Raw genomic sequence first — 62741 nt, 5'->3', positions numbered from 1 at the left:
GCACTAAGAAAGAACAAATTAATAGTTTGGATGGCAAACAAAATAATAAAGTGTGAGGTTAAAAAAAAATATTTTTTTTTTGGAGGTTATAAAAAAAGTTTTGGTAAATTTTTATGAGTCTTGTTGGGAAAAAATTTTCGTTTTTCTTTTATATAATTCAACATATAAAAATATGAAAAATAATATTTTTATAGCTAAACAAAATAAATAAAACAATATTTTCTTGTTATTGTTGATGGTACAGTGTCTGAGCAAAACAATAATAGTGGGGAAAAAATTGAAAAAGAAAAAAAAATCATGAAAATTGTTTTATGATTCAAGTAAGGTGTCAGAGGTTTCTTTTCCAAGTTGCCATTCGAAAAGAAATTTTAGTTTTTAACAAAAACTAAACTCAAACTGTTATTATAAAAAAAAAACTAAAATAGCTACATAAGAATTTCGAGAGCTATTTCTCCATTCAAATGTATTTTTTTAGGTTAGAAAATAAAAACAAAATTTTAAATGGCAATAAATTTTAAATTTAGCAACTTGCAATGCATTATTTTTATACCCTTAGCCATATGGCTAGATACGGTTTCAGACCAAATCCGTTTCAGGCCACTTGGAGTCGATCTAGCAATGTCCGCCTGGCTAGTTGGTGCACACGATAACTCTTGAAGGGAGTATCCGATTTGATCCTAACTTGGTACATTGTAATATTATTGTCAAACTTAGATCGAGTTCGGAGATGGACAATATCGGTCCACTCCTTCTTCTACCTCCACCACAAAATGTCAACATTTAAAAAGAAAATAATTTACTGCACAGAAAGAGTCAGTGCTACAGCTGGTGCGAAAATGGACAATCACGGTCCACTCCGTCCAGTACATTCCCACAAAGTGTCAAAATTTTGAATAATTTTAACTCTTATAAAATGTGTTGTAAGAGTCCGATTATCTTCAAAATGCACACATCACAGTATTTTTATTTTCCAAAAATCTGGTGTGAAAATGGAATATATCGGTCCACTCCTGCTAGTACCTCCCCCACAAAGGATCAAAATTTTGAATATTCATGAAGCTCACAAAACACGAAATTAACATCCGATTCCATTCAGACTTGGTACATCTCAATATTTCTATCAACACAAGATATTTTGTAAAGATGGTAGAGATCGGGCCATTCCTTCTGTTACCTCCACCACAATGGGTCAAAATTTAGAATAAATATAAGTCTTATAAAATCTAATATATGTCTCCGATTGTCTTTAAATTACACACATCACAATATTTGTTTTTACCCAAGATCTGGTGTAAAAATAAAATATATAGTTCAACTCCTTCTGGTACCTCCCCCACAAAGGGTCACAATTTTGAATGTCTATAAAGCTCATAAAACGCGAAATCAACATCCGATTCCATTCAGACTTGGCACATCTCAATATTTCCATCAACACAAGATATGTTGTAAAGATGGTAGAGATCGGACAATTTCTTCTGGTACCTCCCCCACAAAGGGTCAAAGTTTTGAATAACCAAAACGATCATAGAATCCGAAATAAGCATCCCATTCTCTATACATTTCGCACATCCCATTATTTCTACGACCTAAAGATCTGCGGTGAATATGGGGTATATCGGTCCACCCCACAAAGGAATATCCATGAAGCTCATAAAACTGGAAATTAACATCCGATTCCACATCTCAATATTTCCATCAACACAAGAGCTGTTATAACAATGGTAGAGATCGAACAATTTCTTCTGATACCTCCCCCACAAAGGGCCAAAGTTTTGAATAACAAAAAGATCATAACATCCGAAATAAGCGTCCTGATCTCTTCATATTTCACACATCCCATTATCCGAACTAATACAAAATCTGCTGTGAAAATGGGATATATCGGTCCACTCTTTTTATTACCTCCCCCACAATGGGTCAAAATTTTGAATATCCAGGAAGCTCATAAAACGCGAAATTGACACCGGATTCCATTCAGACTTGGCACATCTCAATATTTCCATCAACACAAGAGCTGTTATAACAATGGTAGAGATCGGATCATTTTTTCTGGTACCTCCTCCACATAGGTTTCAAAATTTTTGAAAAACAGAACGATCAAAGGAAGCGAAAACATACCACTAATTTTTATCTGTATTAGATGAAGTATGAAAATGGAATACTTCGGTACGCTATATCTATTACCTCCCCCAAATTTCCACATTTTCCAAAAATAGGAAATAGGAAATAGTCTAAATCTGGCACGTTTTAATATTTACCAGCATTAGATCAGATACGAATTGTTCAGCTTCGGAACTTCTGAACCTCCCCCACACATGGTCAACAGTTTGAATAATCATAACTCAAGGCTGGGGGTATACATCTGTGGGCAAAACCAACTGATACTATTTTTAAACGACGACTTGAACCTGCATAGGCAATTTTGTTATAAGCCATTAAAATACTCAAATGCGAAACTTGAAAAAAATTAGGTGAATAATGTAGCTAAAATCATCAATATAGGGAGGTACTATTATATGAGGGCTATACCAAAATGTGGAGCTGCACAGACTTCCCGAATATCGGGAAGTACCGTTATATGAACTAAGACGTGGACCTACACACACAATTTTCTGTCTTAGGCTGAAGTATCCATTACGAACTTCAAATACCAAATTTAAAACAATTCCGGTGAATAATGTCGCTAAAATCATCAAAATACCAAATATCGGCAGGTACCATTATATGAACTAAGACGTGGACCTACACACACAATTTTCTGTCTTAGGCTGAAGTATCCATTACGAACTTCAAATACCAAATTTAAAACAATTCCGGTGAATAATGTCGCTAAAATCATCAAAATACCGAAAATATGGAGGTACCGTTATACCCATTTCCAATACCAAAAGTCCTGCAGACATAATATACATTTGAGTAAAATTTTATCAATCTACTTAATTTCGTTCGGAAGCTAGAGTGATTTCCACAGACGGACGAACATCGCTAAATCGACATAGAATTAGGAGGGTTTAAAAAAAGTTTAACAATTAAACAGTAATTTTTAAAAATCAAACCAATCTTACCTTTTTGTTTCTTTTGGCCCACGCCCCGGACCTGTGAATTGAAACCCAAGTTGTTTTTTTTTTTTTTTTTTTTCAATTTTTCCAAGAAAAATGTATTTGTTTTATTTGCTTCTTTACTTTCTTCTAAAAAAATATTATTGATAACACATCTCAAAAATACCAAGATGTGTGCAGATGTGTATAGAGACGTAATGCATATTATTGTTGTTGCACTAAGAAAGAACAAATTAATAGTTTGGATGGCAAAACAAAATAATAAAGTGTGAGGTTAAAAAAAATATTTTTTTTTGGAGGTTATAAAAAAAGTTTTGGTAAATTTTTATGAGTCTTGTTGGGAAAAAAAATTTCGTTTTTCTTTTATATAATTCAACATATAAAAATATGAAAAATAATATTTTTATAGCTAAACAAAATAAATAAAACAATAATTTTCTTGTTATTGTTGATGGTATATAGTGTCTGAGCAAAACAATAATAGTGGGGAAAAAATTGAAAAAGAAAAAAAAAATCATGAAAATTTTTTTATGATTCAAGTAAGGTGTCAGAGATTTCTTTTCCAAGTTGCCATTCGAAAAGAAATTTTAGTTTTTAACAAAAAAAAATAATGATGGTTGAATATTTTTTTTCAAGTTGTTTTTTAGTAAAAAATTAAAGATGTTATGCCTTACACACAAGTGTTCCCGGGATTTCTTGCATTATGAGAGAGAATGGGGAGGAAGGTAGGGATATGATGGTTTTATATCGAAAAATCTAAGCCATATAAATACTTCTGTTTTTATTTTGAAAAAACTAAAACAGCTACATAAGAATTTCGAGAGCTATTTCTCCATTCAAATGTATTTTTTAGGTTAGAAAATAAAAACAAAATTTTAAATGGCAATAAATTTTAAGATATTCCCGCCGATGACTCACCCCTTCCCCTTTTTCATTCAGGAAAACAAGAAGAAGAACACTTACTATATAAATAGCACAAACAAACAAAATAATGATGAGGAAATTGGTTTCAAGGATAATAGGAGGGTGTTGTTGTTGTTGATGTTGGTTTGGTTGATTGATTTCTTAGTTGTTGTTGTTGATGTTGTTTTCTTTAGTTCTTTTGGTTTCTTCCAGTAAAGATGGTTTGCTGTATTTTTTTTTTTCATAAATTAGATAAAATTTTGTATTGCTATTTTTTTAGGTTATGTTTTGTTGGCTGTTCTCTTTTGACCACCACTGTTGTTGCTGTTGTTGTTTTGTTGATTCCAGCCACATTTTGCAATTCATTGAATGTCTATGCGCTGCTTTCAGTAGTGGTATTTTGAACCTCTTGGCCAACATTCTGCTGATCATTTAGCCCAAAAAAACGAACGTCAATGCCACCACACAGCCGCCCAGCCCACCAAAGTCAGAGTTTGATAAAGGAGAATTCAGGTGTTGGATTGGTTGGAAGTGGAATGTTTGATAAATTGGATGATATTGTTTAGTTTTTCGTTGGAGTTACAGTTGCGAAAAAATGGAATTTTGAAAAAAAATATAAAAAAGAAAAAATTGAAATAAAATTTAGTTAAAATCCAAAAACTTAAAATTTTGAAAAAACAAAAAACAGATATTAAAATAAATATACTATGTATATATGTAACATATAGAATGTGTCTGGAGATATACGATTTTTGATGCTGAAAATTGTCTCTGAAGGTCCACGTCTTCGTATAGTCCCCATACAACGGCACCTCCCGACATTCGGTATTTTGGTGATTTAAGCGACATTATTCACCGAAAATGTTTCAAATTTGGTATTTGAAGTTCGTAATGGATACTACAGCCTAAGACAGAAAATGGTCTGTGAAGATCCATGTCTTCGTATAGCTCCATATAAGGGTACCTCCAGATATTCGGTATTTTAATGATTTTAGCGACATTATTCACCGGAATTGTTTCAAATTTGGTTTTTAAAGTTCGTAATTCATTCTACAGCCTATGACAGAAAATTGTCTGTGCAGGTGGTCCACGTCTTCGTATAACCCCACTTAATGGTACCTCCCTATTTTCGGTATTTTGATGATTTAAGCTACTGGAATTATTTCAAATTTGTTATTTGAAGTTCGTAATGAATACTACAGCCTATGACAGAAAATTGTCTGTACAGGTCCCCGTTTTGGTATAGCCCCTGTATTTTCGGTATTTTGGTTATTTTAGCTACCGGAATTGTTTTAAATTTTCATAATGGATACTATAGCCTATGACAGAAAATTGTCTGTGCAAATCCAAGCCTTCGTATAGCACCCATATAATGGTACCTCCCTATTTTCGGTATTTTGACGATTCTAGCTCATTATTCACCGATTTTTTTCAAGTTTTGCATTTGAATATTATAATGGCTTATGGCAATTTATTTATTTTCTTTTTTTATACCCTCAGCCATATGGCTACAGAGGGTATATATCATTTGATACGGCCAAAACGTGCCTAGTCGAAATAACGGTTTTAGACCCTAGGTCTCTTTGGACCAAATCCGTTTCAGAACATTTGGAGTCGATCTAGCGATGTCCGTCCGTCCGTCTGTCTGTCTGTCTGGCTGGCTGGTGCGCACGATAACTCTCGAAGGGAGTATCCAATTTGGTCCAAACTTGGTACATCGTAATATTTTTGTCAAACTTAGATCGAGTTCGGAGATGGGCAATATCGGTCCACTCCTTCTGGTACCTCCCCCACAAAAGTTCAAAATTTTCAAAAAATTTAATTTTTGCACAGAAAGAGAAATTATAGTCCGATTTTGCTCCAACTTTGCAAATCTTAATATTTGGGTCAGTGTGAGGTCGGGTGTGAAAATGGAAAATATTGGCCCACTCCATCAAGTACCTCCCCCACAAATGGTAAAAATTTTGAATAATTACAACTCTCATAAAATGTGATGTAAGTGTCCGATTGTCTTAAAATTTTACACATCCCAATATTTATATTAACCTAAGGTCTGGTGTTAAGATGGAATATATCGGTCCACTCCTTCTGGTACCTCCCCCACAAAAGGTCGAAATTTGCAAAAAATATATTTTTTTGCACACAAAGAGAAAGGATAATCCGATTTTGCTCTCACTTTGCAAATCCTAATATTTGCATCAGTTCTACGTTAGGTGTCAAAATGGACAATATCGGTTCACTCCTTCAAGTACCTCCCCCACAAATGGTCAAAATTTAGAATAATTACAAATCTCATAAAATGTGATGAATGAGTCCGATTGTCTTCGAATGGCGCACATCCCAATATTTATATTAACCCAAGCTCTGGTGTTAAGATGAAGTATATCGGTCCACATCTTATGGTACCTCCCCCACAAATGGTCGAAAATTTGAGATATATATTTTCTGCACAGAAAGGAATCAATAATCTAATTTTGAAAAACATAACGCTCAAAGAAAGCGAAATAAGGATTCACACATACAAATTATTTTTGCTAACACCAGATCTGTTTTGAAGATGATCCTATATATCTGCGAACACCTTCTGGTACCTCACCCACAAAGAGACACATTTTTCAATATTTTTATCTGTCATAAATTGCGAAACAACTCAGTGATTCTTTACAATTGCTATATCCATCTGCTATTATAATATTTATATCATATTTATGTAGGTCCGATACGAAATTGACAATATTGACCCATTCTTTAAAAACCCACTCCATAGAGGGTGAAGAGGACTGAGGGTATACATCTGTCGGCAAAGCCGACCGATACTTTTTTACTTGTTTTTTTTTTTGAAATTGCCAAATTTGTACCAAATGCAGGAGGGCATTCAATGTACGGCCCGGCCGAAGTAACAGCTTTTTTACCTGGTTACCCTCAAAAAGTATTTTAAAAAATCTTTGAATGTCTATCAAAAAAAAAAAACACTCTGTCTAGCTAGTCATTTAGAAATTAATAATCAAAAATTTGCTCTTGAAAATTGTCTATGGATCTCCTGGCTTGAAGCTCTCCTTCCTATTTCCTGGAAAATCTAAATAATGCGTTGCAATGTTAGGTCTTGAAATGTGTATGCATGTATCTAAATCGAGTCTTTCCCACTTGATGGTTAAATGTAATGTATTTCCCATTTCTGTATTTCCCAGAAGGGTTCGTTCGTATCTGACTAGATTGTAAAATATTGAACTAGATTCTTTTCCCTTATTAAAGCTACAAAAAAAATAGTAAATGAAAAAAAATTTACAATGTACTATAACATATTACCGCCAAAGTATCGCAGAAATATGAATTATAACCCAGACACACGTCATTCCAATTCCTTAGAATGATCTCATAAAAATTGTCGAGTTCGGTTTTTAGTGGTCACATAAATTATCTCCATGACACATTTTCAATTACATATACATATAGTACACAGTGTTTAGACAATAAAAAAATGGGGTTAGTTGGAAATGGGATTAGTAGTAAAAATGTTAAATAAATAATATAATAAATAATAAATTTCATTTGGGATTAATAATTGGTTGTGGTTGGTGGCCAGGAAAGTAGTTTCAATTGTTTTAACTCCTCCTCGTTAAATTAGTAAGGCATGATTTGACAGAGAAAAAAAGTGACAACTCCCCAAAGTGTTGTTCTGTTTGATTTCATTATGAATGAATTTTAATCTCTTGAAATGATGTATTTGTTGCTGTTCTTGTTGTTTGTTTGTTCCTTTAATTAATAATGCAGTCATTTTACAATAAATTATGATGTTCTTGTTTTTTTTTATTATTATTATTAAATGTTTGATGTTGTTATTTTAGTAGTATGTAGTGGTAGCAGTAATACTAGAGAGCGAGACATCATAAATGTTGTCATCATCGTCAAATGTTCTTGCTGTTGATGTTGTTGTTAAATATTTGCAGTTTGTATTGCGATACAAAATAAAGCAGACTTTAAATGCTTATGTTGCTCTGTGTTGTAGAATATGATAGAAGGAGGGAGGAGAGGAGTCGGATAATAATACACAATCCACATATTTTGTTTTTTTAGTAGATGTTTTGACATACTGACGACTGCTTTTCGTTATTTGTTTAGTAGATGGTTTAGTAGTATTTTATTATCCTTTCTTTCTTTGTTTGTTTAGTTTACCTGTTGTTGTTGTTGGTTGTTTTGTCCTCCGCCGTTATTGGGTTTTCTGTTGTTTGGACGGCGTGGACGACTGTTGCGTCGGGGACCTTGTCCTTGTCCTTGGCCTGCAACAAAAAGACGAAAGAAGATTATTAAAAACGTCGATGGAAAAATAATAGTTTTCGTTGGCGCTTACCTTGTCCCCCTTGGCCACCGTCATTACGTGGCACACCACGTGGTCCACCGCCGCGACCATTGAAATTACGACGGAAGAAACGTCTCTGTGGACCACCACGGCGCATTTGACCGCCTTGACCATCGCCGCCCCTGTGATTAGGATCAGCGTTCTGATCGTGGCCGCCATCGCCGCCCATACCACCATCACCGCCGCTAACTGGACGTCGTTGACTTTGATTGCGTGGATAGTAGGCCCTAAAGCGTCCACCGCGTCCACGGCGAGGGCCGCCACCGCCAGCACCCCGTCTGAAGTTACGTTGTTGCCTGGGATGTTGTTGTTCATCGCCACCATCGTGATTGCCACCATCGTGGTCATGTTGTACCTGGCCATCTTGTTGGTTCTGCTGCTGCTGTTGGTTTTGCTGTTGGTCACCACCCTGGCGGCGACGATTTCTTCTCCATGGCATGCTGCGATTGCGACGTTGTTTGTCGGCAGCAAATTGACTGCCACGCACTGGTTCACCAAAGGGTCCAGTTACGTTTGCAGCTTCATTGCCTTTCTCACCGATGACCACATCGAATTCGACAGCTTCACCATCGCCAACAGAGCGTACGGCTTTTTTGGGATTATTCTTGATGATAGCACTTTGATGGACAAACACATCTTCTTTAGTGTCGTCACGGTTAATAAAACCATAGCCGCTTTTAACATTGAACCATTTGACGCTGCCGGTAACCTTGGTAGCTGGAGCAGGGGAAAAAAGAAAGAAAAGAGGGGGGGTTAGTATTACTGATATGAACGGATTTAAATGGTGAGATGCTTTCAATAAGAATTCATTAACTGTGACCTAAATTCAGATAAGCTGTAGTTTAGCCTAAACCAGAATAATGCCATCTTTCAACTAAACAAATCAGCTTCGGCGATATTGGGCGATATAAATTGCCTATTTTAACATGAATTAATGGATGTATTGCTTTTGCATCGGGAAATGCATACGTCCCGAGATTTGGGTGATTAAAATTCCGCTATCGCTATTAAAATCTGATGAATGCAGGTCTGAAGAGGAAACCTTTGAAAGAAGTTTGATCTCCAAGCCATAGAAATGAGGAGTTCTAAATTTTCAAGTGGAATTATGGTTATGATATGGATAATCTTTTATTACAGATCAAGGGACTTGCATTTTTCGACTCTTGGACCTAGCGACCAAGAACTCATATACCAACTACTTTTGTCCGTTTTGACAATGCTGCTTCCTGGATCTTTTGATTTTTTTTTGGTCCGAAATCTCAAAATAAATCTTTACGAAACTACCTGAATCTCGATTGGATCTATCTGTTGTCTTCCCTTATTTCATTGTGTCGTTTTTAATGTGGCAACTCCATTGAAAATAGTAAAAAAAAAACTTGTCTGCAAATAGAAATTGCGCGAACCCAATATCAAACACAAAATGTTGCACCAAACAACAAAAAAAGTAAAAGAGAAAACGTGGAAATGTGAACGGAACCAAAGGAAATCTAATAACAAAAAACGGACAAAAATATGTGCTAAGCGCACTGCTAACGTTTGTTTGAGTGTGTATTTGTTGAAATATTTTGTGCAAGCACACACTACATTGGAGAGGTAGGTAGCGCGGCGCACATTAATACGATGAGCGCCAAAAAGTGGGTTGAGTTTCCACCAATTCACACAGACAACAATGAAAACAAGAGGAGGTAGGAAGTGAAGGTAGTCAGCAGCATAACATAGATTGAAAAAAAAAAAAAAACAAAGTGAGGGAAATTTACAATTGTTCTGCATTCGTCTGTGGTTTCTACGTTACTTTTTGGGGTCGCAGCAGCACACACATGAAACCGGTGTATTAGCGCTTTTTGCTCATTCTTGCTGCTGCCAGCTATGCTTTGCTTGCTGATGTTTTTGTGTGTGGCTCATTTTTTTCTTGTTGTTCTTGTGGTGTAGAGGAAAATCTAAGAAAAACAATACAGCAGCACACACCGGTGATGACTGACCGACCGACCGTACTTATTTCACTTTTTTTTTGTTGTTTTACAAAATGGCGGCCAATAAAATGTATTTTTAAGCACAAGAAATGTGTGTCCATGTGAAGAAGAAAAAAAGCTTCACCACATGTGAGGACCACACCACACTATATTTTGTGTGTCAGCGTCAAAGTAATTTTAATTAAATTATATCGCCGAAGAGCATGCATGCCATTCATATGAGCCAGACAGAAGACAATTCTTCGATTATGTTCCACCACTTACCAATAACTTCCTTTACAGGCTGGGGCTGTTTTTGTTGTTGAGCAGCATCACCTTGTGGGGAGTCTTGAGGCTGCTGCTGTTGTTGTTGCTGCTGCTGCTGCTCTTGGAGCTTCGAGTCTTCCATTTTTGCTTCTTTGCTTAACTGTTGTTGTTACACTAACAAAAAAATTCTATTTTCTTCCAGAAAAAAGCTGACAAAATGTGTCTTGCCGGATACCGAGACTATTTTTGTTAGCTTTTCTTTCGGTTGTTTTCTTGCCGTTGATGTTCTTTTTAGATGGTGTTAACACTCTTTTTATATTTGGGGACTCATTCAACTACTCCGTTCTTAAATTTGAGTGATGGATGGTAAAAAAATCACTCCCAAATCCTTTGAGCTGTGCTACGATGTTCTTCTTGTTTCCACTAGATCTTCTTGAATAAAAATTATTTCGACATTTTAACAAAATGGCGTTTGCAAAATGTCATTTTGCTTTGACAGTTCCCTCAAAAGGGGGTTGTAATGAAAGAGTAGTATTTTTTTGCACACTTCATTAAATGGGTGCCACATCCGGCTGGAAAAACAACATATTTGTATGTGGCACCCTGTGTTTGCAATAATGTTGTCGTTAATTGATTTGTATTACCTTGTAATAGAAATCATTTTTTTTTCGAATAAATTAAAATAGATTTTTAGATAAAATAAAAACAAAAATTATTATTATATTTAATGGTTGTTGGCTGCAATATTTACCGAAAAATAAAACAAAATATGTACAGTACCCTGTTCTATGTGTGCAAACACTTCGAAATCTGTATCACCCTTTCACTTTAGAGGGAAACATTTTTTGCTCAATGCAAAATTATACAAGGTAATTTCATGATGACAACGTCCAACTTTCAAAATTAAAAATGATATTTCCTTCATCGAAATTCAAGCACAACTTGTGTTTTGTGGCAAACAAAGTAATAATGTTATGATTTGAAATGCCCTCACTTTTGTGCTTAACATAAAGCATCACAAAATTAATATGGATATTAGAATAGATAAGATTTTAATTTTACTTTTACCGATAAAAGGACCTAATTAGATTTTTTTAAAGTATATTTATGTGAAAATACTCAACTCTAAAGAATTGCAAGTTTAGAGGTCTACCTGTTTGGCTTGAAATGTCAGAATTACTATAAAAATAATCAAAAAACCAAACAGCGTGTTGCTATGATTTTGAATAAATAATTGAAAACCGCGAAAACTGAATAAAATCATGTTCTGTATATATCTAAGGGTTTATAGTAATAAGCATTTTAAAAACACCCGAATTTAAAAATTTTCTGAAAATTTTTTGATTATTGAAAACAATACACACATAAATAAAGTTAGCATATTAAGTCAAGAAATAAAAAACATATGGTATCATAGCCCTACCTTGGATGCAACGACTTGTTTTTATTTACGAAGCGCGAAAGGTGAAGGTAAATGCCTGGTTTTTCTTTTAAAAACATGACCCAAACTGTTATATTTCAATTGTAATGCTAAAACTTATTAACAGCTTTAATGCGTGTCCCGCAATGTACGCTTCTACCAATCCATGGTAAAATTAAGACGGTAAAGTCATTTCCAATAATAATATCAATTTCTGCATTTTTTTCTATTGTCAAATTTCACTGAATAAAAACCAGGTTCCCATCTCTGATGTCTGTACACGCAACGGATTTATAAATATAAATTTTGACAACATATGATTGCATGACTTTATCTCATGGTAGAAGAATATAGGTAGTGCATCAACTCTTGGGAACATTAATATGTCAAATTTTTTTAAGTGCTTTGTCAAAAATATGTCGATTTTTATATGTTTTCTTATACGATGCAAATCGGAGGTTGTATTGATATGTATTTTTCAACAATTTTTACAAATTTCAATAATTTTTCATTCACGATTTTCAATATCAAAATCGGTTTGACAGTTCATTGTCCCAGCAGCTGTGTCGATGTAACTACCTGTATTCTTCTACCATGCTTTATCTTCTTAACTCTACCATGTTCCAATCGAACATTTTGAAATTTGTTGGCAGCCGGTAGCTCTAACATACCATTTTATTGTATCACAGATGATAGTTAATTTTTAATGCCATTTTGAAATTTGTTGGCAGCCGGTAGCTCTAACATACCATTTTATTGTATCACAGATGATAGTTAATTTTTAATGCCGGCGTCGACAAAAATGACAACGGGCTGCCGCCGTTGGCCTTGCAATTGACAAGCTGTCGTTGCGGCCGAAAGAAATCGAACCGCTTCGTTGTCTGTTGTCAATTGCAAAATATTTTATTTTTCAGTTTTAACGGGTCAGCACAGAGATTTACAAATATTACAAATAACTAATAAAATAATTGTATACCGCTGCCGAATAAACATTCGTGCACAGTGTTCAGTGAATTACACATAATAAATAAAAATAAAGTAAATAGAAAAAATAAAAACATGGAATAAATACAAATCAAATGAAAGTGCAAAAATTAAAGCAAAACACAAAACTTTACAAACTTCTTGCAAAAATGGCATAGAAAAACGTTGTTTTTGTTGTAAAATAAAAAAAGGTGTGTTTTGATTGAAAACATTAAGTTTCTGATGAAATTCTTTGACAAGTAATTGCAAATAAATGATGAAAATACGAAGACTTCAATGTATAATTTTGTGACGTCACATCGTATGATCGAAATACGGCGTTTTGATTGGTTGTTGGGCCCGCAATGTAATCCTCCTTCGTTTCGTTTTTCCTCGTTGCGTCGTGGCCGTGTACAAGCCCCGTTCCGTTTGACAGCTGTTTATGTTTTTATTTTGTGTGGGGAGCGCGTATACTGTTGTTTTCCTATTGACTCGTCGTCGTGTTGTTGTTGTTGGTAGTTGTTTTGCTGCTAAATGCCGTTTTAGGCTCAATATGAGGAAAAATGTTCAATCTAATTGGAATTAAAAAAAATCTTATTCATGGAATTAATTTTCTAAAAAAGAAATGCCTGCTTTTGTAATTGTGTGAGTGCGCCGCGCGTTATATTGCGTTTCTTTTTTTTTGCGCAATAGAAAAATATAATTACCTTACCGTTTTTTTATTTGAATTAAAGTTAAAACCTACCTGTTATTCCGCGTGTCTATGTCGCCGTTGTAATGAAATTGTTATTTGCGACATTATTTATTTATTTATTTATTTATTACAAGTCATTTTGTTTTTTGCAAAGTATTGCTGTTTTATTGTCTTTCTATTTTCTTCTTCCCTTTCTTTTCTTTCTTTGTAAATAGCAAAACTACTGATAAGATATTTCATTGTGGATGAATAATAATAACCCGTAACCTCTTCGTGGAAGAAGATAAGATAAATCGTGTGTAATAAAAATGGATATGGATCCATCATTAGATATGGACCTGATGTCCAGTGGGATGGTCGAATCCCTGGATATTTTCAAAGATGAGGATGCTTTAACCATATTCAAGGAAATGATGACACCAGGTAAGTTTGGCAATATTTATCTATTAATGTGACCGGATTTTTATAATTTTTATGTAGTAGGAGGCTTTGGTATTCAAAATGACCCGAAAAAATTCTTTGTCGAGGATACAATCATTGCAATTAGCTTCCATATTAGACGATGAAGATTACGATGAATCTTATCGGCAAGTGTTGTGGATTTGTAGAAATTATCTGCAAAAAAAGTTAAGAGACTAATCCGAAATACGAAAGGGGTGTGTGTAACGGTGTAGCTCCTTTAGCTTTTGCTTCAACGTAGATTCCAAAAGGCTAAAGGGACCGGCAACCGTAACAAACGTTTTCAAACATAGATTTGGAAATACATGTTTAGCTTGCTTTGCAATTGAAACCCAACCATATTGCATAATTATATTGAACACTCTACCTCTCTAGGACCTTATATTTAATAGTATAAACCGAGAACCTAATATGTATATTTTCTATACCTATCCCCTACCTTTAGGAGGAGGTAGCGGACGATAACTTTCCTGTCATGACCTTTTAAGGTTATCAATTTGCCATTTCAGCGAATGGAAATGGTGACAATAATATTGCAAACATGCGTCTTATCTCTTAATGCGATAAGAAGTTAAATGTGGGTGTTAGCAGCAGTTGATAGACAATGGAAAGCTAACTTTAGAAATGTTATCATTTAATAAGGCAGAAATGTGGCCTTTGACAAATCCGTTTCAGGACATCTGTAGCGAGACTTAAAAAAAAATTAAGGTTTCATGACCAAAAATCGTGGAGATTTTAAATGAATTCATTGTAAGGATCTCCTGACAAGGTTCTAATTGAATCTTCTAAGGACCTCCCGACCAAAAATCGTTTAAAGGACCTTCTGACCAAAGGGACCTACAAAAATTTTTTTTGGATCTAAAATAGTTTATCATTTCAAGATGTCTTGCGCCAAAAATGGAGGATATTTATTACTTTTTTTCGAAGGCCTCCTGATATAAGCGTGTATTTTTTTAAGGAAATTATTACGAGGATCTCCTGGCAGAAAATTGGAGTTTTTAAGGAATTTAGTTCCAAGATCTTCTGACGAAAAAATAAAGGACTATTTTAAATGATTATCGGGAAAATAACCACGGTTTTAGGACGCTTTTTTGAAGACTGAAGTTGGTAGTGTGCTGTCGAGGAGGGGTCACAAGAATAATTTAGGAAGTTTCATCCATTCCATTTCGTGGTTAATAGGCCTCAGAAATGGTCTACATCTTTTTAACCTTTTCCTTTTTACCCCTTTTTGCTGTCCCAAGTACCATCTAATGTTTGCTTATTCTCTTTTCCACCTCCCACCTCTTAGATATGCTGAAAAACTTTCTTGATGACATGGATCAGGTTCAATTACCCAATGAATTGCTTGCAAATATCGATTGTCCCATGGATGGGCAATCACTGAAGTCCGAACTACTTACAATGGATACGGCAGCATCACCACAACAGCAGCACCATCAGCAGCAACTGCAGCATCAACAACATCATCATATTAAACAGGAAAACCTTTCCCCCTTGCATATGTCTCCGCAGCACAGTGATATGGGCGGTTCACCTTCGTATAAACCACTTCTGTCCTCGGATCCCCTGATGGCTTCAAATTTTAGTCCCCTACCACCAATGGCCAGTCCATCGTCAAGTATGCTACCATCACCCCAGGGCTTGCTACAGCCACAAAAAACCTCTTCCCCACACCCACACAGCAGCAACAACAACAATACCCCCTCAATGGCCATGAATAGACATCAACAGCATTCTCCGAATCTTTTACAACAAATGCAAATGGATGCCACCACAACAAATATGGCCACAAATGGCAATCTATTGTTACAGAACACCACCAATGCATCCTCGACTTTACAATTAACTGCTGCTGGTCACATGGATATGAATAATCAAGCCTTAAATGGCCTGCCTTCAATCATATATGCAGCAGCAACACCATCGGGTACAACGGCATCGGCGGCATCGGGGACAGTGAATGGCAATAATACCTTTATATTGCAATCAGCTACTCCAACGCAAAGCAATGCCATGAGTGTCAATAATATGGCTCACGAAAAGAAAGTACAAATTCCTCTGAACACCACCAACAAGGGAGCTATGCCGCCCTCCTCCACATCATCGACATCATTGGCATCACAGCAGCAATTTTTGAAAAAAATCCAAACAATACCGCAAATTTTAACGGTGCAAAGTATTGGAACCGTGGCCGCAGCAGCACCCAATACAAATGGCGGAAATGTAGGCAACGATAAAGCCCAACAAGGAATGCAAGCAACCTTAAAGGTAAGAATTTTAAGAATTTCTCAAAATTGAAGACCTCTAATGAAAAAAAAAAATATGTTTTATAGTCTTTTAAAACTTGAAGACCTTTTTCCAAAGACAATAGCTATAGCTCTTCCGTAAACATAGGGAGATCATATACAGCACCATCTACTCTGAAATAAATCGTCACCACGATCATCTACTCCGAAGCAGATGGCCCAAGATTGTCACTTACAGAGTAGAAGACCCTCCGTTTCGTCTACTCTGCAGTAGATGTTTTTTTTTTTTAGGAGAATACAGCCCCAATATTTTCTACTCGGGAGTAGCTAGTCATCAGCAGTTTTGCTTACTTCAAAGTAGATGGCTTCAGGATTGTCAATTTCAGAATCGAAGGCCATTTATGTTGTCTACTTTGGATAGTTTAGGTTCACCAGGTGTCTCTACATTGGAGAGAATTACTCAAGTGCCGTCTACTCGAGAATATATGGTAATCAGAAACCACTACTCTGAAGTGGATGGCCCCAGGATTATAAATTTCAGAATAGTAGGTCCTACGTTCCATCTACTCTGTAGTAAATGTTCACCGGGTTATTTTAATCTGGAGAGAATATTCCACTCAAAATGTTCTACTCTGGAGTAGATTGTCACCAGATTTGTTTACTCTGAAGTAGATGGCTTCTGGAATTTCAATTTCAGAACGGTTTATATTTATCAGTTTTTTATGCACTCTGGAGAATGGTCCAAGTGTGATCTACCATAGAATAGGTGGTCATCACCATCTAGAGAAGATGTTCCCTCGATGATTCCCAAGATCCATCTTATCTGGGTTAGATAGTCCTCCTTATTAGGTTTTATTTTTCCATAAAAAAAGTATTTCTTTCATTTCCATTTTCTGTTCTTTCTTTTCAGTACACCACCCAAACAACCAATCCCCCGCATCATCATCATCACCATCATCAAGCGAATACAATTCAAACGCAATTAACAGCAACGGCTCAGGCTCCGCAAGTGATCATACAAACCAATCCGGTTATGTATACAACCGCTAATGGTACCGCAATTTTGGCCTCTCACATACCCGTTGTCTTGGAACCAGTATCCTCCGTTACCACACCATCCTCTTCGCCCGGTCTTAATAACACAACACAACAGCAACAGCCAGCCTCCTCCACAAACAGCACTACCACATCGTCACACACACCACCACCACAACCAATTCAACAGGCCCCATCGCCCAATGGCCAACATCAGGACAAATTACCCATAAATCGCAGTCCCCAACAGCAGCAACAACAACCCAAAGTCAAGGAAGTTAAACGTTCCGCCCACAATGCCATCGAACGACGTTATCGCACCTCGATCAATGATAAAATAAATGAACTCAAAAATCTGGTGGTTGGCGAATCGGCCAAGTTAAATAAATCGGCAGTGCTACGGAAATCCGTCGATAAAATTCGTGAGCTGCAAAGGCAAAACTATGAACTTCGCATGGAGGTACAACGTTTGCAGAGTGAGCTGATGTCACGTGACGGCTCCAAGGTACAAGATCTGTTACACCCCTCAGTGGGTGGTGGCGGCAAAAAACGCAAAGCCTCCTCCATTGAGGGTCTAATCATGTATGGCAAGGAAAGTGCCAATATGATGACACCGCCACGCAGTGATGATTCCGATCCATCGCTGTCGCCATCACATTCGGATTCCTCGATGCCACCGTCACCGTACGATGGCTCGAGCTCCTCAACGGCCAGTGTTAAGGATGGCGATATTGAAATGTTACCCAAGCCAATGCAAGGAATGTCGGCCCATTCACGTTTGGCCCTATGCATGTTTATGTTTGCCATATTGGCAGTGAATCCGTTTAAGAATTTCTTGGGCAACTCTGGCGGGGAATATATGTTCGATGATGATGACTTGGTGGGACAGAGGAAAATATTGGCGGTGGATGAAGCAGGTAAAAATTATGTATATAAAAGGGATTGATGAAGGGATAAAGAATAAACCACCAAAGAAAAGATGCTGGGTCGTCTACACTAGAGTTGATGGCCTCGGGGTCGCCTACACAAGTGTAGATCTCTCTATAGGCCGTCTACACCAGAGTAGGTGTCCCTAAAGGTCGCCTACTCCAGAGTAGAAATTCTATTACCCGATTACTCTAGAGTAGATGGCGTTTTTATGGGTGGTTATATTTGACCCCCTTATGGTCTTCCCCGCTTGAGCAAATCCTCAACCTAAAATAACATTTTATTTTCCATTACAGATATTGGTGCCAAGATTTGGGGTAATTCCACATCTTCATTGATTCTATGGACCATGAATATATTGGTTATGTTAATGTGTATGATCAAACTGCTGGTCTACGGTGACCCTTTGCTGGCATCCCAAACACAAGCTTCAGAGGCCTATTGGAAACACAAGAAACTGGCAGAACAATATTTTAACACGGTATGTTTTTAAAACTACAAATTACCGAAATTTCAATCATGGGAATAATTTTCAAAATTCCAATTTCATTTTTCAGGGAGATTCGAAGAATGCCTATTCTGAATATTTACGTTGTCTGCAAGTATTTGGCATATCCTTACCATCGACACGCCTCGAATCGTTCACATTGACCAGCTGGCAGTTTATACGTTTATTCTTTCATCGCATATGGATTGGGCGTGTGTTGTCTCGCAAAGCCGGTGGCCTTTTCTGCAGTGAAGAGCAGCGCAAAGAAGCCTTGGCCTCTGCCCGGGAATTGGCATTGATTTTCAATCGCTTGAATCAGTTACATTTGACATCGAAAATTAATGATTCGCATGGTCTGGTCATGTCTTTGTATGCCATCAATATGACCGAAGTGGCTGCCCATCTGCTGACACCCAGCGAATTGGCGAGCATTTTCATTACATCCGCCTTGAGAGTCAAACGTAGCTATCCAAGTTATTTGAAATTCTTTGGTCGTTACTTCATTAGTCGGGCGAAAACGGAAAATTCCAAAATTCATGATCAAACCAGAGAGACCCATTGGCTATTCACTTCGTATGGCTATCGTTATTTTATTACACATGACTTCGATTTTGTGGAGAATGAAAAGGAAAACGCCAATGTCTCGCTGTTTGCCACACTTAGCAATCCTTCGGATCCCATGTCGTATGTGGTGAAGCATTATCGTGAACATTTACTGCTGCGGGCCATTCAATGTCTGTTGGGATCGTCTTCGGGTGGCAGTCATAAGGGTCATCATCACAACAAACAACATAATGCCCAGGGCAAAGCTAATGCAGCAGCGACGGAAGGAAATTCTGCCCCTGCCCCGGGTACCATTGTAAGCAACGTTCTGAAATACACCTCACTACTGCGCGATACATTCTCCCACGAGAATAATGATGTGAAGAGTGAATGGTGGTCCAGTGTCTTGGAAATATCTGTACATTGGCTTTTGGGCGAAGACACCTTGGCTGATAATCTATTGGAAACCGTAAAGGCATTGCCTAAACCACTATTGGAGAGTGGTGATCATCTGCCCAAGGCTTTGTATACCATTCTCAAAGCTAAGGCAATGTTGATGGGGTGAGTGGTCCTAGGAAGAGGAGTGTATTTGTTATTTTTATATATCTGTAGATGGACTATAAAATGACTATGGAATGGGAGCCTCTAGGGTCGTCTGTAGGAAGAGGTTCTGTCTACCAAACGGTGGATGCTATGGGTCAATCATGTCTATAAAATCGTCTACCATAGAGTTGATGTCTCCTAAGATCTTTAGCCATAGAGTAGATACTTCAAAGGACTGTCCACAATAGAATTAATGTTTCCTAGGATTGTCTACCCTAGAGTACATGGTGCCTAGAATCGTAAATAATAGAGCAGATGATCCCTAGGATCGCCTACCATAGAGTTTTTGGTCCTTAGGAACATCTAATATTATAAGGTTCGTTTAACATAGAATAGATTGTTCCAGGGATCTTCTACCATCGTGGGGATGATAATTAGGATCGTCTAGGTTAGAGTAATAGGTCCCTAGGGCAGTCTACAATAGGTTAGGTCAAAGGACGTGCGGTTGCCTTTTGGTAACCGCTTCTCTCGGAGACCTGCCGGTCCATTATGTTCATCCTAATAAAAAAAATGAGGAAAGAAAGAATAGTGGAAAAAAGTAAGGTGTTATTGATTTTAAATATAGTTATGAGTGTGATTTACGGCTAGCGATCTTGCCGTGTCGTCTTTAGCCACTTAAATCTTCGGGCTAAGTAAAAAATTACTGTAGAGTCAGTGTTAGAGAACGAAGCCAAACATGTGGCACTTGATCTCCCAACCAACCTTGTCTCACGTTAATTAATGCTGGACAGTGGCAGAGCAGATGTTCGATCGTCTCAGTTTCTTCTTCGTCTTGACAGATTATACAGTAATCAATATCATCGCTGTTCCATTTCGAGGTCATTGCCCTCACCTTGCAGTGACCTGTGATGATACCCACCACAAGTTTTAAATCTGGGTTTGACAAGGACAGTAGCGACTGTTTTCTCTCCTCTCGAGAGTGTGGGCCAGATTCTTTGGAAAAGCTATACCCACTTTCGTCCAGCAATTTTTGTTGAGTTCTCACAGAATAGTGTCGATTAATTACCCGTGAAACCAAAGGGTGGTGTTCTCAACTTCAATGGTAGTTGATTCGGATGACCTAGCCAATTCGTCTGCAGTCTCGTTGCCTGGAATATTGTATTGACCAGGAACCCAACAGAGCTTGATGGACAACCCATAGTTTTCCAAGGAACTCCTGCAGTCCAAAACAACCTTTTACTTGATAGTAGAGGAGCTTAGAGCTTTCCGCTTGACTATCGAGGTATATAGTCACCGGACCGCTAACCTCGTTGTTCCTCGTGACCAATAGGTCTATGGCTTTTATGACCGCAAAGATTTCCGCCTGGAATACGCTACAGTCGTTTCGCGAACATTAAGAGTGTCGCAGAAGACCTCAGCTCCCGTTCCGCCTTCCATCTTTGAACCGTCGTATAGACATCCATGCTGCAGAAAGGGGAATCGTTACGGGCCCAGGAGAGGAGAGGTTTAGCGTGACCCCATTTAGCATCGGTGGTATAAAAGAAGGACATTTACGATTCCTCATAAAGAGGGCAAGCTCTGTCTTTGATGGGTTCACGCCTAGTCCTTGCGGCGTGCCCACGTTGATAAGATGACTAAGTTGATAACTGGTATACGCAATAAAACGAATAATACTAACTGTTATAATCCATATAATACCTTTATTATGCATATTGTTATATTTGGTTCAATAATTATAACTGTTATACAGTATATAACAGTTATGCCAACTGTTATATTTTCTATAAAATTACAATTTTTTGTTTTATACATTTTTTGAAATTGTTTTTTTTTAATTTGGTGCAATAATTATAACTGTTATACAAAATATACGATAATTTGTATAACTGGTATACTCAATAAAACCAATAAAACTAAGTGTTATAATCGTTATAATAGCTTTATTATGCATATTGTTATATTTGGATCAATAATTATAACTGTTATACAGTATATAACAGTTATGCTAACTGTTCTAACTGTTATATTTTTTTTGTAAATTTACAATTTTTTGTTTTATAATTTTTTTTAATTTGGTGCAATAACTATAACTGTTATACAAACTATACAGGCAACTGTTATAATTTTTGTAATTTTAATTTTTTTTAATTGTTTGAAAATTTTTTTTCTCAAATTTTAGTAACAATGCCAACACCTTGGATAGTCGTGACATACAAAAAATTATGCAAATTTGCGATGAATCCAGTGCCTATTTGCAGGAATGTCTGACCGTCAATAAAATAACCAATGCCAAGGGCATTAAATTGGTAAGATTTTCCACAACTTTATTTTGCATTTTTAGGCTAGATTTAGAACGAACTTGACGTGTGTTGATATCGGACAAAGGTGCATTGTAGTCGCATTGTCTGTGCTGTATTCGTTGCTGTTGGTATTCAGCCAGTACTTCTGCAATGCAAACTTTGTTGATATTCCTTGGCATCAGAACGAACGAGTGAAACTTTGAATATTTTGAATTTAGAAAATTCGATAATTGACTAACTCTGATAAAAAAAAAAAAAAATTAGCTTTTCCAATTGCTCACCTGTGATTGGATTTTGGAAACTCGCACCGAACTATGGGAATCGGAATATATGACAATGGACGATGATGGTTATTATCAAGTGCCTGGTGATGTTTTGGAAAAATTCCAAACAGATTTGAATTCATTGCGCAGCATTGTTGAGGATATACCGGTAAGAGAAACGAATCGATGAAATAGTTGAATGCATTAATGCAATTGTTTTTTTGTGTTCTATTTTCAGAGCGGCCAGTCACGTATCTATTTGTATGAGGCCGTGTGTCGCCTTATGGCCGGAGCCTCACCGGGACCAACGCAACAGCTGCTGGATCGTAGCCTACGCTATAGACATGCCAAATCTTCAATTATTTGCGGTGGCAAGGACAAAAATCACAATTTGGAGGGTGGTGAACGGGAACGGGCCGCTGCCATGTATGTGGCATGCAAGTATTTGCCATCGGCCTTACTTTGTTCGCCGGGTGAACGGGCCGGTATGCTGGCCGAGGCTGCCAAAACATTGGAAAAAGTTGGCGACAAACGTAAACTCAAAGAATGCTATCAGCTGATGAAATCGTTGGGCAGTGGTTCGGCCGTTACTAATTAAAGACTTTGTTTTTGAAATACATTAATTTTCCTTAGGTTATAATTTCAAAGGCGTATATAATATATATGTATTTTTTTAACTATTCTTAAGTCTACCCAATGTTAATGAGTTTTTGGTAATTTTTTTTTTTCAAAAAAGTGTTTTGTTTTTTTTCGCTTCACATTTTTTGGTGATTTTTTTTTTTTCAAAACTTTGTGCAGGCCTAGCTATATTTTTGAAAATAATATTTGCATCCCGTTTTTTTTGTTTGTTTGATTTTTTGCTTGTTATGATCCAAGAAAGTAAATATGTATGTAGTTCAGTAAAAAAAAAATATCAATAAAGCTAAAAGTAACCAATGGTGTAATAAGAAATGGATGTATTTTAAATTTTTTTTCTTGGTCAAAAATAACTTTTTTGGATCTCCTAGATATTTCTGAAAAGTAAAAGGTTATGGTTTGGTTCCTCTAATGGCCCATCTAAAGAAGTTTTAAAAAATCATCATTGGAAACTCTGATGGTTCTGATGGAAAAGTCAGGAAAACCGCGTTTTGTTCTTCTCTTGAAGGTCCTTGGAAAAATCTTCTTAAGAAATGACAACCTCCCCCATAGTAGTTTGTCATTCTGTTTGTAACGCCTCGAAATATACATTTTAGACCCCACAAAGTAAATATATTTTTGATCAGCATAAAATTCTATAACTATGTCGGTCCTACCATCTGCGGAAATCACCCTAGCTTCCGAACGAAATGAAGTAGGTTGATAAAATGTTACTCAAATGTGTTACAGGAGAGATGAAAAAAACTGCAACCAACTTCAGACTGCTGACATTTCTAAGCCACTCGTCCGACAGTTAAAATTATTCCAGTGACAGCTGATTATATTGTTTACAAGCGGACACATGCGTTTTGGTGAGAATTTTCCAGAAAAAAAGTTATTCGTAATGGAATGCTGGAAAACCACAAGTAGCTATCGTTAGAGTACTCCAGCATTTAAATGTGAATAAATCTTTTGTGTCTCGTACTATCGCTCGTTACCGATACTGATACCGCTAGAGTAGCCTGCCGCCAAGGAAGTGGACCGAAGAAGAAAACAGCAACATCAGCAGAAATGCTTCGAAAAGTAAAGAAGCGACTTGATCGAAACCTACGTCGCAGTGTCCGAAAAATGGCTTGTGAGCTCAATATATCGCAATATTCCATTTGGCAAATATTGAAAAATGAGCTCGGGATAAAGCCATTAAAATTTCAAAAAATGCAAGAACTTACACCGCAACGGAAAGAAAATAGACCCCAAAAGAGCTAGAGAGTTGCTTCGCTTGGACAAATGTGGTGAATTGCCGAATTTTGTTTTCTCCGATGAGAAAATATTCGTTGTCCAGCAGTTTGTAAACAAACAAAATTATTTCAGCTCAGCTGAAAATGTGCACCTTCGGTTGGCCACCAGAACTCAAGTGCCGGCCATGGTGATGGTGTGGGCCGTCATAACAGCCGATGGTCGCTCTCCGCTCATATTGATCGATCGTGGCATCAGAATAAATGCCGAATATCATCGCCACAATATTCCGGAGGGTGTATTAAAGCCTTGGGCACGCAAACATTTTGGCCACAGACCTTGGACATTCCAACAGGACTCAGCACCATCGCACTCAGCACCTTCGCCACCCAAGAATGGTTACAAAATGAGGTTCCTCGCTTCATTTCCAGCGCACAATGGCCACCAAAATCTCCGTATACCAATCCGTTGGACTATTGTGTCTGGAGTATTTTGGAAAGCAAGGTTGGCACTAAAAAACACCAAAGTGTTGATCACCTCAAGCAAGCGCTTCGCCGTGAATGGGCCAAAATACCGCAGAACAACATTCGGGCAGCGTGTGACGGTTTCATTGGCCTTCGAAGACCATAATGTCTGCAGGACATTTGGTATAGCCCCCATATAACGGTACCTCCCGATATTCGGTATTGGAAGTTCGTATAGGATATTACAGCCTATGACAGAAAATTGTTGGTGCCGGTCCACGTCTTCGTATAGCCCACATATAACGATACCTCCCGATATTCGGTATTTTGATGATTTTAGCGACATTATTTACCGGAATTGTTCCAAATTTGGTATTTGAAGTTCGTAATGAATATTACAGCCTATGACAAAAAATACTTATGCAGCACCCAGTCTTTGTATACCTTCCATATAAAGTTTTTCATTTGAACGGTATTTTTCGTCGGATTTTTTTTAATTCTCATGGTCTGGTTATGTCTTTGTATGCCATCAATATGACCGAAGTGGCTGCCCATTCATTACATCCGCCTTGAAAGTCAAACGTAGCTATCCAAGTTATTTGAAATTCTTTGGAAGTTACTTCATTAGTCGGGCCGAAACGGAAAATTCCAAAATTCATGATCAAACCAGAGAGACCCATTGGCTATCCATTCATGGTTATTTTATTACCCATGATTTTGATTTTGTTGAGAATGAAAAAGAGAACCTCCATGTCTCGCTGTTTGCGGGCCATTCAATGTCTGTTGGGAGCTTCTTCAGGTGGCAGTCATAAGGGTCATCATCACAATAACCAACATAATGCTCAGGAAAAGGCAAATCCAACGACGACAGATGGAAATTCTGCCCCTGCCCCGGGAACCATTGTAAGCAACGTTCTGAAATACACCTCGCTACTGCGGGACACATTCTCCCATGAGAATAACGATGTGAAGAGTGAATGGTGGTCCAGTGTCTGGAAATATCTGTACATTGGCTTTTGAGTGAAGACACCTTGGCTGATAATCTTTTGGAAACCGTAAAGGCTATAAAAAATCCACGTTTTGTGGTTGTGATGGCCTTTGAAAAGATTGTTTAAAAATCCACGTTTTGTTGCTCTGATGGCCTTTGAAAAGATTGTTTAAAAAATCCACGTTTTGTGGCACTGATGGCCTTTGAAAAGATTCTTTAAAAATCCCCGTTTTCTGGCTCTGATGGCCTTTGAAAAGATTCTTTAAAAAATCCACGTTTTGTGGCACTGATGGCCTTTGAAAAGATTCTTTAAAAATCCCCGTTTTCTGGCTCTGATGGCCTTTGAAAAGATTCTTTAAAAAATCCACGTTTTGTGGCACTGATGGCCTTTGAAAATATTCTTTAAAAAATCCACGTTTTGTGGCTCTGATGGCCTTTGAAAAGATTCTTTAAAAAATCCACGTTTTGTTGCTCTGATGGCCTTTGAAAAGATTGTTTAAAAAATCCACATTTTGTGGCACTGATGGCCTTTGAAAATATTCTTTAAAAAATCCACGTTTTGTGGCTCTGATGGCCTTTGAAAAGATTGTTTAAAAATCCACGTTTTGTGGCACTGATGGCCTTTGAAAATATTCTTTAAAAAATCCACGTTTTGTGGCTCTGATGACCTTGAAAATATTCTTTAAAAAATCCACGTTTTGTGGCTCTGATGACCTTTGAAAAGATTCTTTAAAAAATCCACGTTTTGTGGCTCTGATGGCCTTTGAAAAGAATCTTTAAAAAATCCACGTTTTGTGGCACTGATGGCCTTTGAAAATATTCTTTAAAAAATCCACGTTTTGTGGCTCTGATAACCTTGAAAATATTCTTTAAAAAATCCACGTTTTGTGGCTCTGATGGCCTTTGAAAAGATTCTTTAAAAAATCCACGTTTTGTGGCTCTGATGGCCTTTGAAAAGATTCTTTAAAAAATCCACGTTTTGTGGCTCTGATGACCTTTGAAAAGATTCTTTAAAAAATCCACGTTTTGTGGCTCTGATGGCCTTTGAAAAGAATCTTTAAAAAATCCACGTTTTGTGGCACTGATGCCCTTTGAAAATATTCTTTAAAAAATCCACGTTTTGTGGCTCTGATGGCCCTTGAAAAGATTCTTTAAAAATCCGCGTTTTCTGGCTCTGATGGCCTTTGAAAAGATTGTTTAAAAAATCCACGTTTTGTGGCTCTGATGGCCTTTGAAAAGATTCTTTAAAAAATCCACGTTTTGTGGCTCTGATGGCCTTTGAAAAGATTCTTTAAAAAATCCACGTTTTGTGGCTCTGATGGCCTTTAAAGAGATTCTTTAAAAAATCCACATTTTGTGGGTCTGATTGTGTTTGAAAAAATTCTTTAAAAATCCACATTTTGTAGTTTTAATGGCCCTTTCAAAAATATTCTAAAAATATCCACGTTATATAGCTTTTGATGGTGCCTCAATACGTCCTTAAATGATTAATCTCTTGTACTTCTGATGTTACTCCAAAAAGTATTAACAAAAAAAATTCGATTGGATCTCCGATTTACTTGAAAAATCCAAGCTTAAATCTGCCCTAGTCCTTCTTGAAAATATCTCCATTTGATGAAAATTTATTCTTAATTTCTTTTATACAATGTTTATTTGAATAATTTAAGGTTAAATAATCTATAAGCATTATACAATAATTTATACCGCTCACACATACACACAGTATGTGTTAGGAGCGATTTGTTGTGACCATAACGCCTGGAGTTTTTGATTAAAAGCTAAATTGCTATTGCTTTTTATAGTTGATATTCTATTAGAAGACATTTCTACAAATGGGGCAAGTTGACTTCGAACTGGTTGTAAACCATTTGTACTGAAAGAAAATGAAAAAAAAAACATATTAAAAGGGATATTAGTCTGGAAACACTAGTCTTGGCTTACCAAACATGGCCCATGGAATTTCTTTTTACATGTTTTACATGTCAGTTTGGGTAATTGGCAAGTATCTTGATGTATGACCGTATAACAGACATAACATTCTTCAACACCTTCGAATTTCTTGTCCAAGTTGTTCTTCCACAGGGCCAGGCCATCAAATATGGTGCCGTTCTAAAGAGGGGGACATAATCAAATATTATTTTATTTCAAAATTTTCCTCAATTGTATGTACCTGATGTGTCAAAAATATGGTCAACTGCATGGCCACATTGCGTGACGAAGCCCTTCCACCGATTTGTTTGTTACAATCCACTTTGACCGAACCCAGCGGATAATTTGAGGCCAATGTTATAACCAACTCCATGCGAGCCTCATCTATGGAATACACTGCCAAAACTTCTCGTGTCGATATGTGTACGGTAACCTGCATATTTTCATGTTTATCCTTTTTCCCAGCAATGGCCATAAGTTCCTCTTGACAGATAATGGGCGACACAAAATTCGTGGTCAGCGTATCGACAAAGGTCTTTTGTCGCGAAGGACTGGTATTCCACCATTTGCGTACAACAGCGGGTAGTTTGCTCAAAACATCCGTATACAGATGGCAGGTATATTTCTCCAAGGAGAGGTTGTTATCTGAAAGGGAGAAAAAAATCGATATGGGGAATTAAAAGAGAGCTCAAAATAGTGAATTCCTATCATAGAGTAGATGGTTCCTGGAAACATCTATAATGGCGTAGATGGTCCCTGGGATCGTCTGCCATAGAGTACATGGTCCCTGGGACCATTTACCATAGAGTAGATGATCCCTGGGACCGTCTACCATAGAGTAGATGGTCCCTGGGACCGCCTACCATGGAGTAGATGGTCCCTGGTGCCGTCTACCATGGAGTAGATGGTCCCTAAGACCGTCTTCCATGGAGTAGATGGTCCATGGTGCCGTCTACCATGGAGTAAATGGTCTCTGGTGCCGTCTACCATGGAGTAGATGGTCCCTAAGACCGTCTACCATGGAATAGATGGTCCCTGAGACCGTCTACCATGGAGTAGATGGTCCCTGGGACCGTCTGCCATGGAGTAGATGTTCCCTGGGTCCGTCTACTATAGAGTAGATGGTCCCTGGGACAGCCTACCATAGAGTAGATGGTTCCTGAGGATCGTCTACCCTGAGTAGATGGTCCCTGGGACGGTCTACCATAGAATAGATGGTCCCTGGGACCGTCTACCATAGAGTAGATGGTGTCTGGGACCGTTTACAACAGAGTAGATGGTCCTTGGGACCGTCTACCATAGAGTAGATGGTCTCTGGGACCGTCTACCATAAAGGAGATGGTCTCTGGGACCGTCTACCATAGAGTAGATGGTCTCTGGGACCGTCTACCATAGTGTAGATGGTCTCTGGGACCGTCTACCATAGAGTAGATGGTCCCTGGGACCGTCTACCACAGTGTAGATGATACCTCGGACCATCTACCACAGAGTATAAGGTCACTGGAACCGTCTACCACAAAGTAGATAGTCCCTGGGACCGTCTACAACAGAGTAGATGATCTCGGGGACCGTCTACCACAGAGTATATAGTCCCCTTTTTCACAATTAAAAATTATATTTTGAATTTTTAAAAGTAGTAGGCATTGCCTAATTGGCAAGAATTAGTTTTTATTTGAAATTAAAGTCAGATAAAAAATTCCAACATTTCCCCAATCCGTAATGGCTATAAATTTCGAAGAATTACCCCATGAAATTGATGTATCGGCGGCAAACCCTGTGAGGACAACACGCACCGTCCTCGAAGAAATCAATGCCCGCCAACACTTATTGCTGGAACGCTCGGTAAAATGTAAAAACATTCCTCCCTTCTATGAGAAACCGAAAAAGCAGCCGCCACGTTATACCTACAAATATTTTTGTGTTTGTCCCCGCTATAATCCCCAATATCCCTGCCAACATAGTGGCAATGTCGTTGTGGATCGTGATGTTCTAACGCCACGCGAACACATTGTCTATTTGTCTACACCGCGGGCAAATCATGCAGCACCACGCCGAATGCCAAGATTCTATCAAAAGAAATTCATTTTGCCAAATTGTACGGCTCGAATAAATAGATTAGCTTCGCCGGATTTGAAACGTGTCTCGGAGACATTTACCAATTTTAGGCATATCCTATCGAAACGACATCGTTCCGCATTAAAGGAACATCTACAGCAAAAACCCAAGGTGGAGTATACGAGCATTGCGACAGCTTTGGAATGGATGGCCGAAGAGAGACGTCTGAAGAAGGTGGCAAAACGTATGGAACGTTTACGTTGTCAAAAGATATCACGGCAAATTCTACGCAAACAGCGTACACAAATTAAGAAAATCATTTGTGTTCTCTTTGAGGAGATGCGGGAATTTCTGTTGAATGATCAGTTCATAATGGATGATGGTTCACCATTGGTCGAGGTGATATTGGAAACATTGAGAGAATTTACAGGTAAGGGGTAGAGTTCTTAAAAAAATGGTCCCACAAAAATTAGGCCGGGTCGAACTTTAAATACCCTCCAGGAATTTAAAAAAAAAAACAAAGCAAAATCCGTTAAAAATTCTATTAAAATCTTAAAAAGACCCGAATATAGCCGTTATATTAGGGTCTATACGACAACGTGGACCTGCATAGGCATTTTTGTCATAAGCCGTTACAATATTCAAATGCGAAACTTGAAAAAATCTGTGAATACTGTCGCTAAAATCATCAGAATGCCGAATATCGGCAGGTGCCGTTATATGGAAGCTATACGAAGACGTAGGCATGCACCGCGAATTTTTAGCAATAGGTTGTAGTATCCATTGCGGACATCAAATACCAAATTTGAAACAATTCAGGTGAATAATTTCCTTAAAATCATCAAAAAACCGAATATCTGGAGGTAGCTCTATACGAAGACGTGGACCTGCACAGACAATTTTCTGTCATAGGCTTTAGCATCCATTTCGAACTTCAAATACCAAATTTCAAAACAATTCCGTTGAATAATGTCGCTAAAATCATCAAAATACCGAATATGGGGAGTTACCGTTACATGACGGCTATATGAAGACGTGGACCTGCACGGACTATTTTCTGTCATGGGTTGTAGTAGCCATTACGAACTTCAAATACCAAATTTGAAACAATTTCGGTGAATGATGTTGCTTAAATCACCAAAATACCGAATATCGGCAGGTACCATTATATGGGGGCTATACCAAAACGTGGATCTACATGGCCTATTTTCAATACAAAAAGTCCTGCAGACATAATATACATTTGAGTAAAATTTTATCAACCTACTTCAGTTCGTTCGGAAGCTAGAGTGATTTTCGCAGACGGACGGATATCGCTAGGTTAGGTTAGGTTAATGGTTGCGAGGTTGTATAAACAACCACTCCACTCGTAGACCTATTGGTCCATTTTGTTCATTCTAATTTAAGAAGATAGGAGAGTAGGATAGAGAGAAGAGAAGGAAATGAATAGCGGATATTGAAGAATCGAGAATCTGAATAAAGAGTAGAGCAGTTAGTAGGTTTGTATCCACTGTGTAATCAGCGTGTCGTCCTTAGCCATTTTAGTCTTCTGGCTAACTGAAGAATGACTGCTGGCTCGATGTCGGAGAGGAAGGACAAGTCTGGCAGAATTTGCTTACCCAATAGCCTCTGTCGCACCCCTATAAGATTTGGACAGTGGCAGAGTAAGTGATCAGGTTCTTCCTCGTCCTGGCAGAACCTGCAGTATTCAGTGTCGTCAACCCCCATTTCGATGCCATGGCCTTTATGTTGCAGTGTCCTGTAATTAGGCACAAGTCCAGCTTCGTCATGGATATGAGTGACCTTGATCTCCTTTCGGAGTTCACCGGCAAAATCTTTTTGGAGGCATTACATCCCCTTCCAGTTAGCCAGTTCTGTTGCAAGTTCCCAAGATAATGTTTATGTAGTATTTGGAAGAAGTGACATAATGGTGGCTTCACTCAGCTCTCAATCTTCAGATCTTATGATGAATTTATCGGCCGATTCATTGTCAGATATGTTGCAGTGTCCAGGGACCCAATAGAGTTTGACAAACGATTTAATCTTTTCCAGAGTATTCCAGCATTCCAGAACTGCCATAGATTTACAATCAAATCTGAATTTAGAGCCTTTAGGGCCGCTTGACTATCGACATACATAGTCACCGGTCCGTCCAGTTCATTGATTCTACTTGCCAGTAGCTCTATGGCCCACCTGACAGCAAAGATTAATGCTTGAAAAACGCAACAATCGTTGTTTAGTTTGAAGGATCGTCGGATACTTAGACTTTCACAGTAGACTCCAGCTGCCGTTCCACTTTCCATCTTTGACCCATCAGTATAGACAGCTATACCATTTAAAGGTAGAGTGTCGCGGGTCCAGATGTCTCTGTTAGCTATATGGATATCAAGTAATTCAAAGCTCTGCCTAGGTGATATATAATCGCTAGCTATAGCCTGATTTCCTATACTTTCCACATACTTGAGAATGAGGGAGGGAGTGTCCAAAGGTCTGACTCCGCCATTGTCTTAGCTCATTGAGTCGCAGGGCACAACTAGCAGCTTGTTACTCTACAAATAAACCTTACGGTTTTATATTGAGTAGGGTGTCTAGTGCGAATTGGGGTGTGCTCCTAAACGCGCCTGTAATTAGTAGCGATGCTACTCTTTGGACTTTATCAATGCTTTTACTGAAGATGGTTTTCCCTAAGGTGTGCCACCAAACAAGTCCCCCATAGGTTAGAATTGGTCGGACGACTGACTCATATAACCGTTTGATTATATGAGGCTTGAGTCCCCAGCTTTTCCCTATGGAGTTTTTGCAGGAATAAAGTTAATTAAGTCCCTCTTTGCTCGCTCCTCGTTCTTCCTCTTCCAGCTTTCTTAGTTTCTGGTCTAGGATGGTACCGAGATATTTGGTTCCGAAGAAAGGCTTAGCATAACACCATCAAGTATTGGTAGCTTAAAGTCTGGGATTTTCCGCTACCTGGTGAATAGTACGAGTTCAGTTTTTGATAGGTTCACGCCAAGTCCATTGCAGCGTGCTCATCTGCAGAGTCTAACTAGAGCTCCCTGCATAAGATCTGAAACAGTTTGCGAGAATTTCCCAGCAATCAGCAAGACCACATCCTGCCTGTTCCGCCGTGTTCCAGTTCGATTAGAATGTCATTTATCGCTAAAAGCCAGAGTAGACATCTATAGACATATATTTTGTGGGGTCTAAAATGTATATTTCGAGGTGTTACAAACGGAATGACAAACTTAATATACCCTCCATACTGTGGCGGAGGATATAAAAAAGTCTCATTTGATAGCTTTAATGTGCCTTCAAAATTATTTTAGAAAATCTGTTTCTTTGGCTCTAAAGCGGCTTGGCATCATGACATGGCAGATGTGGTGACTTATGATAAAGGGTTGTTACAGCTTAGTTTATAGCCTTTAAACGATTTTTCCTAATACATATTTTGTAGCCTGGTGTTTCTTTACAAGGTATTCTTTAAAAATCCAGATTTTGTAGCACCGATGGCCCTGCAAAATTTTTCTTATAAAAAACCACGTCTTATATAACCGAAGGCCTCAGAAAAAAATTTAAAATTACATTTTGGAACTTGATAAAATACAGAAAAAGTTTTTTAGCTCTGATGGGCTTTCAAAAGAAATATTAAAAAATTGATTTCGTGGGTCTGAAGGGTCTTAAAATTATTAAAATACTAATTTTGTAGCTCTATTGGTTTTAAAAATATTGATAAAAATCCATTTTTTGTACCTCTGAGGGTCCATCACAAAATATGCTTCCCGTTTTATAACTTTTGACTATCCTCAAAAAGTCTTGGAAAATTGGTTTTGTTTAAAATAGTAAATATCCACGTTTTATGGCTTTGAAGATCCTTAAAATATTCTTAAAAACCTCATCGGTCGTCTTGAAGGCATTAAAAAATCCCTCTACTGTACTTCCTAATGGCCTTAAATACATTTTGCAGCTCTCTTAAATCTATCCCAAATTTCTCTTAACTCTTTCCTAAAATTCTTATTCTTATTCCAGATAGGGAATTCTTTGTGACGAATAATTTGAAAGAATATCAAAAGATTTTATCCCTCAATTTGGCCGTGTGGATAAATAAGTTCATATCGAATTTGAATATACACATTGCTGAAAGTCCCCAACAACAAAATGAACAACAGCAGCAGCAGCAAATGGCACCTCCAATGTCCGATGGAATTCTTCACGAAATGCCACAATCTTTTCTACCCCTTGCTGATTATATTCCCTATACCAGTAGCTCGGAAACTAATTCCATAGATCAAAGGCAAGCATGCTCCAAGATAAAGCAACAAACCAATAAGACCAAATGATTTTGGGCCAAAAGAAACACCATTGAGTTGGGCATAATGTTTGCCAGCACCAACTTACCCTTGATTTGTGACCACGTCAGACCCTTGAAAATATCATTGTTTAACTGTTTGGTACTGTGATTTTTCAAAATTTCCACTGGCATACAGCGAAACAGGAAGTGTAATAAATTCTGTAAAGGATATCAAGTTGTTAGCTCTTTTTTAATATTAGAATATTTTCCAAAATCCCACCTCTTCATATTTGTTTTCATGCAAGAACGTTGTATAAACTGAACGTAAAGCCACGGGAGATTTGGCACAGGCATAGATAATGCAATCCCACAGCATAAGATATGAGAAGGCCTCATGACGATCCACCGGCTGCATTTCAGATATTTCGGTAAGTTTGAAACTGAAACGAAACGAAACGAAAAGAAGAACATGAAAGGCTTTCCGAGAATTACATATGAAGCTCCTCCTCCATACCTAAATTCTTGTAAATATTTCCTTATGGGTCCATCATAACGTCCTATATAGTCCTCAAAACGATTAAGGAAATGCCATTTAATTTCCTGATGTTCATCCTTATCGATTTGTTCCGATTTAATGTCATACATTTCAATATCATCAGCCACAAAGTAGGGTGTTAGATTGCGCATCATATGCATGCTTAGGGTGCGTAGGGAATGGACAGGACTTGAGAGATTTTTTAGCAAAAAATTACAAACATGATCCAACGTCATTTGGCTGGAAGATTTGCAGAACTGAAAGCAAATTTATTAACGCAAGGAAACCAAAAAAGGTATTTCATTTGATTACCGTGTAGATAACTCCATAGTCAAGATATTCCATGGTGGCCGTTAATTCCACAAGAAATACCTGCCAACAATCACTAAAACTGTCCTTGATATCTGAAATGGAAACACAAAATAAAATACTTCTAAAAATATTCGATAGTTTCATTTTTCGAGATGAGCTCTTAATGGTCTAAGGAGGTGGCATTGAAAATAGGAACCCAGAAAAGTTCGATTCTACAAAAGTTCCCCCCACATTACCTTGATATTGACATATCTTGTAGAATGTTTTGAATATGGTCAAATAAACATCACGCGAGAATACATTCAGCCATTCATCATAGACATTTTTAAGAAGTTCTGTGGAACTCTTTTGCTTCTCTTCGTGGAAAAATTTTGTGAGAGCGGCAAACAATTTGAAGACTTGCAGTGTAAAATATAAGCTCTGCAAAAGAAATTATAAGGAATTAATATCTATCAAAATTTTGGTAAATATCCTTACCTTTTGATCGGCATTTTCCAAGGCATAGTCCAGAGACTTGGTAACACTCAATATCCAATGGCCCAAACCGATGCGTATGACATCCCAATTTTTTATCGTCAACTGATGGGGTATACACTCGAGAGCACACGACAGCAATTTGATGTATTCCACGGCATTTAGAATTGTGGGTATTTCTTGTTTGAAAATTTCGCTAAAAAAAGAGGGAAAAAAATAAAAAAAATAAATTTAAAAAAATCCAAATTTGCGAAGGTTAGAAATCCCATTTAAAATCGCAAAATTTTTGGTGAGATGAAAAAACTGCTATCAACTTCAGTCTACTTTCATTTCTAAACCACTCGTCCGACAGCTGTTAAAATTATTCCAGTGACAGCTCAGTATATTGTTTACAAGCGTACAAAAGCATTTTGGTAAGAATTTTCAACAAAAAAAGTTATTCGCGATGGAGTTCAAGCGTGATAGTGTGATTTCTTTATATTTGGCTGGAAAACCAGAAGTGGCCATCGTTAGAGTACTCCAGCATTTAAATGTGAATAAATCTTTTGTGTTTCGTATCATCGCTCATTATCGTGATACTGGTAGCGTAGCCCGACGTCAAGGAAGTGGACCGAAGAAGAAAACAGAATCATCAGCAGAAATGGTTCGAAAAGTAAAGAAGCGACCGCGTCAAAGTGGCCGAAAAATGGCTTATGAGCGGAACATATCGCAATATTCTATTCGGTAAATATTGAAAAATGAGCTCGGGGTGAAGCCATTGAAATTCCAAAAAGTGCAAGAACTTACACCGCAACCGGAAGAAAATAGACTCAAAAGAGCTTAAGATTTGCTGCCCTTTGTCCGAAAGTGGTGATCTGCCGAATTTGGGTTTCTCCTATGAGAAAACATTTGTTGTCCCGCTGTTTGTAAACAAACAAAATGATCGCATTTACTTGCCAAAGAGGTTGGCCACCAGAACTCAAGCGCCAACCTTGGTTGTTGTTGTTGTAGCAGCTCATCTGTGTTCAGTCCAGTCTCAAAAAGGATGCAACCTGTATGGGTTGTGTCCATAACGAGACTGGAGTTAGGTGAGTAGGCCTTGCTGGACAGCGAAATAGGTGCAACGTGTCATGTGGTCCTGTGCCATAAGCTGGACGGATGTTCTGCACATCGCTGTTAATCCGGGCCCAATAGGAATTTAGGCGGCTACACCATTCGGATCGTAATTGAGCCAAAACTACTCGGGTCTGTCGGGGCAGCTCTCGTTCTTTAGGCGCGACGGGAGGGGGATGGTCTCCTAGCACAGTATTCACTCTATTATCCTTCAATGACTTCTGAGACCGCATTAGAGAGAATACTATTCAGTCCCGCTTGATAGGACTGTTGATATAGAGGTTCTCTCTTATACCTCTGCACTTCTCTCTCTGAGTCATGAAGATATTTCCTAACGTGCCTGGGCGGAGGTTCCCTATCCACAAGATGGTGATTCGGATGGCTTTGTCTATAAGACCCAAGCAGGTATTGCATTAGCAGCATTTTGTTATGCTGTCGCACCGGTAAGACCTTCGCCTCCTCATGTAGGTGATCGGCAGGTGCCATGAGGAGGCACCTTGTTGCGGTTTTAAGGGCGGCATTCTGGCAGGACCAGCTATGGTGATGGTGTGGGCCGCCATAACAGCCGATGGTCGCTCTCCGCTCGTATTAATCGTCGACCGTGGCATCAGAATAAATGTCGAATATTATCGCGAAAATATTCTGAAGGGTGGTATTAAAGCCTTCGGCACGCAAACATTTTGCCCGCAGACCTTGGACATTCCAACAGGACTAAACACCATAGCACTCAGCACGCGCCACCCAAGAATGGTTACAAAATGCGGTTCCTCACTTCATTTTCAGCGCACAATGGCCATGGTGTGATGGTGGTGTGGCCCGCCATAATAGCCGATGATCGCTCTCCGCTCGTATTAATCGACCGTGACATCAGAATAAATGCCGAATATTATCGCGAAAATATTCAGGAGGGTTGTATTAAAGCCTCGGGCACGCAAACATTTTGGCCGCAGACCTTGGACATTCCAACAGGACTCAGGACCATGCACTCGCCTTCAGAACGCGCCACCCATGAATTGTTACAAAATGACGTTCCTCGCTTCATTTTTAGAGCACAATCGCCACCAAAATCTCCGGATACCAATTCGTTGGACTATTGTGTCTGGAGTATTTTGGAAAGCAGGGTTGGCATTAAAAAATATCACCTCAAGCAAGCGCTTCGCTGGGAATGGGCCAAAATACTTTCGGGCAACGTGTGATGGTTTCATTGGCCGTTTGAAGGCCATCATTAGTGCCAAAGGTGACCAATTCGAACAAATCTAAACCAATTCTAAAATTTGATGGTATTTCCGACCTTTTTGCTTTCATTCAATAAAATTTAGAAAAAAAGTAAAAATTATGACATTTGACTTTGTTGCAGTTTTTTTTTATCTCACCCGTATCTCACCCGCCATTTACCTTTGATAGAGTAACAAATCCTTTTGCGTGTGCAACTTATCCGAATGTTCTGTGATAAACTGCACGGTTACGGATATAATATTTTGATCGGATTTTTCATTATAGGCCAGGGAGAAATTATTCTCCAAAAGAGCACGAAAGACGCCAGCCTTTATCCAAATATCGTTGGGTTCACAACGCATTATGGGACATTGGAGATCTATGGTTTTGGCTTCCAATTTCGGCAGAAGATATTGTAAGGCTCCCATATAGGCTTTGAATGTTTTCTTTTGGGCAAAATATTCCTGCAGATCTTCGGCCAAGAGCAGCAGGCCACTTTCTTCAAACTGCGAATATTGTTGGATGTTCACCAGATAGGGCAGGGAACGATAATATGCCAAATTCTGCTCCTTGGCCGATTCTTCCATGAGTAATTCCTTTAGGGTTATACTTAATTCACCTGAATTTCGCAACAGGAATTGGACTTTCTCCGAAAATTCCAAACACAGTGATTCGATGTTTGTATCCAGGGCATCAGCGCATTGATTTATCAAAGAGTCTCCGGCAGCTGCTATGTTAATGTAGTTCAGCAATTCCATTTGTAAATAATTTGACCATACTTTAAGTAGATTTTCATTTGGATCACAGTAATCTTCGGTTATTTCATCATCGTTGCCTTCGTTTTTATCCTGTTGTTGGGTGGATTCTTGGGGTTTACCACACACCAATTTACTGAGTATTGAAAAATTCAGTAGAGACCGTTGCAGGGTGCCTTGCAACTTTGCCAGTTTATTAACATGGCCGGTATAGCCTGAGCTCGGCGTGGCCAATCCCTTTAGGGATTCTATAAAAAGGCAGACATTCAAGAGTTCATTTACTCCATTGGTGTCTTGTTTCAATATCGTCTGAAGAATATGATCAATTTTATTGTATCTTTCTTTTTCGTCGGATATATTCTCCGTGGAACATGTCACAAACTTGCCGGTTGCTTCTGCTATGGAATCGATGTTGGTTGGAGTAAGATTCGTTTTCTCCCCTTGCCTATCAATGATGAGCGAACATTTCTCTAGCAATTCGTTGTCCAAAATTATATCCTCACTTGATAGGGCATCCTGCCAGCATGTGGTGATTTCCCATAGAGTATCTTCAGATATGTAATCGCTTACAGATTTTTGTATGCTAAATGTAAAGAGGCGTAGAAACACCTCGTGTTTTACCTCCAGGGAGGCATTTTCTTTGGAGCACACCACCGGCATAATTTGGGCAATAAAACTGCCACAGGCATCAACATCTGTTTCTTGATCTGGATCCTCTTCGGCATTAGTTTCGTCTGGACCATCCGTTAGGGGTTTTGATAATGTCATTAGAATCTTATCCACCGTTTTGGGGGATATTAATATTTCTCCCGTATCAGTTTCAAAGAAACATTTATGCAAAAGATTGAATAGATCTTTGGAATTATTCTTCACCACATCCTCGGCTACTTTGCTAATGATATTTGTGATTTCCTCTTGGCAGAGTATTGTGCGTATTTCGGGCTCAACACATAGCGGATGGGATAGCAAACGATTTAATACCAACGTTTGGGTCAGGTGATGGGAAATCTAAAAATAAAAAAAATAAATAAATTTGAAAAATATATCCAGATTTTCTCCCACCTTTATCAACTCCTTATCGATGTATTCGAAACGTTTTGCCTTCTCACAGTGTTGGAGAATCTCAAAAATAACATCTACCACAATTTCACACGCCTCATTGTCCATAAACGATGAGCTGAGAAGTTGAATAAATGCCTTGAGTGCTCCATCCAAACTCTCGTCGGCCGCACATAGCTTCGCAAAGAATTGCCTATCGTTAAACATATTACACAGTATACGTACATTTTTAATGTATTTCGATGTCTTAAGATTTTGAGTTTTTTCCATGCAAATTCGTAACAATTGTAAAACCAATTGTTTCAGTTCTTTTTGTCTAAAATCAGCAGCCACCTGGCTGGATTTGGGGGTATGTGGACGTTCTGATTTTGTGGAGTTTTCGTCGTCTTCTTTTTCGGTTTCGGCAAACTTAACCTTGTGTTCTTCTAGACTTGGATTGGCCACATACAAATCATTGATCAGCTCTATGACTCTTTCCAAATAGAGTTCACTGACATTTGGCTGGTTAAGGCCCTCTGTGGTAATTTGGAACAGGGATTGCCAAAATTTATCCAACAACAACTGATAGATTTCTGAAGTTGTATGCTGCCGATCGAAAAATGCCACCAGGGTACAGGCATTTTGAAAAATATATCTTGTGGATATACTATTCGAGCTGCTGAGACACACCATTAATGGTTGCATGACATTTTCCTGTAACAAATACTCAAGAAGTTCCCGATTTGTATTAGAAGAGTCCGTCGTTTGTTCTTTGGAAGCATTGTTGATTTTTTGATTTATATATCGCAGACATTCAAAATAGGTTTTGATGATCATGATGTTATCCTGCTTTGATATTTGGGAGGAATCGCTGACAATCACACCCTTGAGGTTGTCAAAGAACTGTTTAATGAAATTATGGTATTCTTCAATATCCTGGGTAACATGGGAAAGTTGGGAGAAGAAGGGTAAGACGTTGGGGCAAATGGCTTGGGCATTGCGATTGAAGGCATTTCGCAGTAAATGACCAAATTTGGGCCAGACTTTTTCACGAAAATCAATTGTTTGGGACCTGAAAACCAAAACGAGAAGAAATTAACATTTGGAAACCCTTTACCACCATACATACCAATCTTGGAAATTTGCCTGAATCAACAAAATACAACCCCAGACATGGGGTGCAACCAACGGATCGGATTCATCAATGTTTTGGAATGACACAGTGGTGACCTGGGTTTTGTGCTGTTCAACAATTTCCAAAAGCTGTGGGCTTTGTAGTAAATGATAGATGAACTCAAACCAGGCAGCCCTAGAAGAAAGCAATGATAAGCTATAAAAAAAATAATCTCCCAAAACAACTTACTTTATGGCATTCAGCTTATTCTTGGCAAAGCTGAAAAATTTCTGATGTTCCAACAACTTTGCCAGCAATTCTTTAATCTTACTTTGATCTTCCGCCTTTTGGGTGTGTTCCACAAAGAAGGACAACTCCTTGAGGCTGCAAACGACAACACGTTGATATTTCTGCTCAGCTTCTTCGGGTGTTAAACTTTTGCCCGTTGACAACGTGGCCGCCGTGTGAAATGTCAAATTCCGGCTGGCATAATCAATAATATCCACTTGGCAATGCAGACAAACATCTGTTAGCTTTGAGGAGAATGTCTCATTAAAACAACTACTGGCCATGCTGGCTGCCGGTGCATAATTATCATATTGACTAGCCAGCCAGACTGGTACCAGTTGCTTCAAATATGGAGCTATTGCCTTCTTGCATTTTGTGACGAGAATTTGTAGAACTGTCTGCGTTAATTCCCTCACTGAATGCTCTGGATCTGTGGCCAAATTTTGATAGAATTTTGGCCATAATGGTAATATGGTTTTCAGCTCATCCATATCAGATTGATTGATTAAATCAATGAATTCTTGCAGGGCCTTTTTCTTTGTCATTGGATCTTTTTTGGACAGCTTCTTTAGGGTCAATTGGTATGGTGTCGAAATGCTGGCATCAAAGGTTTCGGGCATTTGTTCAGCTGCCGCTCCAAAGCCGGGTACAAATGGTATCAAACCCAAATCCGAATGGGCTGAAAAGCCCACAAACACGGGCTGGGTTGTACCCAATAACTCCGCACTACGTGCCGAACTGGATGGCTGAAAATAGATAATGCAATTTTGTACTAAAGACTTTCATGGTGAAATTGAAATCTCGGGAGAGTGAGGTTTTGGTATTTAGGCGTCGGGACGGTCTGTCTGGTTTCGCTGCTCTCCCCATTCACCAATTAGCTTGGTCACATTCCATACCTTCACGTTATTCTTGGTTCTTTGTGCATGCTTAGTTTTGCCACCCATGTCTAGTGCTTGCTTTTTATGCGATTTATTTTTCTATCTTAACAAATACAACAAATGCCAAAGCTCCAGCAAGTTGACAAAATAAAGGGAAAACGACGGCAGGATCCGAGTGCGGCTCTGATGTTTCCCTTTATCGAATATGAATCATGGCGCAATAACAAGGTGTTCATGCAAATTTTAAAAACCAGATGGAATGTCAAAAATTTTTTTACAATTCTTGGCTTTTTGTTTATATTTTGTTTTGTGATTTCAATCACAATAATGCTTTTCGTCATTAAATCAGTTGGCTTGGAAGGGGAACCTTATAGTGTCAGGCCGACAAGACCAGCTGATTTAACTCGTGTTGTTAAAATGCATGCCAGGCCATTGTGTAGCTTTAAGTCGTGGCATTTTAAAAGATATAATGAAATATCAGAGCTGCACTCGAAACCTGCCGCCGTTTACTCATATAATTTGACGTACGACGCATGGAAACGTTTGGACGATTTGTTATCTCCTTGTTCCGATATTTGCTTAGCGATATGGCATCTCTGAAAATAAAGAAACATGGTGTGAGACATGCGAGCGATAAAGATGAAGAATCAAAATAAACGGGCCACAAATTGTGAGGAACAATAACAAAACAGAGAGAATGAGAGAGGCCGCTGGGAGAAGGGTTCTAACATGTCAATAAAAACCTGGGCAAAGTAGGGTTACACAGGTCGCATAAATGTCTAATTATTAATCAGTGTAACATGGTAGAAGAATATAGGTAGACGTATCGACGCAGCTGCTGAGACAATGAAATGTCAAACAAATTTTGGAATTGAAAATGTTGAATGAAAATTTTTTTTAATTTGTAAAAATTGTTGAAAAAGGCATTTTATAATAACCTCCGAATGACGTCGTATAAGAAAACATATAAAAAGCTACTTATATTTGAAAATAAATTAAAAAATTTTTGACATATCAATGCTCCCAAGCGTTAATGCATCTACCTGTATTCTTCTGCCATGAGCGTAATATAGCCGTACAGCTCTTATATAGTAAGACAATACTGTTTTGTCCAAATTTTTTACAATTAATTGCCTATTAACACCGAAAATCATGGCAAAACAATTAAGGTAAACTATTTGCCCTTATATACCCTCTAAATGGCGTGAAAAAAAAAACAATTTTTTTGGAAAATAAATGTAAATTTCTTACCAGCGGTACGCCCATACTTAAGGAAGAATGACAAAATATACATTTGACAATGAAGGGACAAAAAATAAAAAAATGTAATCGTTTGATAACATGAGATTACCTTGGTAATTGTACCATGCCGAAAATACGTAATACGTCTGTAACTGAATTGGAAATAATTTCAAATTATTTTATTTTTTATTCAAAACAATACACACACTATGTATATGTTTTGCCAGAATAGGGGCGCCAAAAGAAAAAATTGTATTTAGAAGGTAGATTTGTTCTACCTTCTGTAATTGTGGCATGGGTACAACCCAGCTTGTATTTGTTGGCTTTCCAGCCCATTCCGAATTGGAATCGATACCACTTAAGGTGACAACGAAGCTGGCTGTTGACTTAAGCCAGTAAAAGGAGCATTTTATGTATTCTCACCTTTAGAGCGGAAGTTAAATATATGTCCAAAACCTTTGATGCCAGCATTTTAGGTCGAATAATCAGGCATTTCCCCACAATTACTTTGCCGTTATTTGATTAAGAGTACCTGCCTGGGATAAAAAAAAATTAGATCGATCCGAGCATAGCATAAGCCCACATTTTGCCTGAAGCCCCGTTGCCGTACCCATAGTAAAAATAGTTTACTTCTCCCTAAACAAGATTGACGCTAACTTCTACAATTTGTATCCTCCCTCCTATAAACAGAAAATTTGGTATTTCATTCAATTTCATTTTCATTTTTTTATATCCAAAACGAAAAATCTGTCATCATAGAAATATTTTTGCAGATTTGGGACCGAGCATTATATTAGTCAATCCAAAGTATATCCAAAAGGAAAAATCCGTCATCCTAGAAATATTTTTGCAGATTTGGGACCGAGCATTATATTAGTCAATCCCATGGTAGAAGAATATAGGTAGATGCATCAGCAGCACTCGCGAACGTTAAAACATCTCCAAAAATTAATGGATTTTAAAAGCTTTTAATATACGACGCCAATCGTAGTTTGTTATGACATGCATTTTCAACAATTTTTAAAAATTTCGGTAATTTTCATTAAAAAAATTTAATTCCAAAAATTGATTTGACAGCTCATTGTATCAGTAGCTGTGTTGATGCGCCTACCTGTAGCATTTTATTATATTATTATCCTTTGGGGATAACTTTTTCTACCACCTAATTTCCCATAACACACTTAGTGCACCCTATGCCTTTTTCGTACCTTGTGATTCCTAACAGTTGTAAACAAAAACACGTGCAACAGAGTTCGTTAGCTTCTTGTCTCTTGTTTTCCATTGGAATTTTCTTGAAAATATGACAAAATTCATTACCTATTTCAATTTGTGTCCCATACCAGAGCCCAAGGATTTCTTGGGCATATCCCCGGATAAAGATGAAGGCAATATTATTACCACATTGGGCAAAAACATTATTATTGTTATCAAGGTGAGATGAGTGGAGTGGCCTCAGATTGGTTCTTTATGCAATAGTGAATGAAAATTTTTCATTTCTTGTAGATTTCCACACAAAAACAAATACGCAGCTTCTCGGTCTTGGAAAAGTTATCATCAAAGGTGGTCTACGATAAGAAATCGGAGAAATATGTTGGGGTGTTTGGTAGCAAATATCTGAGATGTTGGGATGAAGGGACGACAGATGTAAACAAATGCAAGAAATTGAAGGTGAGATGCACCTAGCTATAGCTTATTACTAAATGCTCTAATGGCCTTCTTTTAGTTCCAAAAATACATTACAAATTTGGTTAGCTGCGGTGATGATACTTTTGTGCTCTACGTTGATGGCTCTTGTGAACTGTTGGCCAAAGCCTTGGAATCACGCAAAGAAGATGCTAATATTACCACGGCCCAGCAATTGGAGTTATCGAATAAGTTAAGTTTTAGCAATGCCAGCGTTTTTGTTTTGGCCAATGGCTCAAAAATATTGACATATTTCGAAAGAAACAGTTTAAATGGAGATTACTACTTGGTACGTTTACCATTGTCCGAAAATGGTGCTGAGCTTGAAGCACCAAAACGCTTCAAACTGTCGAGAGAAAATTTAAGTGTAACTGTTGCTGGTGCGGCCGTAATTGAAGGTGGAGGTGTACCAGCGTTATTGACAATATGTGAGTACTCCATTTGGTATGAGAATTCATAGGAATTTTATTAAATTTGAATTCTTTCTAGGGTCCGATAAACGCATGTTCATATTGAATTTATCTGATGATGTTTGCCCTGAACGTTCCCCGGGAAATTTTGTATCTGTACTAACGCAACTGAAAGTGGACAGTCCGTTGTCTGTAATGGGCATATCGAAACATTTTGTGGCCATTTATGGTGCCAATCATGGCCAGGAGGGTGCCTCACTTTTGCTCTACAACACCCAGTTTAAGGTGATCAAGACAAAACAGTTCTTCAAGGTCTACTTTAACTATTCCAAGTTGTGGTCGGTCAATGATCATATTATACTGGCGATGGGACAAAATCTTTCGGTGGTGAAATATCAAGTTCTCAAAGAAGTCTTGTCGGAATTGGTGGGCACCCAGGTGTCAAATGATTATCAAACGTCCATAGAAATCGATCATATCAATGAGGAAGACATGATGGAAGAGTGTTTACAGTACAGCAAAGATTTTCAAACACCAAATAGCAATGAAGTTGCGAATGCAGATGCCGATGAAGCTGGAAAACCTTTAAAAATTCAAGAAGCCGATGGTCTGACAATTCCCTATATGGGCGTAGAAGATTTTGACAAAGAATTAAATGCCTTACGACAATTACACTTGCATGTTGATGTGGTTAATGATAGCCAATTGGATGCTGTCCACATTAATTTGATGTCAAATCACAATGATGCTGGTTTCTCCTGTTCGGAAATACAATTGATTGCCCAACAATTGGAACGTGTGGGTGCCAGCGAACATGAAATAAGTGAAAAACTTTTAACTGTCCTCATGAAAGCAAATCTATTGAAAGATATTGGTGTGTGTTTAAGGCGTTACACAAACATATCCGAGAAGATATTGTCGAAAACTTTAAATTACATTTTAAAGAGATACAGTAGTGCCTCAGGAGAAAGCAATGAGAAAGAGACCAAAGTAAATGGAATATCACAAGAAGAAGATATGGAAACTGAAGGTATTCTATCACGAAAGCCGGGCAATACTTCCGAAATCCAAGATATCCTCAACACACTCTTGGCATGTTCCTTTGATGCCGAGACAATTGCCAAGTGCATACGTCAAGATATGGAATATAAAGAGGTAGTTATTATATTGGAACATCTTTATAATATGATTACATCGGACGACATGTACCTGGAAGAACGTCCGGCGTTGTATGAGACAAGTACAGAATATGAATTACAATTATTGCGTTGGTTCGGTGTATTCTTGAATTCCCATTTCCAAAAGTTGGCCCTCTCCAAAGAAGTTGCTCTAATTGAATTACTCTTCAAATGGCATGAACTATTCCAAAGTTATCGACAAGAAATCGTGGAATTGCAAAACGTTGCAGCGCTACTCCATAATATTGTGGAACGTAGGACAGTGGCAAAAGAGAAAACTTCTTCGAAATGGTATTCCATAGAAGAGGTGTATTTGTTTTAAAAAATAAAATACGTTGCTAAATACAAGAGGAGTTTTTCAAATTCCGTTTTAGTACGGGGGAAAGGGGACATTATGGCTAGCTGGCAAGATCTCTTCCTAGTTACTCATTGAATTTGAAAGGGAGAACTCTGCCATGCAATGAAATCATAAACTGAGTTTTCAATTGGAATGAGATGTTCTGTTTGCAGCAGGTCCAGCATTTTTATTGAATGGAAAATCTGCTAATTTGTTAAGGACAAATGTAAACATCTGGAGTGCCATAGAATGTAGAATCAGGACCACTTTTCAAGGCTCCTAATTTGACATGGACAGATTCAAACATCTTCGGTTTATGGAGTGTTTGACAATATTTCCCCAGTATTTTCTTCTTAAAAATCAACTTCGCCTTAACATATGCAACATATTTGAATGCAATAATTCTTAATTGTTTTATTTCCGCGATCCTGAAAGTATGCTTTGAATAAGGGCGTAGGAAAAACAAGTTAAATTTTATTTTTAGCCAGGAACAATTATCTACGTAAAACGTTGGAAAAAGTTCTGAAATTAAACCACTGAAAAAAACCAGTTAGCAGTAGAATACATCTTAGGTATTCTATGCTCAATATAAGAGCTATTAGCTGGGCTCAATTACCAATAAAAATAAATTTAATGTTTTATAGATAATCCTATAAAGAAGGTCCCTTAAAAGGTTTTATATATGACCAATAAAGGGCCTTGGGAAAGGGCTATGGTCAATGAAAGGCTTCTAGGTCAATAATAGAGTCATCATTTATATCTGTGTTTTTATACCCTCCCCCATAGTATGGAGGGTATATTAAGTTTGTCATTCCGTGTTACAACCTCGAAACATACATTTTAGACCCCACAAAGTATATACATATATTCTTGCTCAGCTTCAAATTCTATGTCCGACCGTCTGTTGAAATCACTCTAGCTTCCGAACGAAATGAAGAAGGGTGATAAAATTTTACTTAAATGTATATTATGTCTGCAGGACTTTTGATATTGAAAATGGGCCATGTAGGTCTACGTTTTGGTATAGCCCCCACATAATAATACCTCCCGATATTCGGTATTTTGTTGATTTAGGCGACATTATACACCGAAATTGTTTCAAATTTGTTATTTAAAGTTCGTAATGTGTACTACAGCCTATGCCTAAAAATTTCGTATGCAGGTCTACGTTTTGGTATAGCCCTCATATAATGGTATCACCCTATTTTCTTTATTATGGTGATTTTATTGACATTCTCCACCGGAAATGTTTCAAATTTGGTATTTGAAGTTCGTAATGGATGCCTATGACAGAAAATTTTCTGTGCAGGTCCACACCTTCGTATATCTCCCATACATCCAGATATTCGGTATTTTGAGGATTTAAACGACATTATTCATCGGAATTGTTTCAAATTTGGTATTTGAAGTTCGTAATGGATACTACAGCCTATGACAGAAAATTGTCTGTGTAGGTCCACGTTTTGGTAGTCACCATACAATGGTACGCCCCTATATTCGGTATTTTGACGATTTTAGCGACATTATTAAACGGAATTGTTTCAAATTTGGTATTTGAAGTTCGCAATGGATGCTACAGCCTATGACAGAAAATTGTCTGTGCAGGTCCACACCTTCGTATAGCCACCATATAATGGTACCTCCCTATTTTGGTGATTTACGCGCCATTATTCACCTGAATTGTTTCAAATTTCGTATTTGAAAATCGTAATGGATACTATAACCTAAGACAGAAAATTGTCTGTGCAGGTTCACGTCTTCGTATAGCCCCCATATAATTGTACCTCCCGATATTCGGTATTTTGGTGATTTAAGCGACATTATTCACCGGAATTGTTTCAAATTTTATATTTGAAGTCAGTAATGGATACTACAGCCTAAGACAAACAATTGTCTGTGCAGGTCCACGTCTCCGAATTGGCCGAATTTACAGCTTTTTACTTGTTTTTACTTAAATAAAAAAAGCTGCTGTGGTCAGATGGATTTTCTGACTTTAAAGGGATTACGTAGTCAATAGAATTGTTGAAGCCTAACTCCTAGAAAAAATATTTTGACCACTCAAATAAGAAAGACTCATTCGAGCCTCTCAAAAAAATGGTTCTCCTCACGCCTGAAACCAAAACAAATACTGTTTCAATATTCCATTTATAAAACCCTGCCGTTTCTTCTACCTGTGCTGCGACACGACGGACAGACAGTCGTTGTTTATTCTTTTCTTTTCTGTCCGACTGGCGGTGATTCTCAACTCCATGTGCATTTATTTAATCAGGTTCAGGTTGTCTTTAGGGCCGTTGGTTATGCCTTTTGTTTTGATTCGATGTTGACTTTAATGCGGCGTGAGTTCAGTTCTTAACTCTTTCGGTCAAATAATATAATTAAGATTCGAACAAGAACCATAGAGACAGTAATTTAAATCTTTTGTTAACCGAAAAATGAAAAAGAAACTCCGACGGGAGGGGTAGATTGAAAAATTGTAATGGATTTGTATCGTTTTTGGTCTACACGAGTGCGTGCGTGCGTGTGTTTGTAATTTATTACTACACCCATCATTGGGTAATCGAGCCCCGCTCAATTCAATTCAACAATGCTGTGGGTTCGGGAGAAATCGTGTTTTGTTTTTTTTTTTGTTATTAGGCCATAATCAATGTTTTATTGTTTCGTTTCTTGACTAATTGACCCTTTCCCCAAAAAGGAGATGAGAAATGGGGGATTTAATTCGACATAACCTCAAAAAGAAAAATAAAAACAAAAAGGCAGTAACCTCACTTTTTTAGGGAATTATTATGGCAATTAGAGGGTCGCAAGAAAAAACATATTTGGAAGGAGCTTTATTTTACTTTTTAGAAGTGACAAAGCCCGTCGAGGCCCTTTTTATACCCTACACTACATTGTGGTAAGGTCATTATGTCTTTGTGCATTTGTTTGTTAAATGGAGAAGAAAGCGAGATAGACCCATAGTTAAGGTGGGAATACATAAAGCGCAAATTTGGCTGGCTTCTTCGGAAATGAACAAAGGAGCCTAGAGCCATTTCCATACGAAGAAGCCAGCTAAATATACGCTTTATTTATTCCCACCCTTACTTTTGAGGATCTTCATACAATTATGTTAGGTGAAAGTACATAAAACAAAGGAGTTTTAGGTGTCTTTCTGTTTCGTTCTTTCCGAAGAAGCCAGCCGATGACCTTAACCAGTCAGCAAAGCGTTTAATATATTATCACCTTTAAGCCAGTAAAAAAGATCTTAATGTAGCGTAGGATGGGTGATTAATGGCAGTAAAAAATCCTCCTATGCATCTGCACTTTGAGGCTTAATCACCGTCGTAAGACGTCGGCTGGCTTTTTCTTAGAAGTCTCTAGGCTCCATTGTTTATCTTCGGGAAAATCAAATATATTGAGAGCCTGAAGCACATTCTGGCGAGAAAGTGCTGCAATTTCCTCTCGAAAGGACGTGTTCGAAGCTGTACGATTTATAATAACTTGGACGAAATATGTTTTTTCGCAATTGTGGACTGAATTTATCATTATAATTACTACTTCGGAATCTGAATGAAAAATGTGTAACAAAAAAATCAGGAGATGAAACGTCCTGTTTTCCCCAGCATGCTGTTTATTTATAAAGAACGTTTAAAAAACTTATTAGTTAAGAAATTGAGAGTGTAGAGAGTATCTTCGAAAAAGCTTTTTATGTACTTCCACCTTTAAGTCGTCGGCTGGCTTTTTCGTAAAAGCCTCTAGGCTCTATTGTTTATCTTGGGGAAAAATAACTATATTGAGATCCTGAAGCACATTTTGTTTAAAAAGTGCTCCAATTCTCTCTCGAAAGGAGCATGTTTGAAGCTATACGATTCATAATAACAGGAACTAAATACGGGATTTCACAATTTTGGACTGAATTTATCATTATAATCACTACTTCGGAATCTAAATGAATAATGTGTAACAAAAAATCAGGTGGTGCAACGTCTTGTTTTCCTCCAGCATAAATAATGTTTAAAAAAGTTATTAGTTAAGCATTTAAGAGTGTGGGAAAGTGAAATATACAACGTGTACCGTCTTCGAAGTTTGAAGGGAAAGAAATAATTGCCACATTTAAATTATTCAATTAATTAAAGTTGTTAGTTAAGAAATTAAGAGTGTGCGGAATATCGAATATACAACGCGTATCTTCTTTGAGTCGAGTCAAGATATTGTTAAAAAATTTAGACAAGACTGGATGATTGTTGCAAAAACAGAATATTGATTCAATCGCAATGACTGTAGTTTCGGGAATGCCATATTCCTTTGTGTGAACGAATCCCACAAGTAACCCTCAATCATTATTTAAGCCTACTAACTGCAGTCGTAAATATGAGAATACATAAAACGCTCTTTTGACTGGCTTAAGTCATCGGCTGGCTTCTTCGAAAAAAAAAAAAACGTAGGGCCAAAATCGAACTAAGTTAACCTAAAACTCCTTTGTTCCTCTACAAAGAAGCCAGCCAATGACTTAAGCCAGACAGAAAAAAAGCTTTTTGTGTATTCTCACCTTAAGGCATATATAGAGGTGTTGTTATCGCCATTGTCTGTTATTTAAGCTGGTGAAATTGCAATGAACAATGAAGGTGTTCTTCCATCATACCATTGAAAATATTGTGCAAAACTCCTACTACGTTGTTGTCGAATGATATAAATAATTAGGGCAGGGTACATTTTAAGGTGTAGTTTTTCTCAGCGTGTTTTGGTGATAAGCTGGTGCAATTGTAATGAACAATGACGGTGTTCTTCCATCAAACGATTGAAAATATTGCGCAAAACTCCTACTACGTTGTTGCAGAATCCTATACATAATTAGGGCAGAGTAAATTTAAAGGTGTAATTTTCCTCAGCGGTTTTTGGGGATGTAGAGCAGTTGCAAATAACACGTGAAAATGCTTTGCTGGAATTACTGGCAACTTTTTTTTGAAGATCCTCGATTTCTTCTTCAAATACAAACACTTTGCATTTGGGCTTTCATTTTCTTGTTCGAGTAACGATCTTTATCTTAAATAGAGCGGTTCTTACTTTTGAGTGAATAAATCTCTGCTCTGAGCATTTGAATTTCATACCTTAAAAGTTGTCTCTTGGTTTCTAGATTATTATCTTCATCTGGCTTTATTTAAAACTACATTCTACGTTATATTATTAATTATGAGATCATTTATCATTTACAAAATCTGCAGGTTTCCTTTCTATAAATAATTTTTTTTTTAAAAAACAAGTTAAAATTATCAGTCGGTTTTGCCGACACGTTAGATATTCAAAATGTTGGCCCTTTGTGGGGGAGGTACCAGCAGGAGGGGACCGATATATTCCATCTTCACAGCAGAAATTGTGTTAGAAGAAATAATGGGATCTGTAAAATATGAAGAGAATCGGATGTTCATTTCGGATTTAATAATCATTTTGGTTATTTGAAGCGTTGACCCTTTGTGGGGAGATACCACAACGAATGTTCCGATCTCTACCATCTTTATAACAGATCTTGTGTTGATGGAAATATTGAGACGTACCAAGTCTGAATGGAATCGGAGGTTAATTTCGTGTTTTATAACCTTCATGAATATTCAAAATTTTGACCCTTTGTGGGGAAGTAGAAGTGGACCGATATATTTAATTTACGTACATGACCTAGCACTGAAGCAAATATTCGGATTTGCAAAGTTGGAGCAAAATCTGTGCAGTAAATTGTTTACTTTAAGAATGTTAACATTTTGTGGGGGAGGTACCAGATGGAGTGCATCTCCAATCTCGATCTAAGACTTCAAAAGTCCTGAAACGGATTTAATCCAAAGAGATCGAGGTTCTAAAACCGTCACTTCGATGAGGCACGTTTTGGCCGTATCAAATGATATATGCCCTCTCTAGCCATATGGCTGAGGGTATAATTATGTACATCTATGCTATTATTTACAAAATCTGCAAGTTTCTTCCCTACAACTAAATCCTGAGGGGATACCTAGAAAAAAGTCCAGTTAATAATCATATCTCATTGAAAATTAAATATCTTATTTATTTCAAAAACTCATGTGGTACCCGAAACTTCAGTACTGTCATATTAGCACACATGAAACTGTACCAGTACCTGCAAGAATCTGCTAGTTTTGCAATTTTCTTCGATATCATGAAGGGGAAATCGGCTATCGTAGTAGACACTTTCACATTCTTATAGTTCCGGAATAGAACACATTGCACATATTTGGCTCGAAATGTTTTGCGCAGATTTTTTATCCATTATTCATGGTTATTCCGTATGAATCCTGTAAAATTGGTATTCATGCGTTCTTTACAGCACGTAAGGTATTATTTTTACTATCATGTCTTGACAGATGTGGTCCATAGCAGTCGCTTGGACGCAGTCATATTAGCATACATGTTTGGTTCAAATTTTTTTCTGCAGATTTTCGACTCACTATTTATGGTCATTCCATATAAATCCTTAAGGCAAGTGATGTGATGGTAAATGCATGCAAGATACTGATGTCGATAGCAGTCAGATTTTCGACCTAGTATTCATATTATTTACGGTTATTCCATATAAATTTTGTAAAATTGGTATATATGCATTTTTTACAGCACTTAAGGTGATATTTTTGCTATCATGTTCTGACGGAGGCAAGAGGTGGTTTTACATGCATGCAAGGTACTGCTGTCGATAGCAGTCGCTTGGATGCTGTCATATTAGCATACATGTTTGCTTAAAAATGTTTTCGGCAGATTTTCTACCCTCTATTTATATTACTTATGGTCCTTACATATAAATCCTATAAAATTGGTATCCTATCATTCTTTACATCACGTGAGGTGGAATTTTTCCCATCATGTATTGACAGATGTGGTCTCAACATCTATGAGTTGAAGGCGAGAGGTGGTTTTAAGTCAGTCATATTAGCACACATGTTTGGTTCAAATTTAGTTTTCTGCAGATTTTCGATTCTATTTATATTATTTGTGGTTATTCCATCCTGAAGACAAGAGGTGTGGTAGTAGGTGCATGCAAGGTACTGTGTGTCGATAGGAGTCATATTAGCATACATGTTTGGTTCAAAACGTTTTCTGCAGGTTTTCGACCTATTACTCATATAATCTACGGTTATTCCATATAAATTCTTTATTGACAGCAAGGTAAGTTTTTTGCTGTTCTGTCTTGATAGATGTCGTCCTAATATTTTGGCGTTTGTGGTGGTAAATGCATGCAAGGTACTGCTGTCAATAGCAGTCGCTTGAATGATGTGCTGTCAATAGCAGTCGCTTGAATGATGAAATTAGCATGTTTGGTTCAAAATGTTTTCGGCATATTTTCGACCCATTATTCAAGGTTATTCCATATAAATCCTGTAAAATTGGTATCCTTGCATTCTTTACAGCAAGCAAAGTAGGATTTTTGGCTGTCCTGTCTTGACAGATGTCGTCTTAATATTTGTGGCGTTGTTGGTGGTAAATGAGTGCAAGGTACTGCTGTCAATAGCAGTCGCTTGAATATCATGTTTGGTTCAAACATTTTTTTCAGCCGATTTTCGACCCACTATTTATATTTTTTATGGTTATTCCATATAAATTCAGTATAATTAGTTTCCATGCATTCTTTACAGCGTGCGAGGTTGTATTTTTGCTATAATCGGATGACTTAATTGATATATAAGTCCCTTCTTGTTTCTGAAGGCTTAATAGAGATAGATTAATTTGCGCGAGAGGAGATCGCCTAAAGCATTACTCCTGGTCAGAGATATCAAGGGTTTGGACTGCAGCTCACGATCGCTGAATGATAATGATACGTGACTTACAGGCTGATCAACAACATTACCACTTTGGCGTTTTTTGAACTTTTTTGATTTTTGTAGCCAACAAATCCGTCAATATTTATGCAAACATGACGTGGATCCCTAAACTTACATTCTTTCTCATTGCTATCCTTAAATTAAACATTGTCTTACAATTAAATGTTGATTACTAAACAGATGGTTTCAATCAGGGATCTCTAAATCGATTTATCGATTATTTCTTATAACCCGAAGAAAGTTCTTAAAAATCTTACAATTCGATAAAAACGTATAAAAATTGAAAAAAAGGATTATCCTTCGCAAAATTAAGAAGGTAAAAGTAACATACCTTGTAAAATTTCACTGCATAAAAACAGGTTCCCATCTCTGATTTGTGTGTATGCAATGGATTTGTAAATATGAATTTTGACAATAAGATGTTGTCAAATGAATAATGTATGTAAATGTAATCATATGATTGCATGACTTTACCTTCTTAATTCCACCATGGGAATACCCTGGAAATTATTAAAACAGTCTTAAAAACCCTTTCAATACATTAAATTCCTTAAAAATCCATTGGCCCATGTTGTTTATGCTCTTCATTTAATTCCTTCTTTTTTTCTCTTCTCTTGTTATAATTACAATTAATTGTTGAGTACTAAATTGGGGCTTTCAATTAGGGATCTCTAGGCCGATTTATCGAATATTTCTTATAACCCGAAGGAAGTCCTTAAAAATCTTACAATTCGACAATAACATTTAAAAAATAGGAAAAAAATACTAGAAATTATAAAAAATATTCTTAAAAGAAACATTTCAATAAATTCAATTCTTTTAAACTCCACTGGCCGTTAAAATGAAATTTAAACCCCAGATAATCAGCACACTTTGTCCGGCGACTTCCTTCCACTGCATCACATGTTGGCCATGCTTTTCATCTTTGTCTTTCTTCTTTTCTCTTCTCTTGTTATAAGGATAAGACAATTGCAAGCCACGCACGCCAGTTCTGCTAGGGGCATAAAACAGATATCTTTTTTGTCAATTTCCAAGGTACACTTTATATGTTGTACAGCATCATCTCTTGGCAAACGTAGAATTTTTCGAACAGGGCGCGTATACACGCACATACATATAGACATACAAGCAACAACAACAACATACTGAAATTGTTTCAATTTATTTAAAATTCTTGTTTTTGCTTTTAGGTATTTTAAACATGTTTCTGCAGGTAACCTATAGATTGATATATCTGTCTCTCTGTCCGTCCATTCGTCTGTCCGCATATATATGTGTGTCGCAGCGTGTGGTTATGTGTGGCTACAAAAACCAAAATCAAAAAAACCGGCCGGCCGGCCGGTCGGTCTTATTTTTAGAATGAATAACTCTTGAAATGAAACGAAACGAACAAAAAATTCAAACGCTTTTGGAACGTTGACTTCGTTGCTATGCTGGTCGATTGCTGGCTGGAATGACTGGCTTTTAGAGTGCTTGTTCTTTTTTAATCGATATTGGCCTTTTGGGTGTATATGAGCGAATGTGTGTGTGTGCGACTTGAATTGAATGCAATAATTTCTTTCTTTTTTCCAGTCTTTCGATTTTTATATTCCACGTGAATTTGGTCTTTCATTTCGTATTGCTGTTGTTGTTGTAGAGATTGCTTTGCTGCCAAAAGGTGAGGCTGTTTGTCTTTCAGTTGCTTTTGTTTTCTTTTTTTTTTTGGTTTATTCCCACCAACATGCTTTTACCACTTAAAGGCACCAAAAAATACAAAATATAACAACAACAGCACCAACAACGAAAATGGCAATCTCAAGACAACAGACACCGAAAAAGACAAACAGCCAGCAGTCAAAAAGCCAAGCATCCAGCCAACAGCATCAGCGGGAATCAAGAATAACGATCTTAAGAACATGGATGTTTTGTAAACTCGAAGAAAAATTCGAGTTAAAACTATGGGTTAAAAAATAAATGAGACTTAGATTTTTTACAGTACGTTTACATATAAATGGGTTAACCCACTGGATTTGGATTAAAATTGTCATATCCATTACTTATACTTCAAATAAATCCTCTTGAAGTAGGTTAACCGTGCAAAAAGTTCTAACGTAAACATAGCATTACATTTTTTAAGGTTCTATAATAATTTCAACATTTTTTTTAAGAATTTTCAAATATTTTCTTAAAACAAATAAGGCAATAAAAAAGAAAAAGAAGCAGAAAGCTCTGTCAACGCTCGATGTGCTATGGATTCGCATCATGGTGTAATTACATAAAAGCAGCCTCATTTCAAATAAAAAGAGTAGATTTTGCTATTTTTACAACACAAGAAGGGCGAAGCTAATAACTATTGCACTATTTTAAAGTCGAGCTACGTGTCCCTAATTGAGTTGTCAGACTCCTACCGAACGATTTTTGTTGGTAACTCAAAAAAGGACCTTAAAGGGCCCAATCCGTGTTCGAGTGCATTGCGAAGTTCACCGTGCACATAGCCATAAGTTCTCCATGTATCGAAACACATAGCCATAAGTTCTCCAAAGGAGTCTTTAACTTACAGGCTGATCAACAACACTACCACTTTGGGGTTTTGTTGACTTCTCCAAGACTTTTTTGATTTTTGTAGCCAACAAAATCAACAAACAAATCCGCCATTTTTCATGCAAACATGCGGAGATCCTTAATTTTACATCCTTTTATTATCTTTAAAATAAACTTTGCTTTATAACCAATTGACATGGTAGAAGAATACAGGTAGATGCATCAACGCTTGGGAACATTGATATGTCAAAAAGAAATATTTTTTTTTATAAGTTTTCTTATACGCCGCCAGTCGGAGGTTGTTATGATATGCGTTTTTCAAGAATTTGTACAACTTTAAATAATTTTTCGTTCAACATTTTCAATTACAAAATTGATTTGACAGTTTATTGTCCCAGCAGCTGTGTCGACGCGTCTACCTATATTCTTCTACCATGCCAATTGTTGAGCAATAAACTGTTTTTTTTTAATTTAGGGATCTCTAATTTTCGATATTTAAAAGTCGATCTATGTGTCCCTATTTGAATTGTCAGACTCATATCGAATGGATTCCCAGTACATAGATGATGACTCTTATGGATACCTTAGGGAATATGTTATTCTTTTGGGCTGATCTTCTAAAACCTATTAATCTCTTGGTCGTAAATATCGACCCGACAAGTGAGGGTTCATACTTGCTCTGTTCCAGAATTTGCAAAACTAGCTGATTCCTGTGGGTTCTGGTACAGAACAACTGTTTCTGTAAACCATCTGTGAAGGCCAAATAATTGATCGAGACCATTACGAAACTCCCAAAATCATCTGTCTGGGGACAACGGGGTAAGCTTAAGGTGGAAATACATAAAGCGCTTATCTGGCTGGCTTAAGTCATCCGCTGGCTTCTTCGGAAATGAACAAAGGATCCTAGAGCCAAAATAGAACTAAGTGAACCTAAAACTCCTTTGTTCATCTACGAAGAAGCCAACCGATGACTTAAGCCAGCCAAATATCCGCTTTATGTATTTTCGCCCTTAGGCTGTTCGAAATGGCAAACAAGCTAGCAAAGCAGACAATTCCTATGAAGTCTCTACAACTTGTTTCTACTTCTTCAAAAGGGGGGCGAAAAGATAGCTGTTAAAATTATTCTAGTGACATATTATAATGTTTACAAACGTACAACACCATTTTGTTGAGAATTTTCCAGAAAAAAGTTATTCGTGATCGAATTCAAGCGTGATAGTGTGATTTCTTTATATTTGGCTGGAAAACCACAAGTAGCTATCGTTGGAACACTCCAGCATTTAAATGTGAATAAATTTTTTGTGTCTTGTACCATCGCTCGTTACCGTGATTGGTGACTGGTGACTGGCGTAGCCCGACGTCAAGAAAGTGGATGGAAGAAAACAGCAACATCAGCAAAAATGGCTCGAAAAGTAAAGAAGCGATCGAACCCACGTCGCTGTGGCCGAAAAATTGTTCGTGAGCTGAACATATCGCAATATTCTATTCGGCAAATATTGAAAAATGAAAGTGCAAGAACTTACACCGCAACAGAAAGAAAATAAACTCAAAAACAAAATCTCCGGACTTTGGACTATTGTGTCTGGAGTATTTTGGAAATACCAGAGTATCGATCATCTCAAGCAAGCGCTTCGCCGGGAATGGGCCAAAATACCGCAGAGCAACATTCGGGCAGCGTGTGACGGTTTCATTGGCCGTTTGAAGGCCATAATTCGCGCCAAAGGTGACCAATTCGAACAAATCTGAACTTATTCTATAATTTGATGCTATTTCCGATATTTTTTGCTTTCATTCAATAAAATCAAAAAAAAAAAAAAAATTAAAATTATGGCGTTTGACTTTATTGCAGTTTTTTATCTCACCCTGTATGTTACGCAGACATTATTATAAAACTTCTGAGGGGAAAGAATCCAAAATTTATTGTGTAGGAGTACCGAATCGGTTCCGAAGATAGCTAACATCTGGGACGCTTAAAAATGGATTTAAAATCTAAAAATGTTTCACTGGTTATACAGAAGCGTTATCAGACCTATTCTTACGTACGCATAGGTAATCCATGGATAAAAAGTGTTACCTAGACATCGACGGTGAAATGAGGAGACAGATACACTATATACAGATGTGGAACACGTCGGGGGAATATACCTTAGGGGTTTTGTTATTTGTATGCCCATAAAGACTTGTGGCGATTCACTCATCCCTCTTGTTAACCTATCCTAAGTAGCTCTGCCAAACAGATGATAAGATCGATTTTTTGACTTTTTCACCTACGATCTCAATATCGATTAAAAATAGTCGCGATTTCACCATTTGCAAAAGTCGATATCAACTTCCAGACGTGTTGAACCGTCTGAGTCGTAGAAGTCTATTTAACGATTAATCAAAAGTCGACCTATGTATCCCTTTGATGACTTATCTACAGTTTCCATATAACGGTACACCCAAATTTTTAATGTTTTGATGATTGTAGCCAAATTTTTCAATCAAAATGTCTAAAAAAACTTTACTAGAAGTTCTTTCTAAGCACTTTATCACCTGCAAGAGAAATTTCTATGTAGATCCAGGATATCTTATAGCTCACATACAACGGTACCCCCCGATATTCGATATTTTGCCGATTTTAGGGGCATTATTCATCGGAATTGTTTTAAATTTCGTGTTTGAAGTTCGTAATGGGAACTACAGTCTATGACAGAAAATTGTCTATGCAGGTCCAGATCTTCGTATAGGCCCCATATATCAGTACCTCCCGATATTCGGTATTTTCATGATTTTAGCGACATTATTCACCGGAATTGTTTTAAATTTAATATTTGAAGTTCGAAATGGATACTACAGCCTATGGCAGGTATAGCCCCCATATAACGGTACCTCCATTTTTTCGGTATTTTGGTGATTTTAGCGACATTATTCACCGGAAATGTTTCAAATTTGGTATTTGAAGTTCGTAATGGATACTACAGCCTATGACAGAAAATTGTCTGTGCAGGTCTACGTCTTCATATAGGCCCCATATATCAGTACCTCCCGATATTCGATATTTTCATGATTCTAGCGACATTATTCACGGCAATTGTTTCAAATTTGGTATTTGAAGTTCGTAATGATTACTACAACCTATGACAGAAAATTGTCCAGGTCTACGTCTTCATATAACCCCCAAACAATGGTACCTTCCGATATACGGCATTTTGATGATTTTAGCTGCATTGTTCAACGGATTTTTATTTCAAGTTTCGTATTTGAATATTGTAATGGCTTATGACAAAAGTTGCCTATGCAGGTCAACGTCTTAGTTTAGGTTAGGCTAAAGGATGCGCGGTTGCTTAGCAGTAATGGAGAATGAAGACAGATCACGCAGAATTTGCTTACGCGTGAACCTCAGTCTGACTCTATAAAGAGTTGGACATTGACAGAGTAGGTGTTCCGCCGTTTCTATCTCTTCACCCCCCACTTGGAAGCCATGGCCCTAATATTACAGTGACCTGTGATTAAGCCTAGTACAACTTTTAGGTCCGATTTCGCCAAGGAAATAAGTGATAGAAATCTCCTTTTGGAGATTGCCGACCACATTTTTTTGGAAGCAACAACGCTTCTTGTATCTTGCTAGTTATGCTGAAATTTTCCAGAATAGTGTTTGTGTATAATCTGGAAGAAGTGACACAAGGGTGGCTTCACCGAGCTCTCAATCTCTGGAACAGTTGATTATGAGCCTCGTCTTGTCGATTCATCTGCAGCTTCATTGCCAGAGATGTTGCTATGACCAGGAACCCAGCAAAGCTTAATAAAGGACTTTACTTTTTTCCAGAGCAATCCTGCACTCCAGGACTATCGTACATTTGAGTTTGAATAAATTCCGAATATTCAGGCTCTAGAAAAAACCACCTGTACCCGTTCCACTTTCCATCTTAGAGTCATCGGCTATACTCCTGAAAGCTGAAGTGTTCTGGGTCGAAGTGTCTCTGCTAGGTATGTGGATGTCCAGTGTTTTGCAAGTGTAGCCTAGGTGATATATAGTCGCTAGTTAAAACCCGACCCCCTAAGTTCTCCACAGAATTCATAATGATCGAATGTCCGAAAGATTGACTACGCCTGTGTCCAAGTTCCGTGAGTCTCCGTGCACGTCTCGCTGCTTGTCCCCTCTACAAATAGACTTAAGGGTTTCAAGTTAAGTAGGGTGTCCTAGGCAGACTGAGGTCTTCTTCTAAGTGCAATTGTAATTAATAGCCACGCTGCCCTTTGGATTTTGTCAATGTTTTTACTGGGGGGTGCATTCCCCAGAAAGTGACAGAATTTTTAACAGATTTTATTTTTTTTTTTGAAAATTCCGTAATTCGTTCTAAATGATGGAAGGTATCCAAATTCGGCCCGGCTGAACTTAGTGTTTTTTATACCCTACACCACAAGGTGGTCAGGGTATTATGTCTTTGTGCATTTGTTTGTAACAGGCAGAAGGAAACGAGATAGACCCATAGTTCCTTTTGATGATCTGCATAGAATCACATTCTGAGTCGATTTATGCATGTCCGTCCGTCCGTCTGTCCGTCTGTCCGTCTGTCCATGTATTTTTGTAAACAAAGTACAGGTCGCATTTATTGCCCGATCCAGAATTTTGCACAGATCATTTGTTTGGCCCAAGGACGAACCTTACTGAAATTGGAGATAATCGGTCAAAATTTAGATATAGCTCCCATATATATTTTCGTCCGATTTGCCTTTTATTGTGCACCAAACGTCTAATATTTGCCCAAATGGGATGGAATTTGGCACATACAACGGAACTGAGTCTAGAAGGTAGTATGCCAAATTTGGTGAAAATCGGTTCGGATATAGCTATAGCTCCCATATATATATTGTTCAGCCGATTTGTTATTTTTGTCCTCCGCAGCCGTAATATGCATTCTGTGACAACAATATTTGGGGAGATATATCAAATGCAGCTCTGAAATACCTTTGCTAAATTTTATCGATATCGGTTCAGATTTGAATATAGCTCCCATATATAACTTCGTCCGATTTACCTGTTATTATACACCAAACGTCTAATATTTGCCCAAATGGGATGGAATGTGGCACATACGACCGAATTGAGTCTAGAAGCTAGTATGCCAAATTTGATCGAAATCGGTTCAGATATAGCTATAGCTACCACATATATATTGTTCATCCGATTTGTTATTTTTGTCCTCCGCAGCCGTAATATGCACTCTGTGACAACAATATTTGGGGAGATATATCAAATGCAGCTCAGAAATATCTTTGCCAAATTTTATCGATATCGGTTCAGATTTAGATGTAGCTTCCATATATAACTTCATCTGATTTACCTTTTATTGTGCACCAAACGTCTATTATTTGCCCAAATGGGGTGGAATTTGGCACATACGACGGAATTTAGTCTAGAAGCTAGTATGCCAAATTTGGTGAAGATCGGTTCCGATATATAGCTGTAGCTCTCATATATATATTGTTCATCCGATTTGTTATTTTTGTCCTCCGCAGCCGTAATATGCACTCTGTGACAACAATATTTGGGGAAATATATTAAATGCAGCTCAGAAATACCTTTGCTACATTTTATCGATATCGGTTCAGATTTGAATATAGCTCCCTTATATAACTTCGTCCGATTTACATGTTATTGTAAACCAAACGTCTAATATTTGCCCAAATGGGATGAAATTTGGCACATCCGACGGAATTGAGTCTAGAAGCTAGTATGCCAAATTTGTTGAAGATCGGTGCAGATATATAGCTATAGCTCCCATATATATTGTTCATCCGATTTGTTATTTTTGTCCTCCGCAGCCGTAATATGCACTCTGTGACAACAATATTTGGGGAGATATATTAAATGCAGCTCAGAAATATCTGTGCCAAATTTTATCGAGAT

The 62741-nt window shown here is 37.7% G+C and overlaps 5 protein-coding genes across 8 annotated transcripts; 3 read left to right on the top strand and 2 right to left on the bottom strand.

Moving 5' to 3' along the window:
- Positions 1-3852: 3852 nt before the first annotated feature.
- LOC101901306 (Y-box-binding protein 1) lies at positions 3853-10994 on the bottom strand. Of its 2 annotated transcripts, none has more exons than XM_005182413.4 (4): positions 10554-10994; positions 8311-9036; positions 8136-8239; positions 3853-4386 (listed from the first exon to the last, which is right to left on the bottom strand). In XM_005182413.4, the coding sequence occupies exons 1-4, from the start codon at positions 10675-10677 to the stop codon at positions 4336-4338; spliced, it is 1005 nt and encodes a 334-aa protein (XP_005182470.2). In that variant the 5' UTR covers positions 10678-10994; the 3' UTR covers positions 3853-4335. The 2 variants fall into 2 exon arrangements, with proteins under 2 accessions (XP_005182470.2, XP_019891949.2); XM_020036390.2 differs by having other exon boundaries at positions 3853-4383.
- A 1830-nt stretch (positions 10995-12824) lies between these two features.
- LOC131805644 (sterol regulatory element-binding protein 1) lies at positions 12825-23140 on the top strand. Of its 3 annotated transcripts, none has more exons than XM_059129070.1 (9): positions 12825-13130; positions 13828-14035; positions 15360-16339; positions 17228-18269; positions 18576-18760; positions 18837-19870; positions 22032-22158; positions 22417-22584; positions 22654-23140. In XM_059129070.1, exons 2-9 carry the CDS (start codon positions 13921-13923, stop codon positions 23011-23013), a joined length of 4011 nt encoding a protein of 1336 aa, XP_058985053.1. In that variant the 5' UTR covers positions 12825-13130; positions 13828-13920; the 3' UTR covers positions 23014-23140. The 3 variants fall into 3 exon arrangements, with proteins under 3 accessions (XP_058985053.1, XP_058985055.1, XP_058985054.1); XM_059129072.1 differs by lacking the exon at positions 12825-13130 and adding an exon at positions 13251-13563; XM_059129071.1 differs by lacking the exon at positions 12825-13130 and having other exon boundaries at positions 13826-14035.
- Positions 23141-27339: 4199 nt separating this feature from the next.
- LOC131805654 (E3 ubiquitin-protein ligase listerin-like) lies at positions 27340-41894 on the bottom strand. The gene is made up of 14 exons (XM_059129119.1): positions 41704-41894; positions 40769-41553; positions 40535-40714; positions 39430-40477; positions 37793-39375; positions 35309-35501; positions 35068-35251; positions 34832-34923; positions 34499-34776; positions 34265-34424; positions 34092-34203; positions 27889-28292; positions 27660-27827; positions 27340-27591 (listed from the first exon to the last, which is right to left on the bottom strand). The coding sequence occupies exons 1-14, from the start codon at positions 41749-41751 to the stop codon at positions 27532-27534; spliced, it is 5295 nt and encodes a 1764-aa protein (XP_058985102.1). The 5' UTR covers positions 41752-41894; the 3' UTR covers positions 27340-27531.
- Positions 29341-34219, top strand: LOC131805655 (uncharacterized). The gene is made up of 2 exons (XM_059129120.1): positions 29341-30132; positions 33723-34219. Exons 1-2 carry the CDS (start codon positions 29367-29369, stop codon positions 34031-34033), a joined length of 1077 nt encoding a protein of 358 aa, XP_058985103.1. The 5' UTR covers positions 29341-29366; the 3' UTR covers positions 34034-34219.
- A 2240-nt stretch (positions 41895-44134) lies between the features above and the next one.
- LOC131805707 (uncharacterized) lies at positions 44135-46546 on the top strand. Its single transcript, XM_059129248.1, has 4 exons — positions 44135-44359; positions 44431-44595; positions 44651-45038; positions 45100-46546. Exons 1-4 carry the CDS (start codon positions 44228-44230, stop codon positions 46518-46520), a joined length of 2106 nt encoding a protein of 701 aa, XP_058985231.1. The 5' UTR covers positions 44135-44227; the 3' UTR covers positions 46521-46546.
- The last annotated feature ends 16195 nt before the right edge of the window (positions 46547-62741 follow it).

This window comes from Musca domestica, unplaced genomic scaffold, assembly GCF_030504385.1.
Source record: "Musca domestica strain aabys unplaced genomic scaffold, Musca_domestica.polishedcontigs.V.1.1 6, whole genome shotgun sequence".
Taxonomy (NCBI): domain Eukaryota; kingdom Metazoa; phylum Arthropoda; class Insecta; order Diptera; family Muscidae; genus Musca; species Musca domestica.
Note: the sequence above shows the minus strand (reverse complement) of the source record. Positions and strands in the feature narration are given on the sequence as shown.

Bases quoted from the DNA above. Each gene is read 5' to 3' on its own strand.
- LOC131805655 (XM_059129120.1), top strand. From the start codon at position 29,367: ATGGCTATAAATTTCGAAGAATTACCCCATGAAATTGATGTATCGGCG. The intron at 30,133-33,722 runs GTAAGGGGTAGA...TTCTTATTCCAG, and splicing joins AACATTGAGAGAATTTACAG to ATAGGGAATTCTTTGTGACG.
- LOC101901306 (XM_005182413.4), bottom strand. From the start codon at position 10,677: ATGGAAGACTCGAAGCTCCAAGAGCAGCAGCAGCAGCAACAACAACAG. The intron at 8,240-8,310 runs GTAAGCGCCAAC...TTTTTGTTGCAG, and splicing joins CGGTGGCCAAGGGGGACAAG to GCCAAGGACAAGGACAAGGT. The intron at 4,387-8,135 runs GTAAACTAAACA...CTAAATGATCAG, and splicing joins ACAACCAACAACAACAACAG to CAGAATGTTGGCCAAGAGGT.
- LOC131805644 (XM_059129070.1), top strand. From the start codon at position 13,921: ATGGATATGGATCCATCATTAGATATGGACCTGATGTCCAGTGGGATG. The intron at 18,761-18,836 runs GTATGTTTTTAA...TTCATTTTTCAG, and splicing joins CAGAACAATATTTTAACACG to GGAGATTCGAAGAATGCCTA. The intron at 19,871-22,031 runs GTGAGTGGTCCT...CTCAAATTTTAG, and splicing joins GCTAAGGCAATGTTGATGGG to TAACAATGCCAACACCTTGG.
- LOC131805654 (XM_059129119.1), bottom strand. From the start codon at position 41,751: ATGGGTGGCAAAACTAAGCATGCACAAAGAACCAAGAATAACGTGAAG. The intron at 40,715-40,768 runs GTAAGTTGTTTT...GCTTTCTTCTAG, and splicing joins AATAAGCTGAATGCCATAAA to GGCTGCCTGGTTTGAGTTCA. The intron at 34,777-34,831 runs GTAATCAAATGA...ATTTGCTTTCAG, and splicing joins ACTATGGAGTTATCTACACG to TTCTGCAAATCTTCCAGCCA.
- LOC131805707 (XM_059129248.1), top strand. From the start codon at position 44,228: ATGACAAAATTCATTACCTATTTCAATTTGTGTCCCATACCAGAGCCC. The intron at 44,596-44,650 runs GTGAGATGCACC...GCCTTCTTTTAG, and splicing joins ACAAATGCAAGAAATTGAAG to TTCCAAAAATACATTACAAA. The intron at 45,039-45,099 runs GTGAGTACTCCA...AATTCTTTCTAG, and splicing joins ACCAGCGTTATTGACAATAT to GGTCCGATAAACGCATGTTC.